Source organism: Panthera uncia, chromosome E1 (genome assembly GCF_023721935.1).
Source record: "Panthera uncia isolate 11264 chromosome E1, Puncia_PCG_1.0, whole genome shotgun sequence".
NCBI classification, from domain to species: Eukaryota; Metazoa; Chordata; class Mammalia; order Carnivora; family Felidae; genus Panthera; species Panthera uncia.
In genome coordinates this window covers 31155635-31227289 of record NC_064814.1, presented here as the reverse complement: position 1 = coordinate 31227289, position 71655 = coordinate 31155635, and the positions used below count along the sequence as shown (strand labels likewise).

Here is a 71655-nt window from a genome sequence, read left to right as displayed (position 1 = left end):
TCTTATGTACCTTTTGGAGACATTTCAGTTTTATTTTTTAAAAATCACCTAATAGTTACTGGACAATTGTTTACCTAAAATATTATTATACCAGACTATATCCCAAAGCTACAAAGTCTATTAAGTAGATATAAAAACTCATAGATAAATAGTTGTGATTTTTTTCCTACAGGAACTTCGGAGAGCCTGCAGTCATTTGCAATATTGTGAATCCAGCAACTGATTCAATTCATAATTATTTTGAATTTCATAAATATGAATATTGTAGGAGATGGGGATTACTCCCTCAGAGCATGGAGATTTGGATGTGTAAGGACATGGAGCAGAGAAATGCTATCTTGCACATAGAGCCAAGTGGTAAAACTTGACTTTTTAAACTATGTGCATGTATTACTTTGAAAAGAAAGAATTACAAAATCAAAAGAACTTGACAATGGGGAAGTCAGTGTAAAAAGACTAGTCAGTCAGCTTTAGATACATTTAATTATATAATATGGAAATTATAATTACAGAACAGAATATGAATACTATAAACCCTGATGAAAGGAAAAGCAACAGAAGTAACAAAATTGGGAGGTTGATAGAGAGGAAGTGTAACTGCACTAGCCATGGCACTTATATAGCAAAAAATCAATCAATACTGTCTCAAATTGAAATGTGAGGTTTGAAAAATCAATGACTCTAACCTCTTTATGGTTTTATGGTTTTCATAATCACTTTGCCTTAACCTTCGGGAGGTTTTTTAGTAATTAATATCTCCTGTGGTGGAAAAATATTTAAAGTACATCACTTCCTTCAGAACTACTTCAATTTCTTTCTCTTCTGTTGGATTTAATTACAATTAAGCATATGGGTTGATAAAATGTAGAGTGGGGATCAACTTTTACAAAATCATTTTGGTCTGACTTTTTAAAAAATATTTTATTTTTTTCAAAGTTTATTTATTTTGAGAGAGAGAATATAAGAGGGGAAGAGAGGGAGAGAGAGAGAGAGAGAGAGAGAGAGAGAGAGAGAGTCCCAAGCAGGCTCCACACTGTCAGTACAGAGCCCGATGCAGAGCTCAAACTCATGAACCACGAGATCATGACCTGAGCCTAAACCAAGAGTCAGATGCTTAACCGACTGAGCCATCCAGGCACTCCTTAAATATTTTGTTTTTAATTTTGGAGAGTGAGGGTGGGGAGAGGGGCAGAGTGAGAGAGAAAGAGAGTTTCAAGTAAGCTCCATGCTCAGCGTGGAACCCAACGTGGGACTTGATCCTACAACACTGGGATCATGACCTGAGCCGAAATCAAGAGTCAAACACTCAAACAACTAAGCCACCCAGGCTCCCCCATTTCAGTCTAACTTTATTGAAAACTTTCTTTCACTTATTCATCCTTCTTTGTGAGCATGAAGAGAGATTTGAAATAATGTCTGTCCGAGTTTGTTTTCATCCATTCTAAAATACAGATTTATTTTTTTCTCATGTAAACAAATGTGAAATCTAGTGAGATCCTACAAAGGCTGGTGGCCAGGTGCCAGTAGTGAAGTAGTTGTTTTTGCTGACATCTTCTGGTAAGATCAAGAAAATGCCAGCATCAGAATTTCATACCTGTGTATCAGTTCTTTGAAGGAAAAGTCCAGAGATGTTAGCTGAGCACTCTTTTAAGAAATGCAATGCTCCATTACCTGTACTCTTGGAGCACAAAGTGTTATATTGTATTTACACACACACACACACACACACACACCACAGTGACTTAGGGTCAAGAAGTGATTCAAGAGTTAAACTCTAAATGTGAAATAGTTTAGGAATATATTGTCCAATTTATTTCACTTCAATTTGTCTTTTTATGTTTGCATAAGAATAATATATTATAAAATGTATGTTTCAGTAAGTCTAAAGGAATTCTTTCAATAAAAAAACTATGATAAAAAGCATTGTGTCATGGTTTAATTGGAAGCATTTTTTATCAGTATAAAAAATGATTTGTCTTAGAATCAAAACCTAGACTTGATGAAATATATATGCTATTTCTGTGTGATACAACTGGATAGTTTGTTGCTTTCTTCTTTAAGGTGTTCCATATGGCTCAATTTTGTAGGAAATATATGATAGGGAACATTATTGATCTTACATGTAATATTATATAATTCTAAGTGTATATAAATATATTTTATGCACAATATATTATATAAAATATATGATACATTATACATGATGTTCATAAAACATATATAATATCATATGATAGTTATAAATATGCATATTACATAATATGTAAACTTTTCATATGGCTTTAATTTAATAATAAAGAAATAAAAACTGTGGGCTCCTTAGTATAATAACTGATATTATTTCACTTGAACCATCTTGATATTATTCTCCCAATCTTATTCACACTCATCCACATTAGCTTAGCTTTGGGTACAAATTTCTCCATATTCTTCAGCTTTTCAGTATTTTTGCCATAGTCTAGGTCGAAGGTGATTTCTTTCATAGTAGGAATACATATTTCAAAACCAAAGAACCCTTTGGCCTGTGCCACTCTAACAGCCTCTTTGTGTTCTCTCTCTCTCTCTCTCTCTCTCACACACACACACACACACACACACACACTTTCAATCTCTCTCCCTCATCTCTTATTTTTCTCCACTCTTATTCCTTACCTATTTCAGGATCCCTGAGAGATGTCCCACGAGAGTCACTAGTGTTCCCTGGGTTAGAAGAAAGTCATATCCTAAAGATCAGTGATGGCAGTTCAGGACCACGGACAGTACCCATGGCCTTGGATGCCAAAGGAGCTCCCAGACTTCACCCTGCAGGTTAGACCAGGATCTGAAAAGCAGCAAAGGGCACCCTTCTAATCCCCAAATAGTACCTTCTATTCTTCACTGCCTCTACCCCACAAGGTTTTCACCATTAAAAAATCATCTCTGCGCCTAAGGTTTCCAAGACTCTAGTAAATATTATAGTAAATATTTAGTAAATATTTACTAGTAAATACTATCCAGGAAAGCTAAAATACGTTTTCCCTACCTTAACCAAGATTCTCCAGAATTCTCAGATTCTCCATAAATGGCAACTCATCCAAATTCTCTTGGGCAGAAAAGGAAAATTTACTGTGAGGACACAGAACATGGCAGCAGGACCTCCCAGGGGCAGAGAGTAAGTTGGTGTATTTTGAATCATCTTTCTCTGGAGCACTTCAAGAAACAGGCTCTGTGATTGGTCAAACACAGATGAGACAAGGTATGTCCCCTCAAGAAGGTGCAGCCTGAAAGGAATTATCAGACACGACACACAAATTAGAGCAAAGGAGGGAGGTGCTACAAGGGAGTAGGAGTTGGCTATGTACGGATGGAGAAGGATGATCCAGGGACCAAGCCCAGAGGGGACAAAGCCATGGTGTCCTTGGCTAACTTATGGAGCAATTGAACATGTGTAGTAAGAAATAGGATGGGAAAGTCGGTTAGGATGAGATCATATGGGGCTTGAGTGCCAGGAAAATGAATTTAGCTTTTTTCTAGCAAAACCAATCAGAAGCCAGTGAAGACTAAAGACAGTAGAGTGGTGTGATCAACATGGGCCTCTCAAGGGCCCACCATCTTCAACCTGAATGAGGAATGGGGACACGGAAGACCATGGAGGCAGGGAGGCTTTTGGAGCAGCACAGAAAGGAAGGGACTGGCCAACAAACTGAGAAACAAGCTGGATAGGGACAGAGGTCATCAGCCCTTGCAAACTCCTCTACACATAGACACTGACACACAGATGTCTCCTTCAGAGCATCTGTCACCCCCACAGGGCCCAAGAGGACGGGACCTGGGCCAGGGCCTTTCTTTTGTGGGGGATGGGAGAGAGTGTCAGGAAGCTGCATGGGCAGCCCCAGAGGCAACAGGGACCAAAGTGGGCATGGACACTTAATGGTGTTGAATACAGATATACTTAATCAGAATCACACACATGCACACACACGCATGGACAAGCATACACCACCCCAAGCACACAGGGCAGTGACTAGAGCAAAGGCTCAGTCAGACAGATGCTGATTTAAATCCTGACTCTGCCTTTAGCTAGCTGTGAGATCTTACGCAAGTCTCTCAACCTCTCTGAGCCCCAGTTTTCTTGTCTGTGACATGACAATAAGATCTACCACCTGGCTTGGATGAAATAATAATAGCTGTGAAGACGAACCTCTAAAAATGGCTACACATTCTTGCCTTCCCATATTTATGCCCTTGCACTGTGACCTTGTACCTCATCTCACCAAGAAACTATCTCTCAGCTCCTTGAATCTGAGTTCATGACATGCTCTGGCCAAAGGGACAGTAGCAAAGGTAATGCTAGAATAGACCTGAATGTTGCTCGTCACGGGGGATTGCTCTCTTGGAACCCAGCTGCCATATGAACAAGCCCAGGCTAGCCTGCCTGATGATGACAGACACATGGCCCAACTGTCCCCATCATCCTGGCCAACAGCCAGCAAATGTCCAGGATGGAAAGCCACATAGTTGACCCGCAGCTGACTGCAGACCCCAGGGTTAGCCCAACCAGAACTGCCTGGGTCCCAACTACCAACCTGCCAAAACATGAGGAAGTAAATGGCTGTTTTAAGCCACCATATTTGGGGTAGTTTGTTACGCAGCAAGATCTGATAGACATATGCTTCTGCCCCAGATGAAGTAACAGGAGTTAGATGTATCTTCCTACCTGAAGCAACCAAATTAACCAAGCAAGGCTCTGGACACTGGGTGGGTAATGAAGGACTGTGATCCCCAAAAGACAGCAAAATAAATGATGTGACAGCCAAGATTGCCTCAGCTTACTGCCTAGAAAGTTTCCAGATGGCAGTGCAGATGGTGGGGGGGGGGGGGGGGGGGAGGCAGATGAAGCCTGGGGAAGCCCTGAGTTGAGGAGACATAACGGAGTGTCTAAAGAGACCAAGGTAGGTAAAGCTCTCAGGACAGAGCGTGGAGGAGACAGACCCCTGGAGATGTGCAGAGGGTCCCTCTCGGAGGACTGATCATCACATGCATGTGAGGAAATTACCCGAGGCCAGGGAGATAACCCTGTGAAAGGAAAGAGCAGTGCCTTGCACTCTCGCAGGGCCAGAAATGAAGTCTGCTGCCACCAGCCAGACTACAAAAACTCATACTCACAGGGCATTGAGTAGAATATTCAAGAAGCTCGTGCCTCTGTAGCAGAAAACACTTAGTCCTAGATGGACCACTCCTCCAGACCTGCCTCATAAAAGCAAGGTCTAAACCAAACTGTTTATAAGTAACTTCACTGCATCCTAGAAAATCTACCTAAACCTAAAACTGATGGAACGCTTACTCTTACTATATTCCAGCAATTTTACGTATGTTAGCATTTTACGTATGTTATTATATTCATATTACTTTATTTATAATGACCCCTTCAAATAGCTGCAATTATCATCTCCATTGTACAGATGATGGAGTTTAAGACAGTACATATTAAGTGCCTGACACATAGTGTGTTCAGTAAGTGGTATTTCCCTCAACTCCCCACCCTTGCTCCCTGGTGCAACCAACAGCCAAATGATTTTTTTCAAGTTCCACTTCCACTTCAAAGAGATTGTGGCTTTAAAAAAACAAGCCAAAAATACAGCCTTCAGGAGGAGAGTAGTCTCTGGCTGGGGTTCTGGGAAAAGCCCTGAAGAAAGAGTCAGGAGTGTTGGTTCCAGTCTTGCCACTGCACTAACTTGCACGGTAACATGGCGACACTGAGCCAGCCCTTCACCTGAGCCTGATTACCCTATTTGCAAGGAGGGAGGCTGGGGATGGTTTAGATTCGATTTCATCAAAGCAACCCTCTCATTCTAGCGGCCAGGATGCCTCAACCATTGCCAGGCTAAAATTCTAATGGTGGAGGGCTGCAAATTTGGAAAAGCAGAGTGCTAACACAAAGGCGCGCGCGCACACACACACACACACACCCAGCCTCTTGTTGCGCTCCCTTCAGAGGTTTCTTGCACCCGAGAGAATTAGCTCCCGACCCTGCATTACCCACGTAAGCCAGAAGATGGTGCTGCTTCTCCGTGCCCGTTCAACTGCATTTCTGTGCGCAAAACGTGCTGCGTACAGAGCGACCTTCTTTTAAAAATTTGGCATTCTGTTTATGCTCAGAGATGATAAAAGTATGAAGTAGGTGCTTGGTAAATGTTGATTTCCACTTCTTTATAGTTTTCACAGCATGGGGCACTTGGCTGATGATCGGTAAGTTTGTATTGATTGAGTTTTAACTGGAGATAGAGACCCAAAGCCTAAGGCCAGAGTGACAGGATCAAAGAGCATTCAGGGTGCCTGGGTCGCTCAGTCGTTTCAGCATCCGATATCGGCTCAGGTCATGATCTCACAGTTTGTGGATTCGAGTCGGGTGAGCTCAAGCCCCGCTCCGGGTGAGCCCCTCTTCTCTCCGTGTCTCTCTCTCTCTGCCCCTCATAGGACTCTCGCGCGCTTTCTCTCTTTCTCTCCCTCTCTCACTTGCGCCCTCTCTCAAAAAAATAATAAAAATTTAAAAATAATAATTAAAAAAAAAAAGAGCATTCAGTCCTCTAGATGCAAAATGAGGCCCAGAGAGAGATGGGAAGAAGAACAATGTGCCTGGCACAAAGCAGATTCTCCCCAAACACCTGAATCAATAAAGTGCCTTTGCCTATCTCATTACTTATGCGGCAAGGTGGTAGTTTTTAATCCCCACTTTACAGGTGAGAGAACTGAAGCAACCATAAGGGATCTGGCCAAATCACCAGGTAACTCCAAAGCACAGTGTGGCCCGCAACTAAGAATAATAGTTGATATTTCTACTGTTCTTGCTAATTCGTCAAGCACTTTCATATACACTCATTTACATCCTCAAAGGAACCCTGAGGAGTAAGCATTATTAGCTCTATTTTGCAGATGAAGAAACTGAGACTCAGCAAGATTGCCCAAGTACACATGACTGCTGAGGAGCAGATCGGAAGTTGGGGTCCACAGCCTCTGAGTCTGCCCCTCTTCCCCTAAATCAGTTTAGCTCAAGTGCCCTTGGGGTTACAAGAATTCACTAGAATAATTTTTTTCCTTTATGTTTTCATTTGATCTTTTTTTTTTCCCCAGCTTTACTGAGATACACTTGACAAAACATTGTATAGGTTTAACATATAACATTGTATAAGTAACTTTGTGACAATGTAACATGGGATAATTTGTTTCAGTATTTAATGTGAAATGTTTCCCACCATGAGCTTAGTTAATACACTCTTCACCTAGCACAATTACCATCTGTTGTGGTTATGGTGGCAACATTAAAGCTCTACTCCCATAGCAACTTCCAAGTATATAGTATTGTCACCTGTAGTCACCATGCTGCACATCAGATCCCTGGAACTTTCTTATCTTATAACCCACAGTTTGTAGCCTCTGATTAACATCTTCTATTTCCCCCACACCCCAGCCCCTGGCCACCACCCTTCTACTCCATCCTATGACTTTGACGCTTTTAAATTCCACATGTAAATGAGGTAGTATTTGTGTTTCTCTGTTTGACTTATTTCGCATAGAACAATCCCCTCAAGGCCCATCCATATTGTGTCAATGATAACTTCCTTTTTTTTAATGAACGCTGAGTGTCCGCTTAAAAATTTTTTTTCTAATGTTTATTTCTTTTTGAGACAGAGATGGAGCATGAGCGGGGGAGGGACAGAGAGAGAGAGGGATATACAGATTCAGAAGCAGGCTCCAGGCCCTGAGCTGTCAGCATAGAGCCCGACACGGGGCTCAGACTCACGGACGGTGAGATCATGACCTGAGCTGAAGTCGGACGCTTAACCGACTGAGCCACCCAGGTGCCCCCTCCCTTTTTTTTCAATGTTTGTTTATTTTTGAGACAGAGAGTAAAACTAAGAGCTGCCTCCCCATTTTAATGCCTCTGGTAGCTGTGGCTACTGTAATTATTCAGAGCCAATGAGAGGAAAATGCACTCATACCACGGGAAAGTCAAATGACCCCAAGAAGCACTGTTAGCAGGGAGGATTTGTAAGGGTTCACGTCAAACCAAGTGGAGGAAGAGACGAGGGATCCTCCTGGCCCACCCCAGAACAGCATGCTAGTTAAAAGACCCCGAGCTGTGGCTGGCAGACACATGTTCCTGGCAGCAAGTGTGACTTAGACACAGAAAGAAAACAAATTGCCATTAATGTCGTTCACTTGAGTTTTATGGGTTTTTGCAATTTTGTTGGTATTTAATTTACCCATTTGCTTTTAGTCTCATGGTCACATAAGAGCTATAAGCATACATTTATACCTGGTTTTATGCTTATACATATTAAGTAATATTATAACAAAATTAGTCAACACTGGGAGTGTTGGGAATTTTTTTTTTTTCCCTTTAAAAGGACTGTGCACAAAATCAGGTTGGAGAAACACTGGCCGTTCTCCCTTCCCTTACGAAGGGGGCTGTAGCCACAGACATTCTTCCTCTGGGTAGGAAGGAGACCTCTCCCTAGAGAACAGGAAGAGTTCACTCCCAGGCCCGATGTCGGGTGGGAGAAAGGCAGTCCCATCTCTCTGAGTCTTTCTTTGCCAGAAGATGTTGGCTTTGAGGCTAAAAAGGGGTTTCCTGTGAGAGATGGGCAACTCTCCCTGGTTTAATCACAAAGGCAAGAGTGTGGTGGCCTCAAAATTGAGGGTGAAGTGAGTCCACATTCCCCTCACCTAACTCACTGATCCGGGCAACTGAGAGGTGGACAATTAGGCCCAAGTTTTCCATTGGTTTCCTTCAGAATTTTTCCTTAAAAAATGACAAAAATTACTCATGTTTATTACATCTAGTGAGACAACCACATACTTAAAAAAGTAATTAATCTCTTCCCAACTTTGCTCAATACTAGCAGTTTGGACATGGCCCTCTATTCTCAACTCCACACCCACATAGCTGTGTCCAGACACACATACCCTGTTTAGAGGGTACTTTGGCCTTGTTTGTGTGACAACATAAGACCATGCCATAAGCACGTCTCTGCCACTTGCTCATGTCACCTGACATCAAGTCAGTGGACAGACCCTCAACTCATCCTTTCTGAATTGCTGCATAACATCCCAAAGTATGGATGTAACACAACATATTCACCCACTCCTCTAAAGATGGACAGTCTGGTTGTTTCCAAGGTTTCCTTCTTGACCATTACAAGCAATGTTGCAATAATCATCTTCGGATATATGGCTTTCTCCCTACACCCACTTTCTGATAGATTCCCAGGAGTGAGCTAGGTCAATACATGTGGGTCATTCTTTTTCAGTTCAGTAACTACTTCCCAAGTTATTCTTCATTTGTTCTTTTCACAAATATTCATTGCTGTGTGCAGGGCACTGTGTTGGATGTCCAGAAGTAAACAAGACAAGGCTTTGCCCTCCAGCCATATAAATACTAAGGAGTATTTATATAACGAATATATATTAGTTATATGGATAACAATTAATACTAGCTACATATTGTATAACTGTGTTTATAAAACTCTATTCAACAGACAAAGTGATAGTACCCTAAACAGGAGGTGGATATAGATAAAGGATGAGGGCAGGCAGAGAGTGACCAGAGGGGGCTATGCCCAGCTGGGGCAAGGGCTGAGGCCCTGGCCCCACTCTTCTTCTCACCCCTGGTTGCCTACAAGAGATAATCTCTGGAGCTGGAGGACATTTTTCCCAGTAATACTAGCCACCATTTGTTATGGTGGCCTTCTATGTGTTAGACATTTCACATACATCCCCTTATTCATATTAATTCTTATAAAACCACTGCATTAGCGATCTATTGCTAATGTAACAGATTCCTCCCAGGCCTTAGTGGCCCAAAACAATAAGCATTTATTATCTTACTAGTATTATTAAAGGTTTTATTTGACCTTTTGTGTCTGGTCTCTTTCACGTAGCATAACGTTCACAGGGTTTATCCATATTATAAGCATGAGTCAGTACTCTGTTCCTTTTTATGGCCAAAAAATGTTCCATTGGATGAATACAACACTTTTCTTTATCTATACATCAGGCAATGGACGTTCTTTTATTTTTACAAATTTTTAAATTTCAGTATAGTTGACACACAGTGTTACATTAGCTTCAGGTGTACAAGATAGTGATTCGACTTCCCTACACATTAAGCTGTGCTCACCACAAGTGTAGCTCCCATCTGTCACCATACAATGCTGTTACAACATTACTATATTCCCTATTCTGTACCTTATGAATAATGACCTATTCATTCCATAACTGGAATGCTGCATCTTCCATTCCCCTTCACCCATTTTGCCCACCCCCTACCCTTTCCCTCTGGCAACCATCAATTTATAGGTCTGGTTCTGCTTTCTGTTTGTTTATTCGTGTTTTGTTTTTTAGATTGTACATATAAGTGAAGTCATATGGCATTTGTCTTTCTCAATGACTTATTTCAGTTAACCTAATACCCCAAGTCTATCCATGTTGTCACATATGACAAGATCTCATCCTTTTCATGGCTGAACAATATTACATATATATATGAATATATATATATTCATATATATGTATATGTATATATATTCATATATATATGTATATGTATATATATTCATATATATATGTATATATATATTTAATCTTCCTTATCCATTAACCTTACCCAATGGACAATGTATTGCTACCATACCTTGACTATTGTAAATAATGTTGCGATAAACATAGAGATGCATATATACTTTTGAATTAGTGTTTTCCTTTTCTTTGGGGATGCTCAGTAGGAGAATTACTGGATCATGTAATATTTCTAATTTTAATTCTTTGAGGAATCTCCATATTGTTTTCCACAGTGGCTGTACCAATTTACATTTCCACCAACGGTCCACAAGCGTTCCTTTTTCCCCACATCCTCACCAACACTTGTTACTGCTTAATAGAGATTCTTTTAATTAATATTTACAAAGCACATATTTTTCCATCCTACATTCTCCTTTTTTTTTAATTTTTTTAACGTTTTATTTATTTTTGAGACAGGGAGAGACAGAGCATGAACAGGGGAGGGTCAGAGAGAGGGAGACACAGAATCTGAAACAGGCTCCAGGCTCTGAGCCGTCAGCACAGAGCCCGACGCCGGGCTCGAACTCACGGACTGCGAGATCATGACCTGAGCCGAAGTCGACCGCTTAACCAACTGAGCCACCCAGGTGCCCCTCTACATTCTCCTTCTTAAAAATTATAGATAAGGGGCACCTGGGTGGCTCAGTCGGTTGAACATCCGACTTCAGCTCAGGTCGTGCTTTCCTGGTGTGTGAGTTCGAGCCCTGCATCTGTCTCTCTGCTGTCAGTGCAGAGCCCACTTCGGATCTTCTGTCCCCCCCTCTTCTGCCCCTCTCCCGCTCATGCTCTCTCTCCTTCTCTCTCTCAAAAATAAATAAAACATTAAAAAATTATAGATAAGATTAAAATTGCCTTACACTCCAGCCAAGCCAATTCCCTCCCTAGAGGATTAAAGTTTATCCAAACTTTTCACTGCACAAATATATATGTATCCGTATTACTTATCTATCACTGTGAAATAAATTACTCCAAAATCTAGTGACTTAAAACAATAATAAATGTTTACTATTTCACACAGTGTCTAAGAATCAGGAACTCTGGAGTGATTTAGCTAGTTGGTTCTGATTCAGATTCTCTGATGAGGTTGCAGTCAAGATACTGGCAAGGACTGTAGTCATCTGAAGGTGTGAGTGGGGCTTCCCAAATGTCTCATTCACATACATGAAGAGTCAGTGCTAGCTGTTGGCAGGGGACCTCAGTTCCTCTCCATTGAGGGTTGCCACATTTAGCAAATAAAAATATGAATGCAAATAGAAGATAAATAAGTTTTGGAGGTCTAATGCAGAGCAGAGTGATTATTACTGTATTACAAACTTCAAAGTTTCTAAGAGACTAGATCTTAATTGTTCTCACCACAAAAAAAGAAATAATTATATGAAATAATAGAGGTGTTAGAGCTAAGCGATGGTGGTAAGCATATTGCAATATATAAATGTTTCAAATCAACATATTGTATACTTTAAACTTATACAATGTTCCATATAAATTATACCTCAATTGGAAAAAAAAAAGGAAAGTAAGCCCCAACTATATGCTGCTTACAAGAAATCCACTTAAATATAAAAACACAGATAGGTTAAAATAAAAAGGGTGGGGAAAAGATACACCATGCTAATTCTAATCAAAACAAAGCTGAAGACACAATAGATTTCAAAGCAAAGAATATTACCAGGGATAAAGAGAATCATTTCATAATGATAAATAAATCAGTTCATCAAAAGGATATAATAATCTTAAACATTTAAGAAGAGCTTCAGAATATATGAAACAAAAAATGCTAGAAATTTAAGGAAAAATAGAAAAGTCCATAATTATAGTTGGAATTTTCAAAACTCCTCTATCAATAATTTAGAGAACAAGTGGACAGAGACCAGTAAGGATAGAGAAGACTGTATGGATCAAATTGGCCCAGTGCCCAGTAACAGTACAATATGCATTATTTTTCAATGCATATTGAAAATTTATCATGGTAGACCATAGTCTGGGCCATAAAACAAATCTAAATAAAGTTTAAAGGATTCAAATCATAAAAATATATTATCTAACTACAATAGAATTAACAAGTCGATAACATAAAGATAACCTGAAAATCCCCAAATATTTGGAAACTAAGTAATTTTGTTTATATGTTTGTTTATTTTTTTGTTTATTAAATGATCATTTATTTATTTTGAGAGAGAGAGAGAGACTAAGAGAACGGGGCAGGGCAGAGAGAGAGGGGGAGAGAGAGAATCACAAGAGCGGGACTTGAACTCACAAACCTCGAGATCATGACCTGAGTCAAAATCAAGAGTCAGAAGCTTACCTGACTGAGCCACCCAGGTGCCCCTAATTTACTTTAAATAATACATAGGTCAAAGAAAAATAAAAAAGAAATTAGAAAGTAATTTTCACTGAATGAAAATCAAAATACAACCTATCAAAATTTGTGGATGCAGCTAAAGCTTAGAGGAAAATGTATAGCACTAAGTGCCTATATGAGAAAAAGAGAAAGATTTCAAACAATAACCTCAGTTTCCACAAAAATAAGAACGGTAAATTGATCACAAAGTAAGCAGAAAAAGAAAATAAGAAAGATTGAAGCAGAAATAAATAAAATAGAAAACATAAAACTTGAGAAAAATAAATGCAAACAAAATCTGATTTTTCTTTTTCTTTCTTTTTTTTAAGTTTATTTATTTATTTTGAGAGAGAGAGAGGGAGAGAGAATATGAGCAGGGGAGGGGCAGAAAGAGGGAGAGAAGAATCCCAAGCAGGCTCCTTGCTGTCAGCATGGAACCTGATGCAGGGCTCAATCTCCTGAACTGTGAGATCATGACCTGAGCCAAAATCAAGAGTCAGACACTTAACAGAGCCACCCAGGTGCCCCCAAAATCTGGTTTCTTGATAATATCAATAATGTTGATAAACTTCCAGCCAAACTAATCAGGATAAAAAGAGAGAAAACAAAAATTACCAATAGTAGGGGTGACAAATGACATTGCTATATAGATTCTATGAAAATAAAATGATAGGGGTGCCTGGGTGGCTCAGTCAGATAAGCGACTGACTCTTGATTTTGGCTCAGGTCATGAACTCATGGTTAGTGGGTTCAAGACCCACACTGGGCTCTGTGCTGACAGTGTGGAGCCTGCTTCAGATTCTCTCTCTCTGCCCCTCCCCTGTTCATTCTCTCTCTCTCTCTCTCTCTCTCAAAATAAATACATAAACTTAAAAGAAAGAAATTGAATTTGCAGTTAAAAACCTATGTACAAGAAAATTCCAGACACTGATGGATTCACTGATGATTTCTATCAAACATTTAAGAAAAAAATAACTATTCTTCACACTTGCAGAAAATTAAAGAGGAGGAAATAGTTCCTAACCCATTTTATGAAGCTAACATGATTCTGATGACAAAACCAAGTGAAGACATTTCAAGGAAAGAAAACTACAGGCCAATACCCCTCCTGAAAATACGCACAAAACTTTTTTTTTAAGATTTTTTTTTTACATTATCTCTACACCAAACATGGGGCTTGAATTCACAACCCCGAGATCAAGGGTTGCATGTTCTTCTGACTAGGCCAGCCAGACACCCCATAAGTGCAGAACTTCTTAACAAAATTTTAGCATATAAAATTCAACAATGTATAAAAAAAGATAATCATCATGTCCAAGCAGCATTTATTCTACCTAGTAATGCAAGTTTGGTTTAAAACTCAAAAATCAATCAATGTAATCCCTTATACTAATAGAGTAAAAAAGAAAAACCACAGGATCATCTCAACAGGTGTGGAAAAAGCATTTGGCAGATTTCAACATTTATTCAATGTAAAAACTCTCAGAGGGGTGCCTGGCTGGCTCAGTGGGTTAAGCAGCTGACTGGATTTCTGCTCAGGTCATGATCTCATGATCTGAGATCAAGCCCTGTGTCAGACTCTGTGCCAAAGGCATGGTGCCTGCTTGGGATTCTCTCTCTCTCTCTCTCTCTCTCTCTCTCTTTCTCTCTCTCTGCCCCTCACTTGCTTGCTCTCTCTCTCTCTCTCTCTCTCAAAGTAAATAAATAGAAATTTATTTATGTCTATGTCTACAAAAACTCTCAGAAACTAGGAATAAAAGGGAAAATCCTTAACCTGATAAAGGTCATCTGTAAAAACAAAACAAAACAAAATAATCCTATAGTTAATATCATACTTTACAGTAAAAGATTGAATATTGAATGCTTTCTAGATCCAGAAGGAGCCCAGATGTTCACTCTTACTGTTCCTACTCAATATATACTAGAAGTCCTCAATATATACTGCAGAAAAGAGGGAAAAAAAAGCATACAGAAAGGAAAGGAAAAAATAAAACTGTTTCCATTCACAGATAATAGAAAATGCCATGGAATACACAAAGAAGGTCCTAGAACTTAAAAATGAGTTTAGCAAAGTCACAGGATACAAAGTCAATCACATTTCTATATAACAACATTGAACAATTGGAAACATAAATGTTTAAAAACAATACTATTACAATAGCACAGAAAAAGGAAATACTATTACAATAACACAGAAAAAGGAAACAAAATATGTGCAGAACAGTCATAGAAAAAATCAAAAAGACAAAAAAAGAGAGAAAGACTATGATCATGACTCAGTAAACTCAATTATGTTAAGCTGTCAATTGTCTCCAAATTGATTTATAAATTCAAAGCAATCCAATCCAAAATATCAGAAAGATATTTTGTAAATATTAATAAAACAATTCTTACATTTATATGCAAAGGCAAAGACACTAGAATAGACAAAATAATTTTGAAAAAAAAAAGAATAAACTTGGAGGATTCTCATTACCCAAATTCAAGACTTACTATAAAGCTATGGTATGGTATCGGAAAATAGAAAGACACACAGATTGATGGAACAGAATAGAAAGTCCAGAAACACACAAATATGGCCAGTTGAATTTTTACAAAGGTACAAAGGCAACTGAACAGGAGATGGAGAATCTTTTCAAAAATGATGTGGAAACAATTGGAAGACACGACAATATGCAAAGGGGAAGTGAGGGGAGAGAAGAGAGAAGAAGCAAACCATGATCCATACCTCACATCATACACAAAAATTAACTCCAAATGTATGATGGATCTAAATTTAAAATGTAAAACTTTAAAACTTTTAGGAAAAAGGAGGAAGAAACCTTTGTTACCTTGGGTTATCAAAGTGTTCTTAGATTCACCAAAAGCACAATGCAAAAAAGAAATAAATTAGACTTCATGTTTACTTTGTAAAAGACAATTAAGAGAATGAAAAGCCAAGGCACAGACTGAAAGACCATACTTGAAAATCATATATTTGATAACAGACTCATATCCAGAACATAGAAGGAATTCTTAAAACTCAACAATGAGAAAAACAAACAACCCAATAAAAAGATGAGCAAAGATATATATGTAACAATCATGTGAGAAGGTGCTCAACATCATTAGGGAAATGTAAGTTAAAACTACAATGAGATACTGCTACATACCTTTTGAAAAGTTAAATATAAAAAGAAAAAATGACAATAGCAAGTGTTAACAGGATAGGGAGCAACTGAAAATCTCACACACTGCTGGTAGGAATGTAAAATGGCGTGGTCCCTTTGGAAAATAGTTCAGCAGTTTCTTTTAAGGTTAAGCATATGCTTACCATAAAATCCAGCAATCCTACTCCTAGTTACTTACCCAAATAAAATAAAAACCTACATTAACACAAAAACCTGTATACAAATGTTTATGAGGCTCTATTCATAATTGCCAAAATGGAATTTTAAATGTCCCTGATTTGGAGGATGGATAAATACACTTTGGTATATCTATATAGTAGGACTACTCAACAATAAAAAAAGAATAAACTATGCTACACAGAAGAACAGCATGGATAAATCTCAAAATAATTATGTTGAGTGGAAGAAACTAAACCAAAAAAAAAAAAAAGAATACATACCATATGATTCCATTTTTAAAAAGCTCCGGAAAGTGCAAACTCATCTACGTTGATGAAAAGTAGATCAGTGGTTTCCTGGGGCTGGAAGGAGGCAAGGAAGGGAGAGAGAGGGTTCCAGAGGGTCATGAGAAGACTTTTGGGTTTCATAGGAATGTTTGATATCTTGATTGTGGTGATAGTTTTAATGGCGTATACATATGTCAAAACTTTTCAAATTGTACACTTTAAATATGTGCAATTTAGTGTATATCAATAACACTTCAATAAAGCTACTTTTAAAAATGACTTGCCTCTAGGGCACATGGATGGCCCAGTCAATTAATTGTCTGACTTGATATCAGCTAGATCATGATCTTGGGCTCATGATCTCACAGTCATGAGATCGAGCCTCACGTCGGGCTCCAGTGCTGATTGTGGCGTCTGCTTGGGATTCTCTCTCTCTCTCTCTCTCTCTCTCTCTCTCTGCCCCTCCCCTGCTTGTGTGCTCTGTCTCTCTCTCAAAATAAACAAATAAACATTTAAAAGAATGATTTGCCTCTTTGTACGTTTGGATTCCTCTATGAGAAGGTATAACTTTCACATATACAGTTTGCAAACTGTGATGGTGTTCTATGTGTCAATTTAGGTAGGCCATATAGTTAATTATTCAATCAAGCACTAATCCCAGTATTGCAGGAAAGGTGTTTCGGAGATAAGATTAACATCTACAATTAGTTGATTTTATGGAAGGAGATTATCCTGGCTAATACGGAGGGCCTGATGCAATCAGCTGAAAAGCCTTAAGAACAGAACTGAAGTTTTCCTGAGGAAGAAGAAATTCTGTCCGTGGACTGTAGCTTCAGGTCCTGCCAGAGCCCCAGTCTGCCAGTCTACTTGACCTCAAACTTGCCTACTCGACCCTCACAATCACATAAGCCAAGTGTTTGCAATAAAATCTCTTTGTATGTATATTTTTTATAATATATATAATACATTTTATATTTTTATAGTATATATATCCAATATGTCTATTAGGATCATATATTATTGTCCTATTGATCCTATATTATCAATAATTATATATCTGTATGTATCATATATATGATAATGGTTCTGTATAGGAGATACAGATATAGATATGTATATCTATATATGAGACAGATACAGATATAGATATCTATATCTATATATGAGATAGATATAGATATGAGATATATAGATATATAGATATCTATATCTATGTCATATCTATATCTATCTCATATCTATAGATATCTATAGATATATAGATACTATATCTATCTCATATCTATAGATATCTATAGATATATAGATATATATATAGGTAGATAGATATATCTACAGATATATAGATATAGATATCTATATATAGATATCTATATTGATATATTGATATATGATATGTATACTCATATGGTTTATGAACATAAGAGCCAGGTGGCAGGGTTGGAGGTTATGCATGGGCTAACATGGACTTCCACCCACCACGGCCAACCTGGCTGCAGCCAATGCTGAGTGCCTAACCTGCCAGTAGTAGAGACCAATACTGAGAGCCGGCACCATTCCCTGGGGTGATCAGCCAGCTACCTCATGGCAGGTTGATTACATTGGATTGCTTCCATCATGGAAGGGATAGTGCTTTGCTCTTACTGGAACAGACACTTAATCTGGATATGGATTTGCTTTCCTTGTATATAACACTTCTGCCAAAACTACCATCTGTGGACTTCCAGAATGCCTTATCCACCGTCATGGTATTCCACACAGCATTGCTTCTAATCAAAGAATTCACTTCACAGGAAATGAAGTGCAGCAGTGGGTCTATGTCCATGGAATTTACTGGTCTCACTATGTTACCCCATCACCCTGAAATAGCTGGCTTGATAGGAAGGTTGAATAGCCTTTTGAAGATCTAGTTACAGCACCAGCTAGGTGACAATGCTTTGCAGGACTGTAGCAATGTACTTCAGAGACCGCATATGTTAGAAATCAGCAATCCAGGTATGGTGGTCTCTCCCACAGCTAGGAAGGACTCATGATTCCAGGAATTAAGGATTGGAAATAGAATGTTATCACTCACTGTACCCCCAGTGATCCACTAGCAAAATTTTTGCTTCCCATCCTTGCAACCTTATGCTCTATCTATAAAGATATGCTTTATTCCAAATGGAAGAACACTTTTACCAGAAGACACAATGGTTCCATTGAATTAGAACTGCCACTTTGGGCTCCTCATTCCTCTGAATTAACAGACCAAATAGGGAGTTACTGTACTAGCTGGGGTGATTGATTCTGACCCCTGAGGGGAAATTGGGCATTTACCATACAATGGAGGTAAAGAAAAGTATGTCTGGATATAACATAGCCCTCAAGGCATCTCTTAGTACTCCCAGGTCCCGTGATTAAAACCTATGGGAAACTATAACGACCCAATTTTAGGCAAAACTTCTAATGGCACAGACCCTTCTAGAATGAAGGTTTTGGGGCTACAACCACCTGACCAATTGCAGAAATGGGGACTATAAATATTATGACTATTTATTCCTTATTTTATTTAAAAATACATGTATTTATTTTTGTGTGTTTCTTCTTATCCCTCTCATATTTTTACATAAAACATATTAATAATAGCTAACTTTACATTAAATTATTGAAGTTACAGGATTATCAAGAAGAAGAATGAACATCACCCAAAGACTTTGCATCCTCTTCTGGGGAAAGGGTTAGCACATTTTATTTTGTACACAGGATAATTGTATAATGTTATGTGGAAATATGACTATAGATTAGATAGATAGATAGATAGATAGATAGATAGATAGATAGAACAAATAGATATCCTTCCTACAGGTTATATTTTACTGGTGAAACTGGTACACAAACCACCTAAAAAAAATATTGCACTCCCAAGAGTCAGAGTTGTTTTTGACCCAAAAGGGATCGCCCAGCATATTCATCAGGCATGATCCCCAAAACTCCCAGGCAAATCCTAGTTGTTCAAAAGATTATCCTGATGAAGGAGTCCATTGGGCAAGTCAGGACAATACACCTAGAAGAGTGTTCTGTCTTTCAGGACATGTCTTCAGGAGTCCTAGTCCTTTCATGCTTATTAAACTACATGCAACACATTGGAATATTGTACAGCCACTTAAAAATACACTTTTTATCAACTGTATCTGAAAGGAAACACAAATCTCATAACGTTAATTTTTTCTAAGGAGGGAAACCCAGTCAATGCTCGGGGACAGAAGTGGGAGGGAGAATTTCCACTTTTTCTACTTTGGAATACTGAATCATGTTAATCTATCTAAATTAGGGGTTAGCAGGGGTGCCTGGGTGGATCAGTCCTTAAGCGTCTGACTTTGGCTCAGGTCATGATCTTGTGGTTTGTGAGTTCAGACCCCATGTCGGGCTCTGTGCTGACAGCATGGAGCCTGCTTGGGATTCTCTCTCTCCCTCTCTGACCCTCATCTGCTCATGCTCTCTTTCTCTCTCAATAAATAAATAAACATTAGAAAAAATAAATCAGGGTTGGGCAAACTATGGTCTACAGGTCAAATCTGGCCCGCTGCCTGTTTGGTTTTATTGGAAGACATCCATGCTCGTTTGTTTACATATTGCCCACAGCCACTTCCATGCTACAATGGCAGAGTTCAGCAGTTGCGACAACTACATATACAATGTCATATGGCCCACGAAGCCTCAAATATTTACTATCTGACCCTTACAGAAAAAAATTGGCAATTTCAATACAGATTTTTAAAAAATAGCAAAGTAAACTGACATTAAAAAAATAAAAGATGCTTCAAGGGGCGCCTGGGTGGTTCAGTCGGTTAAGTGTCCAACTTTGGCTCAGGTTATGGTCTTGCAGTTCATGGGTTCCAGTCCCACATCGGGCTCTCTGCTGTCAGCACAGAGCCTGCTTTGGATCCTCTGTCTCCGTCTCTCTCTGCTCCTCCCCCGCTCAAGCTCTGTCTCTCAATAAGACATTTTAAATAAGTAAATAATCAAATATGCCCCAAGAGAATTAAAAAACATATACATGAATGTTTACATCAGAACTGGCCTGGGAGTCGGCATCCCAATTGTCCCAAACATCCATGTGATGTTAGGTCAGTTTCTTTCCTTATCTGGTCCTAATTTCCTTCTCTATAATACAGGTATATTTGGACATGAAGGGGAAGGCTGGTACAAGGTGTGAGGGGTTATCTGAAGGCCCTGACTTCCCAGAATCCTTTATTCTTTCCCCAAGCTTTATTGTCACAGAGCCTAATAATCAGTGTCCTCCTCATCATTGCTTTCCACTCTCAAAGCACTTTTGCATACATGTCATATACTTTAGGGTAGATAGGTATCATCCCCATTTTCAGATGAAGAAATTGAGCCTCAGAGTGGACTTGAGCTGGGACTCAACCCTAGATCTTCTGATTCTAGAACTGGGTTCAACCCACACTACCACACTGTTTTTGCATGTTTGGCCTCTCTCTGGAAACTCAAGAGAACAACGTCTAGCAGCCTCACCACAAGCACTGCACACCTTTGTTTAGACAAAGCAAGGAAGGAGAGGCACAGGGACCTGGGGTTTTGATCTTTCCTTATGAACCTGTCTATATTGGCACAGCAGCTGTCTATGCATAGGACTATGCCTGTACATGGATCTAGACACCAGGCCCATTACATCACAAAGATATTCATACAGGTACACTTGACCTCTGCAACAGGTGATATGGGTCACTCTTTGTTACCAGGATGGTAGGGAAGCTGTACCTTTAGTTCAGGGGAGGCCTAAGAGGTCAGGACTCTGGGATTCTGTTTTTTCTCCTAAGTCCAGAAGTCCAGAAGACTTACTAGGTGAGACCTCAAGGAGGGAGGGGCAGCTCCTCAATCTTTAGTATATGGGAGGAGCGAGAAGGGAGGGTAGTGAACACATGCTTTCATTCTTCCATAGCTGGCAGAAACAAAGGGCTGAAGCTTGAGCACACTTGGGGAGGGACACACTCACTCCTCTCCAGGCAGCAGGACGATGCACAGGTTGGGCAGCAAGAGGGCATGAAGCCAGACAGAAGTCTCTTCAGGAAAGGCCGGGCTGTCCTAGGGCAGGGGAGCTGCCCTAAGGCTCGCTTACACTCTTCATTTTTCATGTGAACCACCACCATTTATCAAGCATTTACTCCAGGACAAGTGCTGTTGTGTGTGCTCGAAGAAGGCAGTGAAGAAAAGGGAAAATGGCTCTGCTGTCAGAGTTTATATTCTAGTTGTGGGAGACCAACAAGTAAACAGCATGCATGTCAAGCATTGGCAGGTTCTGTGCTGAATTAAACTGGGTAATAAGGTTAGTAGTGAAGTGGGGGGTGGGGGGGTGGAGAATGCAATTTCATATAGGATGTCAGAAGGCCCTTCTGATGGGTAACAGGATGTCTGAGTAAAGACATGAAGGAAGTGAGGGGAGAGTTAAGGGGACAGCCACCTCTTAGGCCTAGGCCTGTGGACACTAGAGTTCTAGAGACAGACACACATATCCATGGCAACAGAGACAGCTCCCTACGATGTTGGTTTGGTTTGCCCCCCTTCGATTTATTCTCCATTCTGTTCCCTGAGAAGGGGCTGACCCTTACAGATTGCTCAGCCTTGCCATCTGCCTTTCAGTTAGGTCCAGCCAAAGGCCCCAGAGATTGCACAGGATAAAAGAGGTAGAAGATGGACAATCCCACTCTTTGCCTGGCCCCAGTTCTGACAGTGGCTGCTTTCCTCTACACCACAATGTCCATCTGCCTTCCACAGTTCCCTCTGTAACCCATCCTCCCATCCTGCCCTTCCTGTGCCCCACAGGGTCATCCTCACCACAAAGCGTTGCAGGATTAGCCTTCCAGATGCACAGTGTACCTACCTGTGCAGGGATGTGTTGTCCACAGATGCCAGCTGGACTGCCTCTCCCACCAGGGCAGGAAGGGGGTGGGGTTTGGGCCCTAGAGACACCCATCACAGACAAAATGTGGACCACGGCCTCGCTCATCCCTCAGTGCTCCAGCTGTCAAATTATTCATCACACCAAAGGCCAGAACAGAATTTGGGGTTTGACAGCCCCTTAGGACCTCACTGCCCCCAGAGACCGAGCCTTGTCCAAGATCCAGCCCACCAACTTCCTAGCTGAGGGAATTCAATCTACCTATCTCTAATAATTAATAGCTCATTACCCAGTTTATTTCCTTGATTGTACATTTATCACCATTGGAAAAAGCTTTTCAATGTGTAGACCTGCTTTGATTAGAAGGTTGTACGCCTTGGAAACACAGAACTTGTGTTGTTCTGTGTGACAGCATCCTAGGCGCACATACACAAAAACTCAGGGCATGTTTTTGAGTAAGAAGCAACGGAAAAGAGTACGAAGCACTTCTGTTCCCTGATACTTCCATGAGGATTGTTAATAATTGCTTGGCATTCGGGGTGGGCAGATCCTTTCAGAAGTATTGATTTCTTCAGGTGTGTGGGAGCAGGAGACCCCATGTGGAACAACCAGGACAACCTAGGAGTTAGGGAATCACTCACGTTCCCCCAAAAGTGTTTCCACTTTTCTAAAGATCCCCTACTTTTCCATTTCTAAGTGGCTAAAGCAGCATTTAGCTAACAGACAGTGTCCAGGTCTCAGGGAAGCATAGAATAAGGAGTAGGAGGGCTATGAGCTTTGGCCAAAAGTTCTAAGAAGCTAAGAAGCTCCTCAGGTCTAAGACAGCAGCTGGAAACCGCCATCTGGACCTGGGGCTGGAAACTGGGGAGGCAACATCTACTACACCAAAGACCCAAAAAGTGGCTCATCTGGCCATCTCCACCAAGATACCTAGAAAGCCCTGTGGGTGAGTACTACTGGTTAGTCCTCTCCCCGCCCCGCCCCGCCCCATGCCATTAAGGGGCCACAGACTAGACCCTACAACTAAGACCTAATTCGGGCCAATCAGTCTCTCTGCCTGGTCTTAACTCTTCAGCCCCAATTCTATTCCACCCTAGATACCCTCTATCCCCACCCATGTGGCATCACTGCCACCAGGGCAACCCTTTTACCCACCATCCCCCCCCCAAAAAAAAACCCAAACAGCTCAGAAGTGCATCAATCGACCTTTAATGTCCAAAAGAGGCATGGATGCAGAGCATAGAAGATGTGGTGGGGTCTCAGCCCCTGCTCCAGAAATGAGGGAGAGATGAACACAAACCAGACATTTCCAACTGGCCACACAAGTCTGGGAAGGCAGGGGGAAACACAGATCTGGACAATCATAAAAAAACAAAACCTAAAACCAAGCACTCAATCTTGTGCCCACCGAAGGGTTTGATATAGGGAACTCACTCACCATCCCCGTACCCACCCTCCCCTGTCAGCATCAAAAAGAAAACTCGGCACACACTAAAGGCTTAGGGAGGGGGCATTCTCCTGCCTCCCCACCAGCCCCAAGGATGGACTTAGAAAAACAAAGAAAAAAGAATGAGCTGGATCCCAACCACCCCCCTCCCATAGTGTCAACCCTACACATGAGAGTTTTAAATGCGATTTACAAGAATCAGCAGCTCAGTCAGCAATGACTGCCCTCCCTCCACCATCCCTGTTTGATCAACAGACAAGATTTCCCCCCACACTCTCCTTGGAATCTCCTGCCACTAGCGGCCCTGCTCCATCGCCTGATACCCAGCTTCACCACTGCAAGACTAATCCCCTCCAAAGTTCCCCCAAAGGTCCTCACAGCCCTTTATCACTTCTATCCCTACCTCCCACAAGAGGCTGCAACCACCCACAACGTCACTTTCCCTCTCCATGGAGAACCAGTTCCAGGGCAGATGGCATCATAGCCATCTCCTCATGGATAATCCTCCCAAAGCCTTCTGGGGAGCAGATAGCCATAGAGCAAGCAGTGTCTGGGCCAGATGGCCTGGGGAGTTGACAACTATCTTCAGCCCCAGAGATTTTTTAACATAAAGGCCCAATTAGAACTAACTGTGCAGCCTATCTACCCATACACCCTAGAGATTCCACACTGTCCTGCCCCTCCCTCCCCTCTACCCCAAACCAAAACACACACACACATACATACATATACACAGAGGAGAATCAAGGGAGACATTGATTTGGTTTGATTGCTAAGACTTAACTAAGGTACTATAGTCACCAGAAATTCCCTTGCCAGCCAACTAACAGGGGCTGCTCTAAGAGAACTCCAGAGGAATGAGAAAACCAAGGGCTAAGCAGGGAGCAGACAGAAGGAGAGAAGAATGAATCGGAAAAAAAATCAAGCTAATCCTACCTCCAACATCCTCCTAGCAGGAGCTCCAGCAGGAAGAATAAAAGAAGGTAATCCACAAAGACACAGCCCTTACTTAGAAACTCTTCTGACAAAGACAGCAAGACAAGTCTGCTCCCCACTCCCACACACCACAGACAAACACGTCTCAGGGCCCCTTAAAGAATCCACCCCCCACCCCACCCTTTGCCCCAAGCCGTGAAATCACAGTTCAGTGGAATATTCTCCCTGGTACTAGATCAATCCCCCTACCTCCTTCCTATCCCTCTCTCCCTGCCAATCTTAATGCCGCCCCCCCTGCAGCCCCCCTGGCCCTCCCAAAGCAGCATCCGCTGCCAGGAGGAGGCTGCTACATTTACTTCCACCTCCAGAAACCAATTTCCTTCCCCAGCCCTCCTAGGCTTACAGACTTTGTGGAGGGCTTTTTATTTTATATAGGGAGAGAAAGAGAAGAGGGAGGAGTGGGAGAGACTTTCTAGTGCAATACAACCAAAGAAAAAAATTTTAAGTCTTGAAAAATAAACATAAAGCAGCCTTCTTCCCCAGGCAACTAAACAGAAAGAAGTTTGGTTTTGTTTACTGCGACATACACATGAAATCGAGTATACAGTCCATGCAGTAGCACAGCCATTGGAGAGGACATCCTGATGCTGGCCCCAGTGCAAAACAGTCCCAGCAACGCCGCCTGCTTGCCATCGCTGCCGCCGCCACTGACACCTTCACTGTGGCCACCTAGCCTGACTTGAAGAGGAGGATTGCAACTTGACCCAAGTAAAAATAGATGAAGTGCTTTGTCTCGTGTGTAACATAGCTGCCAAAATTTCGGCCCACGATACAATGCCAGGTAGGGTTATATTTCTTGTCAAATTCCTAAAAGAAGAATAAAAGGGAGAGAAGAAAGGTGATTAGGACAGCTGGAAGATGAGAAATCAGAATAGGAATCTGATTAATTTAGTTATCATCCCCCACCTACCCCTAGCCCATGGCCTCAGCTCCCCAAACCTCAGGAGCTCAGGTTAAGGCTGGCTAGGACACTCCTTCCTTCATTAATAATGGAACACCGCAAAGGCTCTGTTATTTCTCTCTAGCACTTTACACCCCGATCATCTCCCCTCCTCCTAGCTACCCTACTCCATAGCCCACCCTGTGATTCTTTAGCAAAGGAGTCAGGGAAGCCAGAGGCATAAACGACCACTCCAGAGTCACGCAGCATGTGGAAAACAGAAGAGCCTCCCTGACTGGACACCCATTGCCTCCCACATTATTAAACCAGCATTTCCAAATGCCAAGAAGCAAGACCCTACAGCCAAAGTCAGGAGTACCAGGAAGCAGTTCTTTGTAAGTCAACATTAAACCCATTCCTATGTGCCAGACACCATGTGGGCTGTAAGATGCAGAACAAGGACATCGGCCAGGAGATCAAGGCAATTTCCTTCACTTCTCTCAAGGGCACAAGTTCAGCACCAAAGCAACCTAGGAAATCCTTATGACCTAATCAGACAGGCAATTCCCGGTCACTCCATGCATGCAGCAGGAAACAGATGGCTGAGTAGATGCACCCTGCCATGCAGCAGCCCTCCACCATGGGCCTAGCAAAGCTGCCAACCCTGGGACTGTCCCCTAGGTGCTCAACATTCAACTTGTTTGGACTGCTCACAGCCCCTATACCACAGGACTCCAAGAGGTATTAGGGAACAGTAGAAAGGGCATGGATCACCAAATCTAGACTTAATGCTGACTCTTACTCTGTGTAAGATAGGAGAGCCATAGTCACTTCCCTGGGTCTTATTTTCTCAATCAGCAAAACAAGGAACCTGGGACAGATATAATCTAAGGATTCTCCTGACCCTCAAAGTCCATAATTCCAGATTCCCTGTACAGGACAGATAAGGCCGTCACTCAGCAAGGAGCTAGCACCCCCAGCAGCCTTGCTGGGTCTGCACCCATTGGCTCCTTACACAGACAGTCTCTCAGGACTCCAGAGTTTCCTCTTTACCTGCATAGAGAAGCAAAACTCTGGAAAACTTAAGGATACCCTACCACCTCTATGGACCAGAATACCACTGTACTTAGACATCCTTTTTGGGATATAAGAGTTGAAAATATCAAAGACTGGATTACGTCACCAATGGACATAGATTCGAAACAAAATCAGAGACCCTGGGTACCACTTCTCACCTCTAGCTCAGCTGCTTCTTCACCATGTTAACCATATCCATTCACTCATTCACTCAGGAATTTTTCAGGGACTAAACCTATTGCCCATATTGCTCATCCAATATTATATATTCAAGCCCACCCTTTTCTTAAGAAGGTGAGGAGAAAGAGATGATATAGTACCTGTGTCCTTTTTAAAAGAAAAAGAAACCACCACATGATAGGGATTATTATAGGGATAGCTCACTTTAAATGATGCAGTTCCCTGAAAATTTGTGTATGATCTTATATTATCTGTTCAAATATCCTTATCTACATTTTGAATACTTCTGAATTAATGGGGTCATATTTGATCCCAAGTTTCTCTCCCCAACGCCTTGCAATAATTATCTATAAATTATCTATTATCACATAACTATCTATACACACACACACACACACACACGCACACTTTGGCAGAGTTCCTGTTAAGAATTCCTAAGGTGAAGGCTTTGGTAAGAATCATTCCCTAATTTGTCTGCTTTGCAATCTCCTGGGTTTTGTTTACATGGGTTATACCTGCTTTCCTAAGTCCCAGCTCAGCTGCCCATCCCCATCCCTGGCTAAAAGGCACAGCTCTCTGGGCGCACCTTCTTGATATAGGCAGCAATGTCCTTCTCTATGTTGTACTTCTCCATAGCCTGCGTGGCGCAGTCAACGGCATCCTGTTGCATGTCCTCAGACATGTCTGCGTTCTTGATCACTGCCTTCCGGTCAGACATCGTGACACTGCAGAAGAAGCAGAGAGGTGAAGCTGACAGCCCCATGCGCTAAGCAATGAGCATTAGCAGCTGAATGTGGAGCCTCAGTGGGAGAGCTGAGTACAGAGAGTGAGGGCAACAGAAAACAAAGACATGAGGTATTAATTAGGAGGAGGTCCTAAGCTTTAAGCAAAGACATGGTTCCCAAGCCTGGGAAATACAAGGTAGATAGTAAAAAAGACATAATTAGCCATCAGTTTTTAATCATTTGTAAAATGAGGTGTTTCTAACTTATTTATTTCTGATATTTTCAAAAGCATCAATTGCCAAGACATTACAACGTATCTATAACCTACTAGTTGTGTCCTTGGGCAAGTTACTTAACCTCTGTGCTTTCATACCATCATCTTAAAATGGAGACTCAGGGTTATCAAGGGTAAACTAGGTGGCATTAACACCTGAACACAATAAATCCTTAATTTAATGACCATTATTGCATCATTGGTATCATAGTGGAAACAAGATGGGACTAGGAATCAGTAGGCCTGACTTCTGGTCCTGACTATGAAGTCTTGTAGTCTAAGGGCAAGTCACTTAGCCTTACTGCATTCATTACTTCCATTTTAGCAATGAGGATAGCTCTCTATCCTCTATAAGGATTAATTAAGGTTAATATGAGAACATCTGCAAACAAGGACAGTCTACACTGGGGTCTGTCGGCCAGATTCAGCCCACCATCTGTTTCTGTAAATAAAGTTTTACAGAAACAGGCTACAATGGCAGAATGGAGTAGTTAGTTGCAAAGAGAATGCATGGCCTATAAAGCCTAAAATATTTGCTATCTGGTCTTTCACAGAAAAAGGTTGTCAATGCCCAGTGATAGTGATAGAGCTAACAAAAGGCAAGAAATTATTAACAGTCTTTTTTCATATCTCTGCTATCTAAGCCATGGCATTCATCCTACAGCAACCAGAGTTCTGGGATACACCTTGCATGGTCCATTCCTAGAATGACAGGAACCCCGATAAAACTAGTCAGGATCCACCTGGCAGTCTATAGCATGTGAGGTGAGATGCAAGAACAGAGATGAGCTGCAAAATCCAATCTTGTCCTTGACCACAGTCCCATCACACTGACCCCCCCCCCAAAGAGGAATTTTGTCATCCAACCCAGTGGACAAAAGATGTCGTCATTCCAGCCCTGTCTGATATTAAGGCGGGGGTGGGGGGAGCTGCCCACTCAAAGAGAGACCCCTGGGAATGATACCTTGATATGGGAATGATACCCTGATATGGTATCAGGCCACCCTGATCTCTGAGTCCACACTAGCCTGTGAACTGGGTGAACTGAAAGGGAAAGCAGAACTCATGATTACTCCTTCAGCCTGCACCAGATGCAAAGAAAGTATACATGCCAGCTGCCAGCCACACAGCCCTTGACCGCACCCAAGGCCACCTCTGTCTGGCACTTTCAAACTAAGCAGGGCTGGTTCCACTTCAGCAGAGACTGGCAGAGCAAAGGGTTAGTGGACCAGCATCCTCTGCCCCACACCCGAAAGAAAAAGAGCCTCAAGGAGTCTGTGTGCACCACCTGGTGCTGAGGAAAGGTCCGGAGAACCCTGTTCGAGGCCTGAAGAGCTACATGACCTTGGGCAAAACAACATCTTCATTTTAAAAACCAATGGTTGAAATATGATATGGGGCAACTTCAAGGAGTTTGAGCAGATATACAACAGCAGCAGAGGAAGAATGTTCTGATACTATAAGGCTCTTTATATTTGAAGAAAACTAGTATCACCTGGTACCCTATGCCAGGTTACCACTCAGAAGGGGGCACTGTTTACAAACGCTAGGGTGGGGGTGGGGCCTGGTTAGAGACTGCGAAGTTAAAGCATGAAATTGGCACCGGTTTTCCCAACAAATTCACCTGCTCCAGTGCCTCACCACCAAAGTCCAAAGGAACAACTTTGTCACAATAATTAAAAGCCACCTTACTCTCTAGTAGGAGAGAGCCTGCAGTTACATAACGTTGGGTCTTGTGACTACAATGCTATGATTCTTCACCCCTGGCCCCCCAGGCGTCTGAGAGGGGAGGCCTAGCCCCAACCTGCCCTGTCCAAGGTGCCAATGAGAAAAGGACAGGGAGGTGCCCGGCCTAACCCCTCCCTCCTGAGAAAAAAAAAGGGGACTTGGGCCTTCAGACAGAAGAATGACCAGAAGGCCCCAGGCCAGCTGCCTCAGTCAAGAGCCAGGGGATCCTGTGAAAAGCGAAGAGGGCACTCCAGGACAGCTCCCCATCCTCTAACCCCGGTTTTGCAACAGAAAAGGCTAAGCCTCCGAAAGACGGACCACCCTACCCTCCCCAGCCCCCAACACACACAAACGCTTGTATTTCCTCCCTTGAGATCTCCAAGGGGGCTTATCCCTCCACCGTGCCATCCTCCAGAGAGCGGCGGTCCCCAAAGGCCAGCACCTGGGGAAGGAGAAAGCATCCTCCCCCCACCTCCGCCCCGGCCGGTCAGCCGCCCTCCCCCGCCCGGCCTGGAGCAGCGCCGGAGTGACTGGGCGTCCTCGCTGCAGGAAGGACGCCCCAGAGGGTGGCGGCGGCGGCGGCAGGAGGCGCCGCGTCACGCCCGAGCCCTCTCCACCCCCTCTCCCTCGGCCCCAAACACCAGAGGCCTCCACGCAGCGCAGAGACTGTAGGGGTGGGGGGCGGGGAGGAGGCGGGGAGCCGCACCTCCGCAGCCCAGGGCCTCCAGCCGCGCCCAGGGGTCGCCAGGACACGGGGTGGCGCAGCCCCGGGAAGGAGGGGCGCCGGGGGCGTCACGCCGAGGCCAGCCCTGCTCCGGGCGTCGGGGCTGGGCCCGGCGCGTGGGCCTACACGCGACAGGTGCGGGCCGCCGCCCCGGGGACGCCCCCACCCACCGCTCACCTTCACGGAGGCTAGTCTGCTTGGGGCCCCGGGGGAGCAGCGATGGCCTGAGGCAGGGCGCGGGCAGGGGCGGTGTCCCCTCGGCTCCTCCGGCAGCAGCCGCCGCCGCCGCCGCGGTCTCCGGTTCCCGCAGCCCCGGACCGAGCGCTCGCCGTCGCCGTCTGCCCTTCGAGCTTCCCCGGTCGCCCGCGCTCCGCCTCTCGCCCGCCGACCCGCCCGCCTGCTCCGCGCTGGCGCCTCACAGCTCCGCTCCGCTCTGCCGCTGAGCGCGGCCGACGCGCGGCCCCCACTGAAATAGCGCCCCGCCCCCGCCCCCCCGCCGCGCGCGCCGCCGTCCGCCCTCCCCATTGGCTGCGCCCGCCCGGCCCCGCACTGCGGGCTTCTCCCCGCGCCTCTCTCGCCCCACATCTTGTTTCCTCCCACAATGCCTCGGGGCGGAGGGAGGGGGAGCTGGAAAGGGTTGGGGGAGGGAATGTGGCCTTAAGAAGAGAAAGAAGGAGAAGAATGCAGACCCTTCTACCAGGGCTAGGAGGCCAGGCCTAAAAAGGAATAAAGAGGCAAGGCTTAGACAGAGGGAGGGGTATAAAGACCCCAATCCCAAGAAGAATAAAGGAAGAGAGAGGGAAGGAGATTCAGACCCGGGGAGCAGCTGGGGAAGGGGTAGAGATCCTAACCTGAGGAAGAAGCAGGGAAGGAGGTGAAGTCATCAGCCTCAGAGGAAAAGACAGGACCCCTTTCCTCCCCCCAGATCTGTAGGAAGAAGAGGAACAGCCTGCTCCACAGAGAGGTATAGGCACAAACAGCCCCAAGGGCTCCCCCTCCCCTTACATTCAGGAAAAGTCCCTTCCCCACGCAGCTCAGCCTTTGTTCCCGAGTCTCAAGGCCACAGGACCTAAACTCCCAGCTGGAGCTCCAGCTGCTCTTTATCACCAAGAGCAATGGAGGCCGACCCTAAGCACAGTTGTGAGAAGGGAGGTTGGTCTTTGGCACGCAGGCTCCTGGGATAGAGGTGAGAATAGGCCATTTCTAGTCAGTCTAGACTGGAGGGGGAGTGAATAGAACCCCCTAGACGTGCGAACCAAAGTATGGCAGAGATGTGAGGAGCTTAAAATTCAGGCCATCCATATTTCTCACCTTACAGAGGAGAGAACCAAAGCCCTCACCAGATCACTGGCAAGTCAGGCCTGGTCTTAGCTTCTAGGCAGCAGCCCCTCTGGTGGCTGAAGGGGCTATTTGTGGGAGTGAGCCTTAATGCATGTGCCCATTGGGAGGGTGCCTGCCTTCCACTCTACCCCACCCACCTCCAGAGAACAGGAAATGTCTGCATTTTTCTTCCCTTCTGTTTCACAAAGGAAGTATCTACCTAAAGGGGTGGTGAGAATCTGTATAGGGAGCTATGCATTTGGGCCACACAGTGAGGATTAAGAAGCTCCCATTCCCATTTTCCCTTCACTGTCCCAAACCATGGTCAGGAAGTCAGACTTGCTCTGGCCCTGGTCTTCTCTGGTGAGGAGCATCATAATTTAATGTTCATTATGTGTTAGGGAAAACCTAGAAATCATGCCCTCCCATTCTGCTGGCCACAGTTCTATCATCTCCCAAACTCTGGGTATTTCAGAGAAATAGACGAGGCCTGCTGTATCCCCTCACACCCAGGGTATTCTGACGTCAGCCTCTGTGTGAATGAATGGGGGGCGGGGCACATGTGGGCAGAGAGGGAGGAGATGAAGAAGGATGCTTTATCACCTCAAGGTTTGTGGAGAGCTAATCTCATGGATTACTGGGAGGAGAACTCTTACCCTCCTTCTCCAATGGTCATTAGCTTCCAGCCCCTTCTATGGTCTAAAGATCAGAACAGCCATGTATGGTTGTGCAGGTTGTTCGTTGTACAATGACATTCAGGCTAAAAGGCAAGTGAGAGCTAAAATATAGCCTACACTTCACTTGCTAAACTGCGTGCCCTGGTACAGGACAACGTTCACCCAAAAGATGCGTACTTTTTTTTCAAGTGGGCACAGAGGAAACTGAACTAGTGGTGGCCCTGCCAAGGCCATACTGCTGATGTATATATAAATCCTCCCTCTCCCTGGCCTCAATGCTTAGAGTAGAGTAGGCAAGCATTTGGTCATTCCCGGTCCTGGGCTGTGGTGGGGTGGAGGTAAGGGCACAGAGTTAGAACCAGTGCTTTGCTGTTAAGAAATATGAATGTCAGTGTGTGTGTGAAATACGTGTGAGAAAGACTGACTCTGTGGGATATCATGGAGACTTGCTAATAATAGTATGGTTTATAGACAATAATTAATATTTATAGAGCCCTCACTCTGCGCCAGGCTCTATTCTAAGTGTTTTAAATGTGTTGTTGCATTTAAATCTGAAACAATTACAGTGAATATGTATTACCATCTTTCTGCACAGACGCAGAAACTGCCCCTTAGAGAAGTTCAGTAACTTGCCCAAGGTTACCCAGCTTTTGTCAGTGCAGGATTCAGCCCCAGGCTGTCTGTTCCCAGGGCCTATACTCTTAGCCTTCCGCTATCCTGCCTCCTAACCAAGAAAAGAAAAAACTGTAAACCAAGGGTTTGGTTTTCTATCTGAATTATACCAGCATTTCGTAAACTTGCCTTACTCCTAAGCCCTTTTTCATCCAAACGTTTATTAACGTCTCCAGGAACTACTATTCCACAGGACACAGTTTGGGAAACTTGTGCTATACTAATTACTGCTATTTATGTGAAATGCGTACTGTTTAGGGTAATTACTATGCAACACAGGAACTGCTGTAATTAATACGTCAGCTTAACTTGGTGGATCTTTTTATTTGATGCCACTACACATTCGTGATTGCCCAGTTATCTGTTGCCCGGATGACATAACCGTGTCTTCAAATGTAAAAATCACAGGGGACTTTCATTCTTGCCTTATCTGTGGGCCCCCTATCCCCTGCTCCCTTCTTTAACCTAAGGGTCCCCTAGGGCCCTGATGGACCCCCCCCCCCAAATCTCAGATCTCCCCACTGTGGGTGTCCCACGGGCTCCTCAGACTCTTCACATACACACATACAAAGCCTGGTCATTAGAAGCATTGGCCCTGGTGCCAGAATGCCTGGATTCGAAATTCTTTCCACCAGTCTACCAGCTGTGCAGATCTAGTCAAACTATTCATCATCTCAGATTTTCATTTTCCTCCTCTGTAAATCAAGAACAGTATCTACTTCATAGTTAGGAGAAAATACTGGAAAAACTCTTGGCATGATGCCTGGTCCATATAAGTGATTAATAAATGTTAGCCATCATCCACATTTCTTTTCCAGACTTGTTTCCCTTCCCTGTATTTCTTACCTCAGTTCACGGCCCTATTATCTACCCAGGCACCAAGTCAGAAACCTGCGAACCATGAATGTGGATGAAACTACTCCATGGCTGAGAAATATGGATTAGAAAGACACTCCATCCCTTCCTCCACCCAAAGAACTGTGTTCGGGATCTTCTCTTTCCCTAGAACCCACCATAGGTCTGTCATCACCCACCTCTTGGCTATTTCTCCAGTCCGTGCCCCCTCTCATCATGAATACCCTGCATGGGGCACTCATCATCTCTTCTAGTTGGTTCCCTGCCTTCAATCCTGGCTCCTCCCCAAATCCACACTGAAGTGTTCTGTCTAAAATGCAAATCTCCTAGGCACATCCTGCGTCCCTGCTCAGAAAAAAAGACTGCTCTTTCCCATAACTTACCTCCCCCATCTCACACCCCTACCTTATCTCCCCACACTTTCCATCTCCCTCTTCGTGCTCTACTAACACTGTCTACTGCCTGTGGTTTTCCTCACACCCAGATTCCACACCTTTTTTCATGTGGTTCCCTTGCCTGTGAGGTTTGTGGCTTTCTTTGCTGGCTAACTCGTCGGTATGAGTGTCCTCTATGAAGCCTTCCTGAATCCCAGATGCTTTGACAACATCCAGGGCTTATCACTGACCACATTCTATTAAACTTGTGAGGCTTAAATTTGTCTGTAGTTCTTTGCAGACAGGGATTACATCTTATTTATGTATGGGCTGTAGAATCTAGCACAGTTCTTGTTACATGGGAAGTTCTCTAGAAGTATTGGTTACATTGATCATTTCTATTAGGGTAGGGCCTGCGGGACTCCCACAGTGGAGAGGTCAGGACTTAGGGGGCCATCAGGGCCCACATCATGATAAAAACCATGAATGTGGATGAAACTACTCCATGGCTGAAAAACATGGATTAGAAGGACACTCCATCCCTTCCTCCACCCAAAGAACCGTATTTGGGTTTTCTCTTTCCCTAGAACTAGCAAAGCATGCTATTTACACTGGGGCCCTTCCTGCCCAGAACAAGTTGCTGGCTAAGGTAAACCATTGTCAGCACTGGGGAACACCCAGGCCTGATGTCTGAATTGATTTCCTCCTCATACTCCCTGTTGGGTATTTGGCTGATATCCTGACCCTTATAGGTAAAATAACCAAAGGTTCTTCCACCCCAGCTGACCAGGTCACTGAGAAGAAATAGAGCATGGCAATGACAAAAGTCGTTTCACCAAGCCCTTGAGTTGTTGACTTGCTTCAAGGATTTCAGGAGGATGGAGAAGGGTGGGAACATACACCCTCAAACTCAGTACAGTGCAGACCCTGGTGCCAGTTCCCTCTGCCAAGTCCCCATTTTGGGGGGGGGGGAACCTAAGGAAGAAAGCAATGTGACAAGAACGACTGGAATCTGCCCCAATTCCCCACTGATTTCTTGAGTGGCCTTGGAAAACATGTTTCCCTAGGCAACCATTTACCAAGTCCTAAATATTGCCTTTCCTCCTCCCCAAGTCCCCCAAAACCTGGAGGAGCCAGCCAAGGTCAACCATGTGCCCAAGGACTAGTGAGATGAGACTAGAATAGGAGTCAGAGGAGAAGTCCTAAGCCCAAATTGGCTCAGTCAAATCATTTTATCCCTCAGAATATGGATTTCTTCATCTAGAAAATGTAGGACTGGATAATCTATAAGGTCCCTGTCAGCCCCCAGATTTCACAGGTCTATGATTCTCTGATTTCAATACCCCATCATAAAGGATACTTGCCCTGTGGGTTAGAGAAATTTCTCTACCTGTAGCCAAGCTTAAATACCCTCTTTTCTGATCTCTCTGATCCTCTTAGAATTCAGAGAGCATTCCTCTATACTCCCACCACCCAACAGAGTTGGGATATCATTCTGTTCATCTTTGTATTCTCTCAACTAACAAAGTGCCTTGACATAGTTAAAGTTCAATTAATGTTTGAGCTTCAATTAAAATATTAAAGCAAGTGGTCATCAAGAAAGAACCAGAAAAAAGATGTTCCAATGCAAGTAGTGGTTTCTAGATCACAACTCCTCATAATTTAGGAGTCTTCCTCCGTCATTGTCTGCACAATCCTGAGGAACCCTGCCCCTGCCATGGGAGAACCAAAAGAGTAATATGGAATTTGTCAGTCCTTGTGCAAAAGATCAAGTTAGGGTTCTTGAGTGCACGAAACATCTGAAGAAAAAAGCAGGACCAGAGTAGACCCCTGACTCCAGGGAGTAGGAACCATGGAATAGTTTCCCAGGGCATCTCAGTGGGGCAAATCACTGGCATTTTCCTTGAGTCAGACCAACTGTCGATTCAATTCCCAAAGAAGGGCATCTCATTGGACAGATTGGCTCACAGGTCCACTTTTTGGCCCTGGAAGTGAAGGCAGCCTGAAAGACCTTCTGAGATCGAGGGGGGAATATCTGACAGAAGGAAAATCCACATGAAGTTGCAAGAAGCAAGAGAGTGGGTGCTGGGCAGGCAGAAACACAGATGTCTACTCTTGGAGAGCCTCCAGAGTGGGAGGCAAGATTATTTATGAGGGAGAACCTTGTTCCCACTGTCATAAAAACAAACACTAAGCTCTTACACCCTCAGTCCCATAGAGTGAGGTGGGGAATGGTGAGTGGAGTCCTAAAAAATGAGGTCTGTACAACTTTGCCTTCCTCTCTGAGAACAATTTTGAAGAAAAACTTTGCCTTGCTAGGCATATTGAAGTATATTCCAGTTGGCAAAAACTTTTTAAAAAAATCTTCTCACTAGGATATGGAGGCCCACCTTACATTTCAACGTAATAAGCTAATTCTGTTTTTACATATATAGCAGCTTTAGTGCACGATTCAATGGCTTTTAGTATTCACAGAGCTGTGCAACCATCACCACTACCTAACTTTAGAACATTTTCACCACCCAAAAAAGAAACCCTATACTCATTGGCAGTCACTCCTCCATTTGTCCCCAGTTCCCATTAATGTACTTTCTGTCTCTATAGATTTGCCTAATGTGGACATTTCCTACAAATTGAATCATAAAATACATGGTCTTGGGTCGCCTGAGTGGCTTAGTCAATTAAGCATCTGACTTCAACTCAGGTCATGATCTCATGTCTCGTGGGTTCGAGCCCTGCATTGGGCTCTGTGCTGACAGCTCAGAGCCTGGAGCCTGCTTCAGATTCTGTATCTCCTCTCTCTGCCCCTCACCTGCTTGCATTCTATCTCTCTCTCTCAAAAATAAATATTTAAAAAAATTTTTTTAAATAATAAAATACCTGGTCTTTTAGGACTGTCTTAGTTCACTTAGTATAATGTTGTCTAGGTTCATCCATGTTATAGCATGAATCTGTACTTCATTCCTTTTTATGACTGGTTAATATTCCATCATATAAACATACCGTGTTTTGTTTATCCCTTCATTAGTTGATGGACATTTGGGTTGTTTCCACTTTTTAGCTGTTATGGGCAATGCCTCTATAAGCATTCTTACACAAGTTTTGGGGTGGATATATGACTTCAATTCTCTTGACTATACACCCCGGTGTAGAATTGCTGGGTTTCATAGCAATTCTATGCTTAACCTTTTGAGGAATGGTCAGACTATTTTCCGAAGCGATTGCTTCATTTTACATGCCTACCAGCAGTGTATGAGAGTTGCAATTTCTCCACATTCTCACCCCACACCTATTATTGTCTTCTATAGTATAGCCATCCTAGAGGGTATGAAGCCAACTGTAGTTTTCATTCACATTTCCTTGGTGTTTAATGATCTCGAGCATCTTTTCATGTAATTGGCAGTGTGTATATTTCTTTGGAAAAATATGTTCAGATACTTTGCCCATTTTTATATTTTATATTAGGTTTATATTGTCTTTATATTATTGAATTGTAAGAGTTCTTTATACATTCTAGATACTAGACCCTCACCAGAGATATGATTTACAAATATTTTCTCCCATTCTGGGGATTGTATTTTGATTTTCTTTTTTTTCCCTCGGTTGTATTTTCATTTTCTTGATGGTGACCTTTGAAGCACAAAAGTTGTGAATTTTGATGAAGACAAATTTGTCAAATTTTTTGTCCCTTGTGCTTTTGATGTCATTCCAAGAAATCATTGCCTAATCCAAGATCACAAAGATCTACTTCTACATTTTCTTTTAAGAGTTTTAGCTCTTTCTAAATGAACCTATTTGAGTTAATTTTTGTATGGTGTGAGATGGGGTTTAACTTCATTGTTTTGCTTGTGGATATCCAATTGTGCCACATCTTTAGTTGAAAAGACTATCCTTTCACTACTAAATTGTCTTGACACCCTTATCAAAGATCAATTGACCATAAATGTGTTTCTTTTTTAGACTGCCAATTGTATTCCATTGATCTACCTATCCTTATGCCAGTGTGATACTGTATTCTTACTATAGCTTAGTAAGTTATGAAATCTGGAAATGTCCTCCAAATTTGCTCTTCTTTTTCAAGATTCTTTGTCTAATTTGGATCCCTGGCATTTCCATATTACCTTAAGGACCAGCTTACCAATTTCTGTAAAAAAGCCAGCTGGACTTTCAATAGAGATTATGTTAAGTCATAGATCAAGTTGGGGAGTATTGCTATCTTAACAATATTAAGATAATTAAGATAATATTAACATGTTCTGATCCATGAACATAGGATTTCTTTCCATTTATTTAGGTCTTCTTTAATTTCTTTTAATAATGTGTTATAATTTTCAGTTGTGTTATAATTTGTTATAATTTTCACTTTTTTGGTAAATATATTCCTAAGTATTTCATTCTTTATTGTATTTTATTAAATGTTTTATTTTATTTATTTATTTTGAGAGAGAGAGAAAGTATGAGTGGAGGAGGGGCAGAGAGAGGGAGAGAGACAGAATCCTAAGCAGGCTCCCCACCATCAGTGCAGAGCCTGATGCGGGGCCTGAACTCACAAACCATGAGATCATGACCTGAGCCAAAATCAAGAACCAGATGTTTAACCAACTGAGCCACCCAGGTGCCCCTCATTCTTTTTTTTTAATGTTATTATGGGGTGCCTGGGTGGCTTAATTGGTTAAGCGCCGACTTTGGCTCAGGTACTGATCTAGCCCCATATCAGGCTCTGTGCTGACAGAGGATTTTTGTATCTATATACATAAGCAATATTGATGTATAGTTTTCTTGTGATGTCTTTGTCTTGTTTGGGCATCTGGATAATACTGGACTGCATTGGAAAGTGTTCCCTACTATTCTTTCTTTCTTTTTCTTTTTCTTTTCTTTTTTTTTTTTTTTGGAAGAGTGTGGAGGATGGATATTATTCTTTAAACATTTGGTAGAATTCAGTAAAGCCATTTAGGCTTGGAATTTTCTTTGTGGGAAGTTTTAAAAATACCAAAGCAATCTACTTCTTTTAGGTCTATTCATATTATCTATTTCATGAAGTAGTTTCAGTAGTTTGTGTCTTTCAAGAATTTGTCCATTTTATCTAGGGTCACCTAATTTGATAGCATATAGTTGTTCATAGTGTTACTTTATAATCTTTTTTATTTCTTTAAGATCTGTAGAAATGTCCCTTCTTTCATTCCTGACTTTAGTAACTGAGTCTTCTCTTTTCTCTTGGTCTAGCTAGAGATTTGTCACCTTTGTTCACCTCTTCAAGGTACCAACTTTTATTGCATTAATTTTTCTCTTGCTTTCCTATGAATAAGGTGGTTCTCCAGCACTCAGATGATAAAAGCTCCTGGGTCAGGAGAAGCTCAGACTGGAACTATTTCTTTGAGCAGCTGGATTTAAACTCAGTTCCTTGTCTATTTTCCTCTAAATCAGAGTTCTCTCTATTTTAGTGTCTCCCTTGCCCCCCCAATCCCTGAAGTGATATGAAAAAAAAAAAAACAGAAACCACACTATTAATTGAGGGCTGTGAGGGACAAAATTTCATTAAATCCATAAACATTTCTTAAACATTTGTAACAAGCTCTGTGGAAACGGGACATGGATGAGTATCCAGAAGTAGCCTCAGACTTCTTCTCCACCCTCACAGCCTTTTAGCTGGGGAGACACACATGTACGCAACCAACTTGACCCCAGGCTAGACTATGATGAGAACTGTGATCAAGAGTGAACAAATGCTCATGGGGGACACAGGGTTGGGTGGTAATCAATCTTTCTGGAAGAATCAGGGAACAGAAGAGTTGACATTTGAGGTAAGTCTTGAAGCATGGTAGGTTTTGAAGGAAAAAAAAGAAAAGGGAGGAAGTACGTTTCTTTAGTTAGAGAGAAGCTCACTGGCTAAGATAGAGAATTGTAGGAAGTCAGGCCTTGCAGGAGAGCAGTGTTCTGGAGAAGGAAACAGGGTGGACAGAAAAGTTAAGGCCAGACTTTGGAGGTGGCTAAAGGATATGCTGTGGAGCTAGAACTTTATCCTTAAGAAACCCAGAGCCCACTGAAGGGCACTGAGCAGGAGGATGATGTGACCAGCCTTTGTTGGAACTCGGGCTGCAACAGAAACCGGAGTTGGTTTACTCAGACTCTCTGGTGCCATCCACACCTACAGAAGCAAGCAGTGACAGCTGCCATTACCACTGTTGGTCACACCCTCCTTGGGACTCTCTCCTCCTTAAGCTCCATGGCACAGCACTTCCCTGATGCCTTCCTACCTCTCTGGCTGCTCCTTCTCAGTCTCCTTAGCAGGCTCTTCTTCTTCTGCCCATCCTAAGTGCTGGTGTTCCTCAGAGTTCTGTTCTAGATTCTTTTCTCTTCTCACTGGACCACTTTCCCTTGGAGATCTTCTATGTTACCATGGCTTCATGACCAACTATGGACTGGAAATTCCAATCTATGTGTAGCTTTCTCAGACCTGTCTACTTATTTAGACCCATCAAATCTAACTATCCATTAGAGATCTCCATTGAGGTGCTATATTCTTTAAAATTAGGTCCAGGGGTGCCTGGGTGGCTCATTCAGTTGAGCGTCTGACTCTTAATATCAGCTCAGGTCATGATCTCGCTGTTGTGAGGCTGAGCCCTATGCTGGGGCAGAACCTGCTTGGGATTCTCTCTCTCCCTCTCTCTCTGCCCCTCCCCTGTTCTTGTGCGTGTGTGCGTGTGTGCATGTGTGCACTCTGCCTCTCTCTCTCTCTCTCAAAATAAATAAATAAACATTAAAATATAAATAAATAAAATAAAATTAGGTCCAGATGTGACTAGCAGGGAAGTCCCAAGTAAAATGGCCCAAATGAGATAGAAGTTTATTTATCTTTCAGATAAAAGGAGTCTATAGGTATTAAGTTCTGGCCTGGTATGGCAGCCTGGGAGTCATCTCTCTGAGATCTGTCCCTTTGTCTCTGTCCCCAAGCCACTATCCTCCTCCGGGTCCACTGCAACAGCTCTGCCATTCTTGCTCCTCTCAAGCACACTCTCTGCATCTACACGGTAGCCACCAAACATATGTAGCTATTGAGCACTCAAAACGTGGCTAGTCCAAATTGAGATGCATTATCAGTGTCAAATACACACTGGATTTTGAAGGCTTAATATGAAAAAAAAGTAAAATATCTTATTAAGATTTCTCTATTGATTATCTGTTAAATGATAGTATTTTGATATATTGGATTAAATAGCATCTATTATTTTTAAAAATTTCACCTATTTCTTTTTACATCCTTTTACATTTTTAAGGTGACGACTAGAAAATTTTAAATTACACATGTGGCTCACATTTGTGGCTCTTGTCACATTTCCAGTGAACAGCACCTCTCCACACAAAACCAAAATAGATCTTTCTAAAACACAAATCTGAACACGTCACGATCTTCTTAAATCCTGTCCGTGGCTTAGCCATTATCTTTAGGGTAAAGTTCATTCCACTCAGTACAGTTTTCAAGGCTTCGTGACCCAGCCCCAGCCTCACCTTTCAGCCTCATCTTTTATTACTTACCTCCTCCCCCTGCCTCTTGCCTCTTGTCTCTAGGTTCCAGGCCTTCACACATGCTATTCTGTGTCCGGAACACTCTTTATACTCTTGGGTGCTTAAAGTGCCACTCATCTTTCCATCCTCCTTAGAGGTCTCTTCCCCAGGAGGCTTTCCCTGCTACCCTGTTTCTCTGAGCTCCCTTTACATCTCTACCTTGACCCCACTCTACCCCACCCCCAACTAACAGTTTTGCCAACTAGCTGTGTCCTTTTCCAGACTGATTAGAATCTTGCCTGTTGCATTCACTGTGGTATCCAGAGGAAAGACTACTGACATGTGGCCAGTCGTCAACAAGCATTTGCTGAACCAATGAACAAGTCAATGAATGACTCACCCCAAAGCCAAATAAACAAAATTTCAGGTAGGGTAACACCAGACTTCATGACTTCTAAGCCTCAAAGAAATGGCCAGGTGACCATTAGGTTCCCAGTCTGGGAAGTGAGGCAAAGGGAAATTTGCAACACATTGCCAGTCTCCAGTCCTGCTCCAGGCCCACATATGTTCATTTATAGAGACCCAAGCCACCACTGTCTCTTCCCCTTTCCCAAGAAGGGCAAACAATACTGGCTCTCCTCCCAAGGAAGCTCTCTGGCATGTGCCCCCAACATTTTCAGAAAGAGCTATATTGAGGATACTTACCAGAAATGAGCTTCCTCCTGGGTGGGGTGGAGTGGGGTGGGTCAGAATGAGGGAAGGAGGTGAGAAGGGTACCCATTTTGAGTTGCTGTCTACCCAGCACCAGGAGAATTGATGTGCATGTTTCTTATAAAGTGTGAGCCTCTCTGTGAAGATTTCCTTTGAGGAGACAGGAGGTGGAGGAGATGGGGAGATGGGGACCCAGAACTGAAGATAGGAAAGAAATTGGAGTCAAGAAGCCAGAGAGGGAGTGCCTGGGGTTCCATTGTTAATTTACTGTGTGCCCCAAAACAAGCCCATATAGCTGCTCTGGGCTTTAATTCCTCATCTATAATCAAAAGAGGGGCACCTTGGTGGCTCAGTCATTAAAACATCCAGCTCTTGATTTCGGTTCAGGTCATGATCTCATGGTTATGAGATAAAGCCCTTTGTCCGGCTCTGAGCTGACAATGCGAGCCTGCTTGGGATTCTGTCTCTCTCCCTCTCTCTCTGCGCCACCCCCCCCACTTTTGCTTGCTCTCTCTTTCTCTCTCTCTCAAAATAAATAAATAAATAAATAAACAAACATTTATAATAAAAAAATCAGCTTTTGGGCCACCTGGGTGGCTCAGTCGGTTAAGAATCCAACTCTTAATTTTGGCTCAGGTCGTGATCTCACAGTTCATGAGTTCGAGCCCCACATTGGGCTCTATGCTTGTTAGTGCAGAGCCTGCTTGGGATTCTCTCTCTCTCTCTCTCTGCCCCCTTCCCACTTACACATGCATGCGCCCTCTCTCTCTCTCTCTTTCTCAACATAAATAAATAAACGTTAAAACAAAGTCAAAAAAAAGAATCAGCTTTCTGCACCTCTGGAGGGGTTGTTGTAAGAATGAAAGGTGATAATGGATGTAAATGGGCTTTGAAAAGACAAGTATCAAAGTAAAACTACCATGCACAGGCAAAGTTTTTAGGCTGTGGTTCTGTTTGGGCAGGAGATTCCCACAGTTGTGGGAATGAGGCTGGGAGTGCTGGCTAGGAACCTACATTCTCTCAACAAAAGTGAGAGCAGAAGGCAAAGCCGGAAACCATTCTTTCAGCCATGATCCTCCCAGGAGTCTGATCAGCCTATCTGCCTATTTTGCCTTGGAGCAGAAAAACTGAATCTTTTATTTTTTATTCTTTTTTTTTTTTTTAAGTAAGCTTCATGCCCAGCATGGAGCCCAATGCAGGGCTCAAACTCACAATCGTGAGATCAAGACCTGACTCCAGATCAAGAATCAGAGGCTCAACCTATTGAACCACCCAGACACGCCCCGAAAAGCTGAATCTTGAACAGAGCCTTGAAGAAAGTGCACCCAGCAGCTATCCTCAAGGCCTTGCAGAAAGCACAGTTCCACTTTAGGGCCCCCTCACTGCTTCTGACACATTCAGGTGAGCATGAGCACACACAAACACCCATATGTGCACACACACACAAATACACACCCTTTGTAGATGATACACACACTCCAGGTCCTCTGCCCAGTGCCTTGAACCTCAGAGCTTCCTGTTACTCCTTCTCAACTTGGAAGGACTCCCAGTGGATTGACCCTGCCCTTAACCCAGCTAGAGACCATGAGCTGCTCCATGCGGAGTCCCTGATCCCCCAAAGAGGCCAGCCAGCACAGAAAGGGTTGCTGGAGACCCCTCTGAGCTAATGAAGTGGGTCTTGAAGGTGGGGTGCATGCTGGAGGCCCTTGCTCTATGGGCAGACCCTATACTTGACAAAGCGATCACTCACAAGTTTTATCAGCCTCTTCTCTCTTTTCCTTTCAGAGCTGTGTGAGATCACACAAAGCCATCAGGAATACCTGCAGTTCCCAACCTGGAGAACTGAAAACATTCCCCAGCATGCTGCCAGCGTGAAGAAGCTCTGTAATTACAGACATGCAGGGGTTTGTGTTCCTGACCTCACTCATCAATGAAACACTTCCATCCCCTTCACTTCCCACGGTGTCTTTATCAAGGAAGCAGGAAGCTGGGCCCATCAGAAAAGTGAGTTCTGACTCCCTGCTCCACCATGGGCAAACACTAGACCTCACTACGATTCAAATCCATTCAATCGTGTATTCATTCCCTCATCCAACACACATTTAATGGCCCCCTGCCATGTGCTAGCACAGGGCCTGGTGCTGGGGACACACCAAATGTGACCCAATCCCTACTGTTGAGGAGATCATAGTCTAGTAAGGAAGGTAAGGTACATGATATAAATAGTTACAATAAAAAAATCAAAAAGTGATGTGTGATAAGGAAAGCACAGGTAAGGGGCTCCTGGGTGGCTCAGTCGGTTAAGCATCCAACTTCCACTCAGGTCATGGTCTCATGGTTGGTGAGTTCAAGCCCTGTGTAGGGGGTCTCCACTGACAGTGCAGAGCCTGCTGCTTCATATCCTCTGACTCTCTCTTTCTGCTCCTCTCCAGCTTGCACTCTCTCTCTCTCAAAAATAAATAAACATGGGGCGGGGGGAGGAAAGTGCAGGTAAAATCCTAGATGAGAGAAAGATAATTTTGGGAAGGGTGGCTGTTTCTTGATGGTCAATATAGTGCAATGGCTGAGAGTACAGACTCTGGAACAACAGACCTGGTTCAAATCCTTACTTTGTCACCTACTAACTATGTAACCCCATGGAAAAATGAGAATTTTCAGGGGTCCACCTGCTATGGATGTCAGCTGGAAAGTGGCATAGAATATGGTTTTTCTGCATGTGTAGAGCAGGAGGGAAAGGCAGTCTAGAATGATAGGGGCACAGGGAGAGAGTGTGGTGCTTGGAAGGATTTCCTTTTTGCTACAGCATAGCCTCTGAAAAGGGAAGAAAAAGAGTTGAAGTCGGTGAATTCAGTTGGGGGTAAACTTTGGAACACAGGATGCCAAAACGCACGTGTGAAGTATAATGACATGGGGCAGAGTGCCCACCTAGCCCCAAGCAATTGTCCTCATCTTTAGAGCCAAGTTCAACTGGGCCAAAGTGGGGAGGGTCCCCAAAGTGGGGAGCCAGCCCTTGGGGCTTGATGCAGTGTTGGCCTGCGTCCTGGATTCTGCCCACCGAGGGAGGCCTGTTCCTGCCTCTCTGGCAAATTGAGCCCGAGAAACAGGGCTGAGGGAGAGCCCTGGTTTTCTTTCACAAGGACAAGCAGACATGGGTAGCTGTGCCAATCTGAAGGCCAGTGATGGAGCACAGAGGCTGGGAGAGGCCTCTGGAAAGGTGGCTGATGGGGAGGGAGGGAGGACTGGAGGGTGGATTCAGCCGGAAGAGGCTGAGCTGGTTCATTATCATTGTCACTGGCTTCCGTCTTCCTCTGGGGTTATACACAAACCCTTCGATCCCAGGTCAGAGTCGGGGAGACTGAGAGCGAGATTTCACCGAGCTCAAAACAAACTAAGGAGCGGCTGCAAAAGGGGCCACCTTCCCAGAGAGGGATTCCTAGCTCAGTGCCATCCCCAACCCAGGGTTGAGGGGCCAGATTGGGAGGCCACGTGGTAAGGCGCTAAGTGTCCTCACCCGGGGAGTATCAGGAGACCTCCATTCTTGTCCACCTTGTGCGTCTCTCTTTGTGTGACTTTGGGGAAATCACTTCCCCTTGGCCTCTGTTCCTTCTCAGTAAAACAAAAGGGTTTTGCTGGAAGGATCTCAGGGGTCTTTCACAGCTCAGAAATCGAACGCCTGTACCTGAGTTAAGCAACTCCCTGCTGTTAAGATTTGGGGTGTGTATCCTAAATATTGGAAGAAACCCAGAACATTCAGATATGAGAAAAGAGGAAACTAGGGAGGCTGTCCGGAGCCCCCAACCCTCAGTGTGCTCAGGTGTGAGGGACGCAGAAGGGGTGGGAAAAGGAGGAAGAACAAGGAGAGGGAGGAGCAGCCTATCTGAGCACCTGACATCTCAGGGCAAAGGAAGCTAAATGATAAGAGGATTCTTCCCCCAACTCCAGCCCAGGATCCTGTGGAAGAGCTGCATTATAATCGATAGCCTCGTAAATAAATAAATAGTCAACGCATCCTGTCTCCAGCTCAGAGCTTCTTCAGGAAAATCGAACCTCGACCCACTTCTGCTCGCTCATTCTGGATTTCTACGGAGGCCTCCAGAGGGAAGGAACACTTACAGGTCATCTTGGGCATCCCCCTGCCTCTGGGCCGGCCTGCCATCAGTCATGACCTGAAGGAAATGATTAGGAGGGTAAATCTGTAGCTAAGATACCCACAATGTTCCCCCCCTCCCTGCGCCCCGCCGCCCCACATAACATAACAGTGTTGTTTTCAGATTATCTACACTGCAGTTCCTTTCCCCGAGCACTGATAATTGGGGTTTCATTGTCTCAGGGAGGAATTCAGGCCTCAGAAGCAGTCGGTAATCCAGACTCCTGGCTCTGATGTGGCTATCTCACAGCTGACAGAGGTAGCTCTGGCTGCCCGGAACGTGGCAAAGGACTCATTCCCTGGTACCTTCTAAGAGGCAAAGGTAGCCAGTAGCACAGCGTAATGGGCTCGTAGAGCTGGTTACTAATTTGTAAGGCTGCATGAATGAACTGCCCCAAAATACGAGGAACACATTTATGCAATGGACTTCCTACACTAGGGAAGAGACTATGAATGCAGTACACCAGCCTTCAGTCAGTTCGTAGAGCCAAGAGGGTCTTCAAGAAATTATTTGGCCTGGCCCTCTCCCCATGAGCAGCCCCCAAGGTCCAGCCCTGAAGTGACAGGTCCAGGGTGTAATGTAGGGCACCCAGGTCTGGCCCTAGGCTTCCCGTTCTCCCCATAGCATGGGTTGGGGCTGGTGCTGAACAAATGGGTTGTGGCTGTCACCAGAGAGGAACTGGCAGCCGACACAGCAGACTCTGTTTTCTTCGCAGGCTGAGGGTAACTAGAGGAAGCTGAGAATTCCTCTGCTCTGCTCTGCTCTGCTCTGCTCTGCCTCGGCAGGAAGAGGGGACAGGAGGAGGGGAAATGGGAAGGCCAGTGGCTCTCATTCCAAAGGAGGAAATGTTCCAGCTCCTCAAATAAGCCAGGTAGTGTGGGCCAAAGATGGCAGGGAAGACAACAGTAGGGCCCCATGGCGTCCCTGGTGGGGGGGGGGGGACATCAGGAGCCTGGGTCCCCTGTTTGGGGCTGCTCTGGGCTAATGGTGAGATCTAACATTTATTAAATGCTTGCTGTATGCCAGGCACTGTGCTAAGAACTCTATTGTACTATGAAGGCAGTTTGTATAAGGGCTGAGAACACGGCCTAAGTGACTAATGACTGGGTTCAATCCACCTTGGCTACTCACTAGTTCTGTGACCTTGAGTAAGTCACTTAACCTCTCTGTGCCTCAGTTACTTCATTAATAAAACGGGACTAACAGTACCTACCTGATAAAGTCACTTGAAGATTAAGTGTATTCACTCACAACTCTTAGGACAGTGTTTGCCATGTAGTGAGCTAAGTTTTGCTATTACTACCTTGTTGAACTCTCACCTAGAGTAGCTATTAATCTCGGAAGCTCAAAGAAGTCGAATGCTTGCCAAAGGTCCCAGGTCTGTTGACAGACAGCATGGGTGCCCTCCTAAGATCCTCTCTCTCTCTCTCTCTCTCTCTCTCTCTCTGTCTCGGGAAGCAGCTCCAGAACTCGCCAGCTCCCACCCAGGTCCACTCCAGTTTGGAAACTCCATGGCTGCTTCCACAGCAGGAACAAAGATGGACCTCTATCCTGCCGGTGAGGCCTGCCTCCTGGGGCAGAAGGTATCTACTGTTGCCTCTGGCAGAACCCAGACCCAGGAGCCTCCCAGAGGCCTCCCTCTGCACCACTGCCCCGGGCGGGCCTCGCTTAGAGCCTCCCACCTTCCCGCACAGTCTCCCCTCCTCATGCAAGATGCCGGCTGCTGAGACGGGAGGGATAAACAAACTGTGGCTCTGGCCCAGCCCTCTGCCGGCTGGCTGCTCCCCGCCCCCCTCAATCCGCAGTGCACAGTCGCTCTGTTCTCCTGCCAACTTGGCAGCTCGTCTCTGCTGTTACTATCAACACCTCCCAGGGAAGAGGGAGAGGAGTGAGTTCTGATCGCCTGGCACACCGAGCAGCAAATTCGTGTCAGAGCCAGCCCCAGAATGTCTCCCAAGCTCCCAAGGCTCCTGGTGGGGAAGGAAAGGTGGGCCTGAGCAGAGAGGCCCCCACTGCAAGCCAGGCTCCAGCAGAGTGCCTGGGCCTGGCCAAAGCTGCAGCCCCCAGGAGCAGGCAGCTCTGAGAGAAGGGACCGCCAGGCCGGGCAGGTGCACAGGAAGGGGTTCTGTCTCACCCCGGCACTTGCCACAGTCCAGGGTGGGTTGGTAGCTTGATTCCTGACATGGTTGGTCAGGGGTGGGGCAGCCTATGGCCAAGATAGAAGAAACAGGTCTTTCTCGCTACAGGCCATGAAGCCCTGGAGTGCGTGGACTGTACCTCCTTTCTTCCATCTTTCTTGGACTCATGCAGAGCTCTTGCCCTCCTTGTCAGATTGGATTGGGAGGCCCAAAGGGGCCACCTTTTACCCCCAAATGGAAACTTCTCGCAGACAGAAACCATGTTTCCTTTTCCCAACCCTCTTCCCCAGGCTCTTACACCCTGCCTAGTTGTCTCCATAACGCAGCCGATGCCCTTCTCAGCTCCTGCTGGACTCCTGGGACCCAGTTAGGAAGAAGAAAGAACCCATATTTCCAGGGGCCCAGTGCTCCACCTCAAGCAAGGTCCACTCACTCCACCTCAAGCAAGGTCCGCTCACAGTACAGGACCGGGGGTGGTCGCCGTGTGGCCTCTCCCAGGAGGCATGGCCTTCTTAGCTTTGTCACTGCTCGTGAAGGGAAGACCTTTGTGCCCTGCTTTTGGCATCAACAAAAGTGGTAGGTTCAGGGGAAACTTCCTAACGCTCACACCACCCAGTCAACTAGTCTACCCAAGGATGAGTTGTATGCTCCCAATCTTTGTGTGCTACCAGCCTGTCTCCTCCTCTGTAATACAGCAATAACCTTTCATAACTCACTGGGTTCTAGCTGATGGTGATAAAGACACGAGGACAATGCTTATACTTCTAGGGGTGCACCTGGCACTTGGAATCAGTATGTTTTCCTTCCTTCTTTCCTATCTTTCTACCTTCCTTCCTTTCTCCCTTCCTCCCTCCCCCCTTCCTTCCTTCCTTCCTTCCTTCCCTCATTTCTTTCTCTGCTCCTTCCAGGACCCCATCTCCCAAATGTGAAGCCAATCCTAAGACCATCTCTACTCCCTGCTCCAAAAAAAGTCTAGAAACTACCACCAGGAGAGATATAGCCATTTCCTGGTAGGAACTCCCTAGGTCCCAGAGGGCCAGCTGGCTTTCCATGGCCAGGAAACAGGAAAAGAGAATTCATTCAGTGGGCTGGGATGTAAATAAGCCATAAAAGGCTGCACCATTCTAGGCTGCACCTGTGAGCATCCCTCAGCTGAAGCTCTGTCAGCGTTTCCATGACAAACTCGTATTTCTGGATGCCTCTCTTCCAGCTTCAAGAGCATGCCTTGTGCTGAGACTTGACACTGAAAATGCTTTCATGTTTTTTTCCCCTTAAAAAAGATTGCACACTCTAAAAATCCACCTGCTCATTATATGTGTTTGCTTTTCATTCTGAGAGTTTTGTGGGTATTATATTTGTATGGTAGGCACACAAGCATATGATAATACACGTGGGGGTTCTGTGGTGGAAAGCTGCCTTGGCAAATACACAACCACCACACAGCACAGTAAGATGCCTCCCTCCCTAAGACATCTCTCACATCCATTTGCCTGTTCCAAAGCCTGAAATTCTATCATTAGAGATTTACTACTTTTGAACTTGGGTGATTATCCATCCCTAAGAGTCTACTATGACAATGCACCAACCCCTAAAAGGACTAAGCTGCCATCTGATGAGGGGTTAGCAAAAGAACCATGAGGCATCAGGAAAAATGGCTAAAGGATAGAAGAGCCCTAAAAAAGTGGATGAGAGGCATCCAAGAAATGTTACCTATTTTACAGTTTGTTAGGCCTGCCTATTGGATACACCGTGTGCATATATAGAAGCGCGCGTGCGCACACACACACACACACACACAGTGCTCTTTATATACAGCAGTTGTTCCCAAAACCTAAGTGATGTTCGTATTCACCTGGGAATACTTCCAAAAATGCAGGTGCCCAGGCCTTGCCCTGGACATACTGAATCGGCATTTCTAGGGCTGGAGCAGAGCCCAAGTTTCCGCGTTGATCAGTCAGGTTTAGAAACCACTGACAGAAAGCATAGAGCACCAGAAGAGAAAACAGAACACCTGAATTTGAGTAACAGCATCGCCGTTTATTGAGGGACCCTGGGCCCTGCACTCTCTGAACCTGGGGGAAACACCCAGTTCCCATGGCCCATATGAGGCAGTGTTACAGAAATGCCCATTGAAAACCAGCTGACATTGCAAAATTAGTTGTTTTCCCATACACACATGGCACATGGCGTGCACTGATACATATTCATGGGTATCCATGTCCCCGGATGCCCTACAGAGAAGGCAGGTCTGGTGTTCATCACTGTCCTTCACCTTAGCTTATGTCTGCCTTCACTTCCAGATGGACTTTCTCACTCCAGGACATGTGCTCTGCTCACCTCTCCTAATAGCTTGGCACAGTCCTTGATCACTGAAGCATGATTTTTCCATCTAATGGGTTTATCTACCATCTATAATCTCTCCGATGTTCATCAGTTCTGGGGAGAAAGAAGGAAGAGGAGTCACTCCTCTGCTTTATGACAAGGGGAAACCCAAACAAGGGGGTTTATAAAGAGGGCTTTGTACTACTTAAACATAGAGCAGTGATTATTTCCTTTTGAAAACCTGGTGAAAATGTGCTCACAAAAATTCCCCCTACGGTTTCAGGGTTTCATGGACTTCCTGATGTCTTTCCATGGACCCTATAGGAGTCCAAGGAATCCCTCGTAAACAACCCCTGCCCCACGTGGCTCTGGCAGCCCAAGACCTCTGAGCTTCTAGAGGGTCACATTCAAGCACATGAGGCATCCTTTCAGCTGGGCCTTGGCTGAGTGTCTGACTTCTCGCCCCTCACCACAAGCCGTGAGATGAACTTGAGTGACCTCCCCTCCCTCCCCACGAAAGAGTTAAAACCCAGTGACACAGTGACACATCACCTGCGTTGAACAGAATCTTCTCAGACCCAGACAATGCCTCCTTGTTCCTGATCCTGCAGCACAGGGTCTAAGCTGCCATAAGGTATCAGGAGGATGGATGGTCTTTACTACGATGACAGAAAACACAGCTCAGACTGGCGTAACCAATAAAGGGAATCTATTGGTCCATGACAATAAAAAATTTCAAGGTGGCTGGACTTTTTGCCCATCCAGGTGAGATCCATCTGCTCTGAGCTGTTTTTGTTCATTTGCTTGCTTGCTTTTGGTCTCTCCATCCTCCTCCGTGGCATCAACCTCATCCAAAAACTTCCAGCCTTCAAGGTTGCAATGTGGTCTTGCCAGCAGCAACCAAAACTGTACGCACCCTCATTCCTACTTGGGAGAGAGAGCAAGCTGCTTTTTTGACAGTACCCATGAAAGAAAATGGAAGCTTCTTTCCAGAACCCCTCAGTCAGTGTCTCCCACATCCTATTAGCCTACATTGGGAAACATCCCATCCTGATTAGAGCCTCTCATGATGCAGGACTGCATGGCTGGGAAATTCAGAACATAGTATAAACGGCATGCCTCATTGCTCAGACCTCAGGTTCTTGGGCTTGGCCCCCCACCCTTACACAATTCAAACTGCTTTCCAGAGAGAGATTAATAACTCAAAAGAAATGATTTTATAAATGCTAAGGCTCCAGTCTTGTCCCACACTTGGCCCCTTGACAAGAGCATGGACCTTCTGAAGGAGGTAAGGGGGAATGGATTTTCATTTTCTAGAGAAAGGGAAGGAAACACAATCTACAGCCAGTCAGCTGAGCAGAATGCAGGCCACACAGGGGTTCAGAGGCCTGGGATGGGCCTCCTTTCTCCTTTAAGCTTTTGGGTGATCATGAACAACCTGTTTACCCTCTTTGGCCCCAGAAAGAGTCAAACTGTCATCCCTTCCATATGTAAGGAGCAACAGTTTGGAGGAAGCTGGGTCCTCAGAAGATTCCAGGCTTGTGTGCAACTGCTCAGAGCATAGAGATCATGGTGTGTGGAGTGGTTTCTGACCAGTCCTCACTTGCCAATACCATCCAGAAGGTATTTTAGTATAACTCCAATAAAATTACGGGCTCTGTGTGGGCCCTGACTCTGCTCAGACACTCATATAAAGAAATATGGTTCAGCAACTGAAAGTCATTTCAAAAGGAATTCCAATTATTTATTAATGTCTTTTGAAAAGATATAAACACTTTGCAAAGTTGGTCTGAAGCCCCCTTTTGTCCTCCTTAATTCTGTCACATAGATAGCTACTCAAGGGCCTTTTACACGTCAAAATCTCCCATAGTCTCTCCAGCACCCAAATGTCTCCCTTCTTTCCGAGCTCTTTATTATGGAGGTCAGTCAAGTTAGCCTCTTGTGTCAGTTCCTTCCTCTTTTCCTCCAGTCTCTCTTCACACCCATTACCCCAATTCTACATCTGAGAAGATCTGGATATCAAAGTTATTAACACAGAACTCTCTGTAGAATACTCACACTTTAATAAATCTTGTCCTGTCACATAAGCATTATTGGGGAACAGACTTCCAGTCTCATATATGCATAGATTATTCTCATAGTGTGTATTAAGGTTCTCCAGAGAAACAGAATCAATAGGATATAGACAGATACACATAAGATTTTTATTAAAGGAATTGCTCACATGGTTATAAAGGACAAGAAATCCATGATCTGCCATCTACAAGCTGGAGAAGCAGGAAAGCTGGTGGTATAATTCAGGTCAAGCCTGAAGGCCTGAGAACCAAGAACTCCTGTGTCCAAGGGCAGGAAAATATAGATAAAATCTAGCTCAAAAAGAGAGAGGGAGAGGTGCCTGGTTGGCTCAGTTGGTAGAACATGTGACTCTTGATCTAAGGGTTGTGAGTTTGAGCTCCATGTTGGGTATAGAGATTACTAAGTAAAAAGAGAGAGAGAGAGAGAGAGAGAGAGAATCCACCCGTCCTCCATCATTTTGTTCTATTTGGGCCCTCAAAGAATTTGATGATGAAAGCCCACATTAGTGAGGGTGGATCTTCTTTACTCAGTCTACTGATGCTCTTCCAGAAACATCCTCACAGACACTCCCAGAAATGTTTTACCAGCTATCTTGTCATCCCTCAGCCTAATCAAGTTGACACATAAAATTAACAATCACATACCCCATCCTGAAGTAGAACATCAGCTTTAGTTGTTTTTGTTAGTGGGGACAGGGGTCATAAACCATCCATCTTGAGAATATTACCTTATAATAGCTTCGACACCAGGAGTTATTTTTCAGAAAAAGTCTGCAGAATAATCTCCACTGGCCTCTCCTTCTCCACTCTCCAGCTGTGTCCACCCTGCTCTGAGATCCAGGAGGCTGAGCTGGTGATCCATACCAAGAGGCTTTCTCGTCCTCTGGTTTCTGGTTGTCTTTGACCACTGAGAGGCATTGACAAGAGATGGGAAGGAGAAGGAGGTCAGGGTATTTATTCTGCCAGATCCTACCCTGGTGAGCTGATGGTTGGCCAAGGCTCCCGTCCCAGGCCCTCTCCCAGCTGCAGCTACCCCTGGGGTCTTGTCACTACTCCCCATCTGCCCCTCAGCCTAGAGGTGGCAATGGTTCCCTATTGTTTCTGGTTCCTGGAACTCATTACCACCTTCCCTTGCTTTCTCCCCATTGCTGCTTCCCTGAGCCCTATGAACAGCTCTTTCATCCAAGCCTGCTCACTACCTAAGTGTGCCCCTGACCTCCACGGCATTGTCACCTCACTGAGTCTCATCTTATCAATGTAAAGTAGAGAGGGAAGGGAGAGAGGATTATACTTTTTTTTTTTTCATGGAGGATCTAACATCTGAAACTTACAAAAATGATTCAGTCAAGTGTCAAGGTCTAACTTGCATCTTTGGACCGGATTATCCACCATTTTGGGCCAAGTTAAGGGCTTAGTCTGTGATTGAAGAACAATGTCTCTCTGAAAAGCTAGGTGGAAAAAGAATCCAAAGCTTGTCACTACTGCGATCTAATGATGGACTGCCACAACCAGGCAGCAACCACTAAAATTCAGTGTGTGGCTTTGCTGCTCTCAACCTTCTCCTGATCACAGCAAGACCATAAAAGAGAGAGAAACATCGAGTACCTCCTACAGAAAGACTGAGTCAGCGATCGACAAAAATCCACACACATCCTCCTTGTCCATCCCAGGCCTGATTAGGAAGAAACCATACCCACCCATATCTGAAATTTCATCAGTAGAGAGGCGTAACTTTGCCTTTAGGCCGGATGTAAATATTGTTTCCTGAAAGGAGCAATTGAGTTACATTTGATTAATATTTCCATTATGTGCAAGGCACTGTGCTGAGCGCTAGTTAGCATTGTAATCCTATCAGTTACACTTGAGTATGAATAAACTGGATATCAGAAGAAAGAGGAAGTGCAGAGAGGTGGAGAGAAATGTGCTCTAAAGGGAGGAAGCTGAAGACACGCTTTGCCTTTTAATCATCCTGGCTCAGGAGAGAGGCTCTGGGTGAGAGATATAACGAGGGGATCTTACTGTGTGTAGATGGTGCTTAAAGCCGTGGGACTAGATCAGGCCATCCCAAAGGAAGGAAGGAAGGAGAGGAGAGGGGAAGGGCAGGGAAGAGAAGAGAGAAGAGGACATCTAAGAGCTAAGCCCCAGGGTATTCCAATCTTAGGGCTAGTGAAAGGGGACAAGGGAACCAAGAAAAGAAAATTGACAAGAAACAGCTGGTAAAGTAGGAGGAAAATTGGTAGACTAGGGTGTCTGAAAGCACCTAAAGAAAGTATTTCTAGGAGGGCAGTGATCAAATGACAGAAATTGCTGCTGATGGGTCAAATAAGAACACAGTACCAACTGTTGAATTTGTCAGCACATTGGGAACCTTGATAAATGTGGTTTCACTGTCATGGTAAGGGGAACAAGCCTGATTGGATGATGTGTGATGGAGAATAGGAGGGGAGGAGATAAAAACAGCACAAGTGTTTTTGGTTTTGTTTTCATTTTTTATTTAACTAATCTCAACACCCAATGTGGGGCTTGAACTCAGGACCCTGAGATCAAGAGTTGCATGTTCCTCCAACTAAGCCAGCTAGGTGCCCCAACACAGTACAAGCCTTAAAAACTTTTTTTTTTTAAGTTTCGCTATGAATGGTTAGCAGAAAAATGATGAAGTAACTAAAGGGGGAAGGTAGAGCCAAGGATTTCTTTTTTTAAAGATGAGAATTATGTCCCATTAGTTGCTGATGGGAATGATCCAGTAGAGAGAAAATTTAACAATGCAGATGAGAAAGCAGAGAATTACTGGATTGACACCTTTTAATAAGCAAGAAGGGAAGGGATCTAGTGCACAAGGGAAGGGCCTGGCCTCAGACACATGGATTCTCCATTCATCATAAGAGGAGGGAAGGTAGATTATGAGAGCCTGAATCAGGAAAGTTGGTATTTTGGGTGGTGGGAAGATAATGATTGTCCCCCAACCCCGACCCCAGTTTCTGTTTTCTCAGTGAGGAAAAGATAATATCAAGGGCTGAAAATGAGAAGCAGGGGGAGTTGTGTGAGGGCCTGAGAAGGGAGGAGTAAGACTCAGTTATCCCAAGGACAATGACTTCCTCAGGGACAGATTATAGGATTGCTGGGCAGCATGTGGTCCTCCTGAGGTTAAAGTTCATGAGTTTAAAGGGATACCTTTCACCACATTCAGCAGCTGGGGTGCAGGTGTGGAAGAGGTAAAAGATTTGACCCATGTCGGGGTTTTGCTACTTCTAGGTTGGGAGGGAAAAAGGTCAAGATGGTTGCAGTTATCAATTGCTGTTAAACAAATTATCCCAACACTTAGTAGCTTAAAACAATAGACATTTACTATCTCATAGTTTCTTTGAGACACAACTTGGAATCTGGAAGCAGCTTGGCTGAGCAGTTCTGGCTTGGCATCTCTAATAAGGCTGCAGCCAAGATGTTAACTGGGCTGCAGTCATCTGAAAGCTTGACTGGGTTGGAGAATCTGCTACCAAGATAGTACACTCATGACTAGCAGAGTCATGGGGTGGTTGTTGGCAATCAGACTCAGTTCCTCTCCAAAGGCTGCTTGAGTGTCCTCACAACCTGACATATGGCTTCCTGCAGAACGAGCAATCCAAAGAAGGACTAAGCAGAAGCTGTCCTTTTATGACCTTGACTTGGGTCACTTTGCATTCCTTTTGCCACATTCCATTCCTTAGAAGCAAGTCACCAAGACCAATCCATGTTCAAGGGGAGGAGAATTTGACTTCACCTTTTGAATAGAGGAGTATTGTTATGGACTGAATGTTTGTGTCTCCCCAAAATTCATACATAGACTCTCTAACCCCCAGTGTGGCTGTATTTGGAGATGAAGTCTCTAAGGAAGTTATTAAGGTTATATGGGGTCATGAAAGTGGGGCCCTGATCTGATAGGATTAGTGTCCGTATAAGAAGAGACACAGCTTGCTTGCTTGCTTCCTCCATGTGCACACAAGAAGGAAAAGCTATGTGAGGACATAGCAAGAAGGTGACCATCTGCAAGTGAAGAAGAGAGCCTTTACCAGAAACTGAACTGGCTAGAACTTTGACCTTAGACTTCTAGCCTCCAGAATGGCAAGAAAATACATTTCTGTTGTAGAAGCCATCCAGTCTATGATATTTCATTATGGCAGCACAAGGAAGTCTAAACAATTGTCAAAGAACTTGAAGACATATCTTAATATTACAAAGGACAAGGGTATGTGCAAATGTGTTTATTGTGAATCACTGATTGGAAGAAGTCCCTGAGTGGGTAGGGAAATGTAGGAATGGGAAGCAACTGAACAGATATGAGGTAGTGGCCAGAAAATAGTGACTCGAAATGGAGATTTTGGACATGGCACAGCTGATGCTGGTGACAAGATCTAGGATGAGATGATGGAAGGAGGTGACTCAGGTGAGAGGGAAAAGAAAGATCTTTGGTGGCAAGAAGATTAATTAGCAGAGAGGCAGAATGTTGGAAAGATCATTCAAGAGATGCTGAAGGGACCAGGATGATACCGAGTATAGGCATGGAGAGAAACACAGCGAACCAGGCGTAAGGTCTTCAATGAATGGGGAGTAATGAGGAAGAGGGTAGTAGCAGGGGGCAGAACTTGACAGCAGGTGGGACTCAAAGGGACATTTCAGGTTGTAGTCTGAGAGTCTGGGGGAAGGGTTGTGGTGTTAGTACTGAAGTGGCTACTAAGGAGCCAAGTGCACAGCCAAGGTTGCGAAAAAGCTTGATAGAAGAGGAGGAGAAACAGAGGATTTGAGCACAGACACACACAGTCACAAACAACCAGATAATAGTACATATCTCAGAGGGTTGTTAAAAGGACTGAGTGGGTTGCCTGGGTGGCTCAGTTGATTAAGCATCCAACTCTTGATTTCGGCTCAGGTCATGATCTCATGGTTCACGGGATTGAGCTCTGTGTCAGGCTCTGCACTGACATTGAGGAGCTTGCTTGGGATTCTCTCTCTCCCTCCTGCTCTCTGCCCCTCCCCAGCTCATGGGCACTCTCTCTCAAAATAAATAAATAAACATTAAAAAAAAAAGGACTAACTGAGCTAACACTTCATGTTTAGACAGTGCTTGTGTGGGTTTTTTTTTCTGACACAAACCAATTCTCCAACAGCACCTGGGTGTACAACAATTCAATTCTTACACTATCAACATGCAGTTAACATCAGATCCCACAGGTTAAAGGGCTCAGTCCCACAAGACTGCCCCCACTTCAAATGCCAACGGTGAATGGGGTGCCCAGACTTTCCACACTTCTGCCCAGATGACTACAAACTTGGGAGTTCCCACAATGCCCACTGAAGTTCAGTAATTTCCTAAAATGACTCACAGAACTTAGGAGAATGCTTTGTTGGTTCATTATAAAGAATACAAATGAACGGTCAGATGAAGAGATTCATAGAGTGGATCCGGAAGGATCCCAATGCAAGTGCCTCTGTCCCTGTGGAGTTGGGGTGCACCATGCTTCCCGTACATGGTGCATTCACCAACCAAGAAGTTCTTCAAAGTTTACTGTTCAAGAGTTTTGATCCTGAACAATCTCTAGTCCTCCTCCCTCTCTGAAAATTGGGAGGTGGAGCTGAAAGTTCCTTACTCTAATCATACCTGTTAGTCTTACTGGTGGTGGCCAGCCTCCATCCTGAAGCTATCTAGGGGCCCCACCCTGAGCCATCTCAGCATAAACTCAGAAGTGGTCAGAAAGGGCTCATTAGGAATAACATAACACACTCCTATCACTCGGGAAATTCCATGGTTTTTAGGAGCTCTGTGCCACAACCAGGTACTTATTTATTATACCACAGCCCGCCATGTAGTAAATGCTGTATAAGGTATCAGTAATCCCTTGTTACAGATGAAGCCACTAAGGCACAGAGAGGTTAAGTAACTTTATGGGCACATAGCCAATAAGGGCCAGAGTTAGGGACTCAAACTCAGAATTATGTTAAATGAGAGAAAGAGACAACCTATTGGAAATGCAGCCTACGCAGAGGATTTTAGGCAAACCGTCCCTGCTACCGTTCTTTCTCCTCACCCTCCCCTGCCTCTCTCCCCCTTCTCCCCTTCCTCCTCCTTTTTCTTCTTGAGATAGTCTGAGTTTGTTTCTGTTACTTACAACGAAAAATGCTCTGATCAGAGTAACTACACCAAGGGGCAGAAGAGTCTATGTGAGTGGTACAAGCTCTGAGTGGCTAAAAAAAAATATTGTACTGGCTGATGACAAAATTCCTCTTTAAGAAACAATTGTCTGAGTCTAAAATACGGGCTTTTGGACATAAGCTGGAAGTTGAGGGCAAGGCAAAAGGGGAGTTGAATTGCTTTCCTTAAAAATCAAGAGGAATTTTTTTTTTAAATAATTTGGTTTCCTACGAGGAAATTTTAGGTTGCCTCCAACTTGACTTTATTATGAAGCCATCATGAATAAATAAGCATCCTCGTACCCAAGACTTTGATTATATCTCTATTTCCTTCAGACCAGATTTTAAGACATAGAATTATGTGGTCAAAGGGCATGGCTATCTTAAAGACATTTTTTTTTTTCACCTGGCACCAAATTGCCCTCCAGAAAGATCAAAACAGTTTAGGGGTGCCTGGCTGGCTCAGTCCATGGAACATGTGACTCTTGATCTCAGGGCAGTGAGTTTGAGCCCCACATTGGGTGTAGAGATTACTTAAAATATTTTTAAAAAATCAAAACAGTTTATATTTCTATCAGCAATGAGTGAGACTTCCAGTTTCCCAAGGTGTTCATATATTTTAAAATCTTTAACACATAGATGAAAATTGCTTTAGTTTGTATTTTGATATTACCAGTAAGACTTTTTTGTGTGTTTATTGGCTGCATCTATTTCTTCTTTTAAGAATTGTCTTCCCAGGGCACCTGAGCAGCTCAGTCAAACATTTGACTTTGGCTTAGGTCATGATCTTGTGGTTCATGAGTTCCAGCTTCATGTTGGCTCTGTGTTAACAGCTCAGGAGCCTGCTTCTGTGTCTCCCTCTCTCTCTGCCCCTTCCCTGCTCAAGTTCTGTCTCTCTCTCTCTCTCTCAAAAATAAATAAACATTAAAAAAAAAAAAAAAAGAATTGCCTTCCCACAGGCTTCTCTCTGGTGCTTCCCATCTTTCTAATGAACAAAATCCAGCCAATTCCTGTTGGCTTCCTACTCTGCCCACATTGGTTTACTTATCACCGCTGCTGACAAGGTGACCAACTAGTTTGGTTTTAAAAGTGGAAATCCCATGTCCTGAAATCCCTTCAGTCCCGGGTAAATGGAGACAGCTGGTCGCCCAGCTCTGGGCCTTAGATCTTCACCTGCAAAATGAGGACCAGAGGCCCTCACATGTCCCTCTCAGATGTTCCTTCATTCACCCCGTAAATATGTACCATGCTACATAGCTCTGGGCAGGTGTTCTGCTAGGGAGGCATTACAGATTCCTCGGGGAATGGGACCCGAGTATCCCGAACATCCATGATGGTTCCCCAGAGGGAGAATATCTTGATGAATTTTCAGCTGAGACCTGCGTGATTGGTTGATAGCGGACAAGGAAGCCCTAATATGGAGGCAGGAAGAATGGTCCCCAGTGCACACCTGAGGGAAGTTAGATACCAGGAAAGGTAAGAGGGGGATGAAGGGGCAAAAGATAAACCTGGTCTACTTTGAAGTTTGGTCAAAGATCCACCTGTCCACAATTCAGCCCAGGACCGGATAACAGCGTAAATTTCCCCCCAACCAGAAGCAGATGCTTCACCATCCGGGGCTGTCTGTTCCCTCACACCCTTCCCAAAGTCCTGAGCCCTCAAATTAGGCATCTGAGGAATTCTTCTGGGTTCCAAGGCCTATAATGACTTCATGTGTGTCTTTTTTTTTTTTTAATGTTTATTTATTTTGAGAAAGAGTGCAAGCGGGGGAGGGGCAGAGAGAGAGAGGGCGAAAGAGAATCCCAAGCAGGCTCCCCGCACTCAGTGCAGAGCCCAAGGCAGGGCTCAGTCCCACGTGTACCACGAGATCATGACCTGACCTGACCTGAGCCAAAACCAAGAGTAGGACACTCAACCGACTGAGCCACCCGGGCGCCTCCATGTGTCTCTTTTATTGACCCCACTTTACACTTCCCAAAATTCTGAGAGTCCCTCTCCCTGGGACGTCCTGTAGAAATGAGCACCACTAGACATCCTTTACCCAGAGCAAGCACTTTTGTGCTCCACATTATTGAACAGCAGAAAATAAATTTTCGCAGCATCCAAGAAAGGCCCTCAAGATAGAAGTGGCCAAGGACACAAAACTTTCCAAAACCTTTCTCTTCTCTGCCAGGCTCAAGTGGGCCTGGCTTTTTTTGATTCCTATCACAAGACTGCTGGGGGGACGGTGAACTCACTGAAGCCAAGAGCAAAGTTCTGCCTCCGGTACGCCCTGCAGCACTGAACACAGCACCCACACGGGGCAGGAGCTAGCTTAAGCCCCACTGCAACCGGGGGCCCAGGCTGGGAGGAAGGGAGGAGGGGAGGAGGGAGCTGGAGCCCAGAGTTCCTGCCGCCGCCTTCAGGCCGCCGGGAGGTTCTAATGAAAAGCCTGCCAGACCTCTAACGAGAGCTTAACCGCCAGCAGGCTGTGATTGCTCATTGTTTGGTTATAATTAGCAGCGATTTCTGCGGCGGCAAAGCTGCAGCCTACTGCCAGCAGGAGCGGGGCTGGGGGAGGGCTCCGCCACCCTCGCAGCCACCAGCCCCTGGCCCCGGGGCTCCCAAGCCTGAGCTCCTTCACGCCCTGGCCCCGCCTGCCCTGCGCCCACAGGCAAGGCCCCTGGCTGGCAGAACTTGATCATTGATACCGGGCCAATACCAGACCCCTTCCTCAGGCCAGAGAGAACCGCCCGCTCTGATTGCAAGACAGCGTGGGCTGAAAAATTGGGCACACCCGGGTGTGAGACCAAGTTTTGTCTGCTAGGCACAAGCTTTGTGTCTTCAGGCAAGTTATTGAGCCTCCTGAGCCTCAGTTTCCTCATCTCTAAAAAGGGGGTGGTAGGGTCACCTGGCTGGCTCAATCAGTAGAGCATTTGATCTGAATTGTGAGTTCGAGCCCTGTGTTTGGGCATCGACATAACTTTAAAAAATCTAAAAATAGAAAAAAAAATGGGGATGGTAAGGACAGTACTCATCTCCCTTAGGGGATGTGGTAAGACTTGAAAAGGATAATTCACTTAAGCCACTTGGCGGAGCGCCTGGGGCGCTGTTGGCACTCAGTGCATCCTGGCTGCTCTGGCGGAGGTGACGAGGAGTGGGCTTTGGCTCAGGCCCTTTCCTCTCTCCTCCTGCACCCTCTGTCCCCCTGCCCTTGGCCAGGCTCCTCCCACACAGGTGCTGGGCAGCTTGCTACTCTTTCTGCCTTCCCGGTGGAACCAGCTCTCGGGGACGGTCTGCCTTAACGGTTTCAGTGTCAAGGTGACCTCTCCTAGGAGAGTGGTCTCCAACTTTCTTACTGTGACTCACAGGGAAAAACTACATTTTACATAGTGACCCACATGTAAGACACACATACATATGCATACAGGTAGATAAAACAGAAACAAACGTTTCATGAAGCCGTACTTACCCGAATCAAGTGTGTGTACTAATGTGTTCCTTTCCCTTCTCCCTTCCATTCTGCACCCACATCTATATGTAGAGCTATATCTATATCCATTTTTATTTATTTTTTTTAATGTTTTATTTATCCTTGAGACAGGGAGAGACAGAGCACGAACAGGGGAGGGTCAGAGAGAGGGAGACACAGAATCTGAAACAGGCTCCAGGCTCTGAGCTGTCAGCACGGAGCCCGACGCGGGGCCCGAACTCACAGACTGTGAGATCATGACCTGAGCCGAAGTCAGCCGCTTAACTGACTGAGCCACCCAGGCGCCCCTCTATATCCATTTTTAGATAGAGTTTTGAAGTGTTGCCAAAGGTCAGGACCCACTAAATTGATTTCATGACCCAACCTTGGGTTGAAACCTTTGGTGTGAAGAACGGTGCCCCAGAAGGAAGAGGCCAGTTAACTCTCGTCTCTCGTTAGAGAGTAAAAGGCTCTGTTCTCTATTAAAGGGACTTGTATCGGGGAGCCAGGGGGAGAGAGAATTCTGAAAAGCTGAAAGCCACATGATCACATCTGAGGTTTACAGGTGAAAACAAGTCTTAATCGTCATCCATAATGAGGGTGGGCTTTTGCATCCATTTTGGGGGGCTTCGGAATCAAGCTTCAAAAAACGGGAGGTTTGTTCCTACACCAACCTGCAAGCTAATGTTTCCTTAGCTGGGATTCCAGCGAGTCTGCTAAACAAACGCCACTACGCCTAGGTGCCAGGGAAGGGCAAGATTTATGTAGACTCAGCTGGACAGGAAATGCTCTGAGCTAGGACTGTACTTACAGTTTTTTTCCATAACAAAATCAGGGCATGTGGCCTCACAAGTACTTGTGAGGACAATAGGATACAATATTTAAAACTAGAACAGTCCTGGAAAGCCTCCAACTTGGGATCGCAAGTTTACCATGAGAACTGGAGAATTTGAAACCAAGAGAGTCAGAAGGAAGAAGTCCTCTTTCCCATGCACCCAGGTCTTGCCTCCTGATTTGGGGAAAGGAGCCTTGGACTTCCAGAACGTTCTGGAGTACCAGAAACTTCTCTTAATACCCTTGAGGATATTCAGTTACTAAACACATTAGTGGATTTGTAGGAAGACTGGATCCTAACTGTAAGAGGAGAGGTAGGGTAAAGGGAACTGGGAGGCCTCCGAGGCATTTTATAATTTTGCTCACACATGTTTGGGCTCCCAGCTTCTTGCTCACCCTGCCTTGCTCCAGTCACCCTTCCCCCTGCCCGCTGCCATATCTTCATCGTGCCCTCAGTCAACTGTGCAACTTGACTTTGGCCAAAGGCGGCTGCTATTATTTAAGAACGAGGGGACAGGGCTGCGCTGAACTTGCACACTTGGCTCTTTTCTTCCTGGATCAATCCACGTCAGAGTGTGATATAACAGTTTCCTTGTCATCTGGGGGCTCAAATACTGGGCTTCCTCCATTCTACACTGCACTCCAGGTTTCTGAGGCTTAAGTAGGACAGCAGCACTGTGGAAAGGTCTAAGGACACCCTCCTCAAATCTCCTCTACCTCACGATGCCTCCTACTTCTAGCCCTGGTTGTGTCCACTGCCTACATCCAGACTTCCCGGTAGGACACATAGCCAGTGGGAATGGTATCTCCACATCTCTGTGAGCCCCTCAGAAAGAAGGTTGGTTTCAACATATATTCAAGAGCCTGCTTTGGGCCCCAAGAGAGGAAGCCAGATGAGACAAAGAAACACCTCCTCTGGGGGTCCTCTCTGAGACCTTCCTCCCACAGATTCCAAGGAGAGAAGGTGAAGGGGACGTGGGGTCACTTCTTAAGACCTCTTTCAATCCCCATTGCTGTCAAACAAGCCCAGCTCAGCCTAGTCCATCAGATCAATGCCCCCGTAGACCCCAACCCCAATACCAAGGAGTAAAACGTGAAGTCCCTTTAATCATTTGCCCAGTTACCTCATTCTGAGCCCTAACCTCCCTCTTCTCTGGCCCTGCACCCTCTGAAAACAGTGCCTTCGACTGGAACCCCTGGCTGCTGTTGCTTTCTGCCATCTCCCTCCTTTGCCCACTTGTTTTCTATGTCTGTGTTTCTAGGAGTCTAATTGTGATTAAATTACAGGGTAATACTAATAGGGGGGTGAGAACCAGCTAATGGCTCACTGTTCCACGAGGCAACAATTGTAGTAATCACCAAACTAAAGACTCTGTGCATTAGCTGGAGGTTGCTGGGATTTCCTGGCCTACGCTTTCTCCACACCCCTGTCTGAGCAAATGAATACAGGTCACAGGGCACACTAAAAACCCAGAGGCAGGTGAAGGTAAAAAGAACATTATTAAGAGAATAGGGGGAAAAGCAAAGAAACTCGGGAAATACACCTTGAGTTGCAGCAAAAGCAGAAGTAAAGAGAATTGGGCTCAACATTTCAAAAAATATCTTGGAAAAGGAAACAAAGTAATCACATCAATCATTAAAGGGGCTTTGGAGTGGGTTTTCTGGGATGTGATGAAGCTGGGGTAATTACTGGTCCTTCACTCACTTTCTGCAGGTTCGGCCTGATGGAGAGCACACGGGAAAGAAACATGTGGCTCTGTAGAGCAAATCCACGCCGCAAACATCCAGGCCAACAGCACCACAATTCCATCCAGTAAATTGTGCTCCCATTGAGACAGAAGGAAAACAGTTTGACATGGGCCCTGACTTTCAAGGTCCACACGGTCTGAGATGGGAGACTAAATCGAGTCTAACTGTCGATACCAATTCTGGACACTCGTGACCCACTTCTCAACTTCAGATGCACTTCATAGGCTCTTGGCTCTCAGCAACACAGAGAGTCTTATTCTCATCCCACAGAGGTGGAAACCAAGGCTTAGAGAATTAACTTGCTCAAGGTCATATATGCCCTACGTTTCTGAATGCTTTTTGCTCATGCCTGTTCCTGCAGGGAATCCCCAGCAGTGTCTCAGTCTTCGGTTGAAGACGTTTCCCTTTGCCACTTCTCTATCACCTCTCGCCACATCCCAGAGATGCTAGAAATCCGAGAGGGAGAGCAACTCTCCTCCAGAGTTAGAGGACCATACAGGTGTTCCCTCCAAGGGCCTTACAGTTTGGTTGAAGCGCTGCCTCTCTCTCTCTCTTTTAAATTAGAGCCCCCTTCTCTCACTAGAACACTATAATCCAGATTTGGATGTATAAGGGTGGAGCCGGGGAAATAAATCCAAATGGTAGACAGTATCCTTTGCTTGAAAAATAGAGGTAAATGCATGAGCCAAGGGAGAGAGAGAGAGAGAGAGAGAGAGAGAGAGAGAAACCAAGAAACAGACTCTTCACTGTAGAGAACAAAACTGATGGTTACCAGAGGGGAGGTGGGTGGAGGGGCGGGGGAAGTAGATGATGGGGATTGAAGAGTACACTTATCAAGATGAAAAAAAATTTTTTAAGTAGAAGTAAATATCATATTAATGCTCAGGATTCAGATAAGAGAAGCATTTTGGTTCAAGACGTGTCTTAGATGAAACAAAATCAGATGTTAAAATAGGAGCTTTAACTGGGTGTTGTATGGAAACCAATTTGACAAATTATATTATGAATAAATAAATAAATAAATAAATAAATAAATTGATGAATTAAAATAGAAGCTTTAGTTGAAGCACAAGAAATACCAATTTCCAAAGTGAAGTGTTAGACCAGGATTTACAAAGTAAGTGGCAAAGAGTATTTAAGGTATAAACAAGCTGAGAGTAAGATTTTAGATGAGAGTTTCTTTGGAGAAAGCTGTGCTGTGAGTTCCTTTCCACCCCCATCTCACAGGTGTCAAGTCTGAGAAACCAAAATGGCAAGAGGCACAGTAGGGGTTATACTTGGGAAGTAGCTATCCTCACAGTTGTTGGGGCAGAAGAAGAGCTGTGAGTGAGAGAGATGGTTGGCCTGGGAGAGTCAAAGGTGCTAAGAGGGCAGCCGAGAAGGGCAAAGAGATTTCAGCAGGAACCTGGAGGTATGGCTGGATTTCTAAGGATGGATAAAGCAGTAAGCAATGAACCAGAGGTAAATGCATCACCCAAAGGAAGAGAACCAGAGGTGAGAAGTCCCCAGCAATGGGGGTGTTACGAACGAAATGTGTCCCCTACAAATTCTTTTTTTTTTTTTAATTTTAAGTTCACCTATTTATTTAGAGAGAAAGAGAGAGTAAGCATGATTGGGGTAGGGATAGAGAGAGACACAGAGAGAGAGAGAATTCCAAGCAGGCTCCTCGATGTCAGCGCAGAGCCTGACGAGGGGCTCAAAGACAGGGTGGGGGAGAGGGGGGACTCAAACTACGAACCGTGAGATCATGACCTGAGCCCAGATCAAGAGTCGGACGCTTAACCCACTGAGCCACCCAGGAGCCCCCCACCCAAATTCTTATGTTGAAATTCTACCTAGGATGTGATGGTATTTTGGAGGTGGGGCCTCTGAGATGTAGTTAGGTCATGAGGGTGGAGCCCTCATGAATGGGATTAGTGTCCTCATAAGAAGAGGCCAAGGAGCTAGCTCTCTTTCTGCCACTTGAGGATACAGTGAGACTGGTCAACAGTCTGAAACCCAGAAGAGTGCTCTCACCAGAACCTGCCCCTGCTGGCGCCCTGATCTCAGACTTCTAGCCTCTAGAGCTGTGCGAAATTTCTGTTGTTTATAACTCACCCATTAGTACTCTGTTATAGTGGCCCTAACTGATTAAGACAGAGAGGGATATAAAGCACATAAAAGTATCTGCTTAAAACACCTGCCAAGTGCAGAGAACACCAACGCCAGATCCCCATGCCAGGACCAATCAAGTGGAAACTTTCCTGCTTCTGTCCATTCCAACACTGTAAGCATCAGAAACCACAGCCAGAAAGCTGGGAGAGGAGGGACAAAAGGGTTGCTGACCACGTATGTCCAACCTGACCTAAAGGACAGGGGAAAAGCCTTAATTTTACATCATATTTGGAATGTTAATGATTATATAAATATTTTCATCACCGAATTGCATCTATATTCAGATTTAGGGTGAACACAGACTACAATTTTTTGTGCCCCAGGAGGGGGACCTGGCTGTCTCCATCAGTAGAGTGTGCAACTCTTGATCTCAGAGTTGTAAGTTCGAGCCCCAAATTAGGGGTAGAGATTACTTAAACGTAATTTTAAAAATCTTAAAAAAAAAAGAAAGAAAGAAAGAAAGAAAGAAAGAAAGAAAGAAAGAAAGAAAAAAGAAAAAAAGAGGGGTGCCGGGGTGGCTCAGTCGGTTAAGCGTCCGACTTAGGCTCAGGTCATGATCTCGCAATTTGGTTTGAGCCCCCCTTCAGGCTCTATGCTGAGAGCTCAGAGCCTGGAGCCTGCTTCAGATTCTGTGTCTCCCTCTCTTTCTGCCCCTCCCCTGCTTGCACTCCGTCTCTCTCTCGCTCAAAAGTAAACATTAAAAAATAAAGGAAAAAAAAAAAACAAGAAAATTATGGGGACTGTCTCAATTTTTATCCAGGTGCAGCAATCCTACAGCCCCACTGAATTTAAACGGTTAACAAGAGAGAGAACCCAAGTTTATAATTACATCTCATCAGTTGTGCTTATTTAGCCTAACAATTGCTCAAAAAATGTACTGATTTGTTAAATTGCTTCCCTAAGAAAGCTAGAAACACTTATGCCATTCATAAATAGACCCTGCTCTTCAGACTGGTGGCCGGCGGTTGGTGGGGAGATTAGCCAATGAGAGACAGGCCTCCGTTCTCGGGAACCATCCAGTCAGGGGTAGGCCTGCATCTACAGAGTGGAGCTGGGGGAACTGGTACCCACGGTCGGGCCCTGGTCACAGTCTGCAGCTGATGGAACACTGCCAGCCCATTCTGAGGACGCCCTGAGTCCCAAGACTCCACCAGCTCTCCTGGGACAGGAGACACGGAGGGTCATGCAGCTGAGGCTCGGTGCGGGAGGGCCCAAGAGCACAGAATCCGCTCCAAGTGTCCAGGTGGGAGGAATCCCACCCTGGGCTGGGCGAGAGGGGGCACTGGGCAGTTGCCACTTGTTCCCTCGTTCACAATGTACCATCAATAGACCTCTTCGTACATTTGAGTGCCTGGGGTAAAGTGGACTAATTCCACTGGAGGCAGGCAGGTGGGCAGGGGAGGATGGAAACGGACCATCTGGAAATTCCTCAAGGGGTTTAGAAGTCATTCTTCTGGAAGGCAGCCCAAGCCACTCATCAGACATGTCCCAACAAGTCTGAATTCTAGCTGAGAGTGAGGCTGAGACCTCTCCGTCTCTCTCTCTCTCTGTCTCTCTCGTATATTTAAGAAGTAAAAGGACTTCTAGCACACGCCTTCTTTTTTTTTTTCTTTTAGTTTATTTTTATTTATTCTGAGAGAGAGATAGGAGTAAGTGGGGGAGGGGCAGAGAGAGGGAGAGAGAGAGAATCCCAAGCAGGCTCCACACTGTCAGCGAGGGGCCGGACTCAGGGCTCAAACTCACGAACTGTGAGATCATGATCTGAGCCTAAATCAAGGACTTGACTGACTGAGCCACCCAGGCGCCCCATGTACACACCTTCCTCCGCAGTATCCTCACTGGCCTCCCTGCCTTAAAATATCCCTCCTCAAAGGCAGCCTGCACAGTTTCACCAGACTAAGATTTTTCCTCCCCCTTTTGACCTCACTCCTTCGTCAAGCGTGAATCTCCCAGATTCCTCCCAATAACTTCCGGCTGCAGTCCAAGGCCTAGAAGGGCTTTAAATCACCTACCTTTTCAACCTCCTATGGCACTTTGCTTCCACACAACCCTTCTCCTTCTGTGGCTACTCTTCTGTGTTTACTGGTCCCCGAGGATGCTTTGTCCTTTCCTCCTTACTTATTCCCAGGCTTCCCCTGGTCAGCCTGGTGGGTAGCTGCTAGCAATAGAGCCCGAAGGAGGCCTGGCCACCACTTCTGGCTCTGCCACTGCCTCTCTTCAGATCCATGACCTTCAGGAAATCACCTCACTCTCTGAGCGAGTCTCCTTTCTTCTGTCACAAAATTACTAAATTGAATGATTTTGAACCATTGTTTTGTTTTTTCTCCCCCTAGCTCAAGGTTCAGTGATTCTCCCATTTACCAGGCTTTTACGCAAACCTATGCCTCTCAGGTAATTCCCAGGCTCGAGTGACCTAAATCTAATGACATGTCATCACCTTTCCTCTGTTACCCTTTATGTACATTTTTATCTTCTTGGGCCCTGGCCAGAGATGGGCTGGCTTTTCTTTTACGAGCATCTCTACAGCAAATGAAATTTCGTCTTTTTTTTTTTCCCTTAGTATCTTCTGGATCCCAATATTTATGCTTTTATGGCAACAACTTGACTTGAGGCCCTGCTTCAAATGGTTCAAGTATTTTAAAGGTTCTGCTTTCCAAGCTTTACCTGGACACAAAAGACTCTGGGTTCATTTGGGGCCACCAGAACAGGATTCTAAAGAAGAGTATGTTAGTTACTTAGTTGCAATGATATTTTCAAAACTCAAACCAGACTGAAATTTCATCACTCAAGAAAGGCTGGAGGGGGCGCCTGAGTGGCTTAGTCAGTTGAGTGTCCAACTCTTATTTCGGCTCAGGTTATGATCTCAAGGTTTGTGGGTTTGAGACCCATGTCCGGCTCTGTGCTGACAGCATGGAGACCGCTTGGGATTGATTCTCTCTCTCCTCTCTCTCTGCTCCTCCCTCTCTCTCTCTCTCTCTCTCTCTCTCTCTCTGGTCCTCCCCCGCTCACTCGCTTTTGGTCTCAAAATAAATTAATAAGCATTAAAAAATATACAGAAAGGCTGGAGACCCCCACATTCCAGGCATCTTGCCAACAGATGTTAGGATTGCCTGCTTGCCTGCTACTGAGTGACTATTTGGGTCCCACTCTGAGTATCAAGAGTCATAACACCTATTCTCCTTCCCAAACATAAACCCATTTGAGAAGCCCTTTTCAGATGGACATAGGATCATCAGAATGGACATTAATCCTCAGACATGCAAACATTCGCCTTAAGGATTTAGCATCTCCGGGTACCAATCCTAGACAGCTATTTTACCAGCTGGTTGCCCTTGGGCTAGGGTCTTAACCCATCTGTGCCTCAGTTTGTTGTCTATAACATGAGAAGTAACATTAGGATTATATTGAGGATTAAATAAAATAATGCTTGTGAAGTTCTTAGCACTATGCTTGGCCCTGGTGGTTCATATTACAATAACATGAATAACCACACCAAGGGCTCACGGTCACCTGGCTTTGTGCTCGCTCCAGAGTGGGGTTGGGTGACAACAGATGCACCGAGAGAACAGAGCCCAGGTTCTTATTCCTGCCCTCATCTCCTTGCTTTCAACATGAGTTCCAAGGCTCTCCCATCCGGCACCAATGCTATAAAAATCGGAAGTAACATACAGGCAGCAGTATGATCAGCTGTTATGAGTCGCTGTTAGAAAAGTTTGCAAGTAGGTGAAGATGAAACCTAAGAACTGGAGGATCCTCAGAGAATCTGGACTCCATTTACCCTCCACTCACCTCTCTTTACAGATGAGCAAAGCCCAAAGTCTAACACCAAGTCAACAACAGAACTGATTCAGGGAGATCTTGGTAAATTACAGACTCAGGGAAACATTGTCCGATCAAGTTTTAGGCAGTTGTGAAGAAATTAATATTTACTGGTGGTTGTTGTTGTATTCAACTTTAAGTAAGTTTTTACCAGTGGGCCTACCTGATGTCCAGACAGAAAGAGCATTTAGTCAGGAAGGGAGCT

General features: G+C 44.6%; 1 protein-coding gene and 3 long non-coding RNA genes across 12 annotated transcripts; 3 read left to right on the top strand and 1 right to left on the bottom strand.

The window, feature by feature from the left end:
• Positions 1-20905: 20905 nt before the first annotated feature.
• Positions 20906-21845, top strand: LOC125926759 (uncharacterized). The gene is made up of 2 exons (XR_007459161.1): positions 20906-21401; positions 21499-21845. It is a non-coding gene; the product is annotated as an uncharacterized LOC125926759 (long non-coding RNA).
• A 1803-nt stretch (positions 21846-23648) lies between these two features.
• Positions 23649-40721, bottom strand: DYNLL2 (dynein light chain LC8-type 2). 5 transcript variants are annotated; one of them, XM_049636512.1, is made up of 3 exons: positions 40639-40721; positions 27622-27760; positions 23649-25705 (listed from the first exon to the last, which is right to left on the bottom strand). In XM_049636512.1, exons 2-3 carry the CDS (start codon positions 27751-27753, stop codon positions 25568-25570), a joined length of 270 nt encoding a protein of 89 aa, XP_049492469.1. In that variant the 5' UTR covers positions 27754-27760; positions 40639-40721; the 3' UTR covers positions 23649-25567. The 5 variants fall into 5 exon arrangements, with proteins under 5 accessions (XP_049492469.1, XP_049492472.1, XP_049492468.1 ...); XM_049636515.1 differs by lacking the exon at positions 40639-40721 and adding an exon at positions 31798-31821; XM_049636511.1 differs by lacking the exon at positions 40639-40721 and adding an exon at positions 30664-30936.
• Positions 31104-49311, top strand: LOC125926757 (uncharacterized). 5 transcript variants are annotated; one of them, XR_007459155.1, is made up of 8 exons: positions 31104-31450; positions 43765-43999; positions 44384-44602; positions 46541-46785; positions 46929-47067; positions 47462-47617; positions 48208-48303; positions 48993-49311. It is a non-coding gene; the product is annotated as an uncharacterized LOC125926757 (long non-coding RNA). The 5 variants fall into 5 exon arrangements; XR_007459158.1 differs by lacking the exon at positions 31104-31450 and adding an exon at positions 31463-31672; XR_007459156.1 differs by lacking the exon at positions 31104-31450 and adding an exon at positions 32357-32415.
• Positions 49312-49322: 11 nt separating this feature from the next.
• On the top strand, positions 49323-51977 carry LOC125926758 (uncharacterized). Its single transcript, XR_007459160.1, has 2 exons — positions 49323-49460; positions 51185-51977. It is a non-coding gene; the product is annotated as an uncharacterized LOC125926758 (long non-coding RNA).
• The last annotated feature ends 19678 nt before the right edge of the window (positions 51978-71655 follow it).

Excerpts from the sequence above, each read along its gene's own strand:
- DYNLL2 (XM_049636512.1), bottom strand. The coding sequence starts at position 27,753 with ATGTCTGACCGGAAGGCAGTGATCAAGAACGCAGACATGTCTGAGGAC. Across the intron at positions 25,706-27,621 it reads TTGCTGCCTATATCAAGAAG|GAATTTGACAAGAAATATAA; the intron begins GTGCGCCCAGAG and ends TTCTTCTTTTAG.